This window comes from Bufo gargarizans, chromosome 2 (genome assembly GCF_014858855.1).
Source record: "Bufo gargarizans isolate SCDJY-AF-19 chromosome 2, ASM1485885v1, whole genome shotgun sequence".
NCBI lineage: Eukaryota > Metazoa > Chordata > Amphibia > Anura > Bufonidae > Bufo > Bufo gargarizans.
Genome location: NC_058081.1, coordinates 469,794,177 through 469,851,001, shown reverse-complemented (window position 1 = coordinate 469,851,001; position 56,825 = coordinate 469,794,177). Strand labels below are relative to the sequence as shown.

At 44.2% G+C, this 56,825-nt stretch overlaps 1 protein-coding gene across 6 annotated transcripts; it reads right to left on the bottom strand.

Annotated features, from left to right (window-relative positions):
- Positions 1-1,380: 1,380 nt before the first annotated feature.
- On the bottom strand, positions 1,381-39,057 carry LOC122928327 (hepatitis A virus cellular receptor 1 homolog). 6 transcript variants are annotated; one of them, XM_044281063.1, is made up of 7 exons: positions 38,937-39,057; positions 23,496-23,828; positions 20,422-20,472; positions 18,995-19,071; positions 16,711-16,822; positions 13,031-13,067; positions 1,381-1,500 (listed from the first exon to the last, which is right to left on the bottom strand). In XM_044281063.1, the coding sequence occupies exons 1-7, from the start codon at positions 38,983-38,985 to the stop codon at positions 1,422-1,424; spliced, it is 738 nt and encodes a 245-aa protein (XP_044136998.1). In that variant the 5' UTR covers positions 38,986-39,057; the 3' UTR covers positions 1,381-1,421. The 6 variants fall into 6 exon arrangements, with proteins under 6 accessions (XP_044136998.1, XP_044137002.1, XP_044137001.1 ...); XM_044281067.1 differs by lacking the exon at positions 38,937-39,057 and adding an exon at positions 36,247-36,295; XM_044281066.1 differs by lacking the exon at positions 38,937-39,057 and adding an exon at positions 29,987-30,048.
- Positions 39,058-56,825: the final 17,768 nt, after the last annotated feature.

Genomic DNA, 56,825 nt, shown 5'->3' with positions numbered 1-56,825 from the left:
AGCACATAATGGGGGTCTCTGGCTACTGGCACATAATGGGCTCTGGCTACTGGCACATAATGGGGGTCTCTTGCTACTGGCACATAATGGGGGCTCTGCATACTGGCACATAATGGGGGGCTGTCATTACTGGCTCGGGGGGGGGGTTCATTACTGGCACATGATGGGGGGCTGTTATTACTGGCACATAGTGGGGGTCTGTTATTACTGGCACATGATGGGAGGGCTGTTATTACTGGCACATGATGGGGGGCTGTTATTACTGCCACATGATGGGGGTGCTGTTATTACTGGCACATTATTGGGGGCACTATAGGGGCATCTACTGAGGCCACAAATAAGGGGTGTTTTATATGGGGGGCTCTGTACAATAGAATTTTATACTGGGACACATTATGGTGGGTACTATGGGGAAGGGGGGAGAGGAGTACTATGGGGTCATCTACGGGGGCACTAAGAAGGGGTATTTTATACTTGCAAAGTATGGGGGTCACTAAGGGCATCTACTGGGGCATTTTATACTTGTACATTATGGGGGTCACTAGGAGGAAGGGGGGAGAGGAGCATTATGGAGGCATTTACTGGGGGCACTATATAGGGGTATTTTATACTGGCACATTATGGGGGCACTATGGGGACATTAGCTCAACTGGGGGCATTACAAGGGGGTATTTTTTGCACTGTCACATTATAAGGAGAATTATTTCTACTGGGGGGGGGGCATTATGGTGGGCTTTATTACTCCCCCATGGTATAACCCCCTAGTAGCAGCACAGCCTCTCCCTGCTCTGTGACCCCTCTGCCCCTTCTCCAAATCCTTATTATGAAATCTTTCTCATTAGGATAAAACACAACATCAGCTCCGCCGAGCCCCCGGCCAAAGTGTTGAAGTGGTGTCCGAGATCCCCAAGGGCCAAGCCAAGTAACTGTAAGTTTTCATGTGAAATATGTTTATGTTATACACATATAGCATACACTGTGCCACACAATATACAGTATACCGCTACATTGTGTAGTCTGTTCTATAAGCACCATTGTTTTGTGGCGGCCCCTGAAAGTGCCCCTCCCGAGACCAGGCTCTGGATCCGCCACTGCACAGCTCATGCGTTATTATACTTTGTGATAATGAATATGCCCCTCCCCTTCATTACATTCTCAGAAACAAGCAGAGCATGGATGTCAATAAAATTATGCCCCCCCCCCCCCCCCCCCTGGAAAAATTTCTGCGGACATCCATGTTTTTCACAGCTCCTTTTGAAAATGAAATAATCAGTCTGATTTAGCAATGGCCACATCCTAGTAGCGACCAGCAGAACTGGCAATGTCGTATACGGCTGAAAGGCAGATATCCTATCAGTCATCATTGCATCCACAAATGGGTTAATTTGGGACAATATTTTAATATGACAGATTAATAAAAGTTAATTTATTGTATAAATATTTTGCTCGGTTTGGTCCTGTGTTCTCTCCAGACCCTCCAGGGATAAGACGGCCAGACCCCTGCAAAAGACACATTTCGTTACCTATACGGGTTTTGTACATGATAATTACATAAATCAACAAGTGACCATTACCCTATTAAGTTAAAGGAGTTGCATAGTATTTAAAAAATAAAATAAAACATGGCTACCCCTGTCTTCCAGAAGCAACACCGCTCTTCTCCATAAGCTTTGAAGGCTCTGTTTCTGGAAGATGTTTTATTTCATTATTTTTTTTATTTTTTGCATTTCAATGAAGGAGTCTGCATTAGAGAAAAGTGAATTGATTCAAAACAAATCAGATTAGTTGTGAATGTCACAAAAATTAATTTGCTAAATGAATCCAAAGTTTCCTTTTAGACGACTCACACAAAAACAGTGACAGGGAGGAAGAAGATGGAGGATCGCATGACACTGGGAGGAAGTGATGGGGAGGGCTAGCCCTGATTGGCTCAGAGGCTAACAGACAGCCTGGATGAGCCAATCAGGGTACAGTACACTGGGAGGAAGTGACACCACATGACACTGGGAGGAAGTGATGGGGAGGGCTTGCCCTGATTGGCTCAGAGGCTAACAGACAGCCTGGATGAGCCAATCAGGGTACAGTATGCTCAGAAGGAAGTAACGCCATTCTGTTCCCAGCTAGGTATGTGGGAGGATGTCTTGTGGCAGTGTCTGCCAGACACAAGCCAGAAATCGTGTTGTACTGCAGACACTATAGAGAGAAGATAGGGAGATCTAAATAGGTCGATTTTTTATTTTTTTGTAATCAGGGAAAGCATAGAAAAAATGAAGTAAGTTGTTTCCTAGTTGTTTCTAGTGTTGAGCGCGAATATTCGAATTACGAATTTTTTTCTCGAATATCGCAATTTCGAGATTTCGCGAATATTTAGAATATCGTTCTATATATTCGCGAATTCGAATATTCGTATTTTTTTTTTTATTATAATATTTTTTTTCTTTCCCACTTCTCTAAAGTTGTTCTTACCTGTCCTTTGGATTCCTGGCTTCCTGGCTGCTCCAGTCAGTGGCGTTTTCAACTTACTGCTATATTCCATATTAGCTAAATTACAATCTAATCTATATGTGTATTTTACGAAATTTCGCAAGTTGCGATGCGAGTAATATAACACGAAATAATCGCATGAAGATTTCAATTTAGCACTGCTATATTCCATATTCTAGCCTAATATGGAATATAGCTGTGCTAAGTTGAAATCTTCATGCGATTATTTCGTATTATATTACTCGCATCGCAATTTCGGCTTTTGCTAATGTTCTTAATATTGCTCTAACTTCGTCTTTTAGAATATTACGAATATTCTAAAAGACGAAGTTAGAGCAATATTACGAAATTTCGTAAAATACACATAGATTGTATTTAAGCTAATATACTGCTATAGTATTATTTTTTAATAGTGTACATATTTTACAAAACTTAAGTTCAGAAGAGGCAAAAAAAAAATTAGAGGCAAAAAAAGGGATTATAGCAGTATATTAGCTAAATTACAATCTATATGTGTATTTTACGAAATTTGGTAATATTGCTCTAACTTCGTCTTTTAGAATATTCGTAATATTCTAAGAGACGAAGTTAGAGCAAATCACGAAATTTCGTAAAATACACATATTAGCCTAGCCATAGTCAATTAGCATAGGAACGTTGCCTTATACTATCAAGATAAATAATCGCAATACGCGAAAAAAAATTCGTATATTATTCGCGATAATTGGAATAATTACGAATATTCGATTTCGACGAATATAACACGAATATTCATTCGAATATTCGCGAAATATCGCGAAATCGAATATGGCACCTCCCGCTCATCACTAGTTGTTTCATATAGCAGGAGCTCTACATTACAGAATCCTGTACATACCTGCGGCGGATCCACCGCCAGGGCAGGGGCTTTTTAAAACCAGCATCTAAAATGCCAGTGTTAATAAATGTGCCCCTTGGTCCCAACAGGCCAGTGTTTTTTCCGACAACACCCTGTGTGTTTAAACACCATCTGTCCTCAATAAGGGACAATTTTTGGATGGCTTCTAATATGAAAAAACATAATACATGCGATGCTGCAGTGTGTTTTCTAAACTTGCTGTTTGTGAACACCGTCAAACATGCATTTACCCATAGCTATGTATGTCAGTGACATTATTTGCTATTGCTGTCATTTCGTCAAAGAGCTTAAAAGCGGAATATGGGGGAGGGGGCGTTGAGAAAAAAATAAAGAAGATAACGAAAAGATATAAAAAAATAAATAAAAAAAATCTGTGTCCTAGGAGACCTCAGAGTGTTATATACCAATTTTCAGGCCAATTGGAGCATATTTGTGTAGAATACATTTGGATACAAATCAAATTGTTTTAAAAAATTTGAAGGTTTGGACATATAACGAATTTCAAGAAGTTCACTGATCTCTAGTCTGCATTATTCCTGTTTACCCTTTGGCGCTCTCTTCTGTCAGGTTGTGTTTACTGCAGTCATGTCATTATGTTAGGCTACATCAGGGGCAAACTGGCCATATACCCTACAGGGATATTTCCCAGTAGGCAGATGTCCAGAGGGCTGCCTGAGCACTCCTCGCGGCCTGTGGCCAGGTACATAACAATCTGATGCTCTCAGCATTAATTATTGCTAGGAGCATAAATGATGTATGCACCTGACCAACGGCCGCAGGAGCTGTCCTGAATTTACCTCTGGATAGGTCATCAGTATCAGCCTTCTCCAGCTTTTCCTAGGCCGTGTGACATCACGTTTATCGATCACATTCCCTAGGCACAGCTCAGCCCCATTGAAGAGGGGCCGGGCGGCGATCTCAAGCGCAGCCTCTATACAATGTACAGTACTGTGCTTGGTAAGCAGAGAGAAGGCCACGGTGCTACCGTGAGCGCCAGTTCCTTTCTGGAACAGCTGATCAGCGAGGGTCCAAGTGTTAGACGCCCACCAATTAGATAGTGATGATAGGTCATCAGTATAAAACACTTGGCAAACCCCTTTACTGGTAATGTGGATATTTAAATCTGAAGATAGAGAAAGTGCTGGAGGCTGTAGAAGAGAGGCTGTACTAGCTGATTAGAGAGAATGGAACTGCCTATCCTCCCATGCACACAACCTTGGACAAAATTGCCTAAAACCACCTGTAAAAACCATGCTTGTATTTGAGAATGCCTGTGCAAATCATCTACCTACAGTGGATATAAGTCTACACACCCCTGTTAAAATGTCAGGTTTCTGTGATGTAAAAAAAACGAGACAAAAGATAAATCATTTCAGAACTTGTTCCGCCTTTAATGTGACCTATAAACTGTACAACTCAATTGAAAAACAAACTGAAATCTTTTAGGTAGAGGGAATAAAAAATATAAAAATTAAATAATAGGGTTGCATAAGTATGCACATCCTTAAACTAATACTTTGTTGAAGCACCTTTTGATTTTATTACAGCACTCAGTCTTTTTGGGTATGAGTCTATCAGCATGGCACATTTTGACTTGGCAAGATTTGCCCACTCTTTGCAAAAACACTCCAAATCTGTCAGATTGCGAGGGCATCTCCTGTGCACAGCCCTCTTCAGATCACCCCACAGATTTTCAATCGGATTTAGGTCTGGGCTCTGGCTGGGCCATTACAAAACTTTAATCTTCTTCTGGTGAAGCCATTCCTTTGATGATTTGGATGTATGCTTTGGGTCGTTGTCATGCTGAAATATGAAGTTCCTCTTCATGTTCAGCTTTCTAGCAGAAGCCTGAAGGTTATGTGCCAATATTAACTATTGCACCCAACATATCTTTTGGAATTATGGCCAAAAAGTTCAACCTTGGTTTCATCAGACCATAACACCTTTTCCCACATACTTTTGGGAGACTTCAGATGTGTTTTTGCAAAATGTAGCCTGGCTTGGATGTTTTTCTTCGTAAGAAAAGGCTTTCGTCTTGCCACTTTACCCCATAGCCAAGACATATGAAGAATACGGGAGATTGTTGTTACATGTACCACACAGCCAGTACTTGCCAGATATTCCTGCAGCTCCTTTAATGTTGCTGTAGGCCTCTTGGTAGCCTCCCAGACCAGTTTTCTTCTCATCTTTTCATCAATTTTGGAGGGACGTCCATGGTATATCTAATGCCTTGGAAATTCTTGCTTTTGCTGTGGGATGCGACTAAGAAAATTTCAGGAAAGACCAACTAGAGCAGCTGAACTTTATTTGGGGTTAATCAGAGGCACTTTAAATGATGGCAGGTGTATGCTGACTCCTATTTAACATGATTTTGAATGTGATTGCTTCATTCTGAACACAGCTACATCCCCAGTTATAAGAGGGTGTGCACAATTACGCAACTACATTATTTTAATTTTTTTTGTTTTCTTTCCTCCACCTAAAAGATTTCAGTTTGTTTTTCAATTGAGTTGTACAGTTTATAGGTCACATTAAAAGGTAGAAAAAGTTCTGAAATGGTTTATCTTTGTCTCATCTTTTTACAGCACAGAAACCTGACATTTTAACAGGGGTGTGTAGACTTTTTATATCCACTGTAACTGCCTCAACCCATTGACCTGTTTGAACTAATACTGGCCTCATCATTGTGTGCATCACCTTTATTATCACAGTACCACCTTGCCTTGTACAGCACTGGGACCCCAGCCTTACACCTCAAATGTCTCATCTCCACCAAGCGCACCCCAACTAACAACAGGCAGGAGAACCCCAAAAACCAGGGTGTGTGCTGAAGGGAAGGTGCACCTTTCCTATCACTGCACAGCCCAGGGGAGCATCAGAATGAGTAACAGCTACTACCACCATTCTTGCTTCTATCATTTGTATCCACTTCTGTCCCCTTTACCCGGCTCGCTGCAGCTGTCCCACAACTCTGGGAGGGCTGTGGCATGTCCCGATTTCAAATAATTCTGCGTCCTGAGGACAGCACAATGCCGCCGCCATACATGTATGGCTGAAGTCTTGTCTTTAAACATGGCGCACGCTTGCGCGTGCAACGGGCCCTCATAGCTGCCAGGTTTCTGCTGTATCAAACAGCAGAGACCTGCAACACATGTTTGCGATCAGCCATAAGGCTGATTGCATAAATTTAACCCCTCAGATGCCGTGGTCCAATTTGACCACCGCATCTGAGTGGTCCGGAAGCAGGAGCCACGCGCTCCCACTCCCGTAACAGCATTCCCCAGCAGAGAGCGGGAAACCTCTTGTGCTGCACGAGTGGCAGAATTTTTTTTAAATCCAATAACACCCCATTTGGAATTTTTTTCCTGCTTCCCACTACATTGTATGCAATGGTGCCATTAGAAAGTACAACTTGTTCCTCAAAAAATAAGCTCTCATAAGGCTTTGTGAACGAAAAAATAAAAAAGTTATGACTGTAGGAAGGCGGGTAGTGAAAAACAGAAAATCGCCTGGTTCTCTAAGGGTTAAACTGCAGAGACTTCACTATTGTGAGGGGCACTAAAGGGACAGTACTCTTTTAGGGGGGGGGGCACTAAAGGGACAGTACTCTTCTAAGGGGGGGCACTAAGGGAACAGTACTATCATGAGGTGGCACTAAGGGGGCAACTCTGTTGTACGGGGGGCAGCATTAATGAAAGGAGACCACTATGTGTCATTCTTGGGCCTCATGCACATGGACGTTTTTTTTTGGCGGTCCGCAAAAACGGTTTCCGTTGTTCCGTGATCCGTGTCCGTTTTTTCTTCCGTGGGTCTTCCTTGATTTTTGGAGGATCCACGGACATATAAAATGAAAAAGTCAAGTTTGCCTTTGAAATGATAGGAAAAAACGGACACGGATCACGGACGCGGATGACAATCTTGTGTGCATCCGTGATTTTTCACGGACCCATTGACTTGAATGGGTCCGTGAACCGTTGTCCGTGAAAAAAATAGGACAGGTCCTATTTTTTTCACGGACTGGAAACACGGATCACGGACGCGGATGCCAAACGGTGCATTATCCGATTTTTCTACTGACCCATTGAAAGTCAAAAAAACGGAAAACGGAACAACGGCCGCGGATGCACACAACGGTCATGTGCATGAGGCCTTGCTGTGAGGGGGCACTTAGCATATCTAGTGTATAAGATCACTAAGAGGGCATAACTACTGTGTAGGGGTGCAAATGTGTCTGAGTGGCATTAGGTGTTTATACATAGGCATTGGGTGGAGTTATGGGCGTGTAAAAAATATGCAGTGGTGCGGTATTTTCAAAAGTTGGGAGGTAAACCTTACTGACAAAATGGCAATGACACAAAAAAAACAAAAAGCAACTACATGAAAAACGCATTGCAGTTTTCCAGGTTGGTTTTAAAGGGAACCTGTCACCTAGGAAATGTATATTAAACCGCCAGCAGTGTGAACCGAGAGCAAGGCAGGTGGTATGACTCCGCAACCAGAAAAGAGTGCATACGCAGAAGTCAAGATTAAGAAAATTGCATTTACTATCAATTAATAAAAGCAGGTTAACAATAAAACAGTATGAACAATTCAAGTCAAATACTACAACAATTTCCACCTTTGCTGTGTCCGTGTTCGCGGTGCGGACACTAAGGAATAGCAGTCCCAGGAACTATCCCTAACTGACCCTAACTTTCAAGCGGGTGCGCACCCCCCTTATCCCAGTGGTCCAAGTGGACCTCTTACAGTTTGTGGAAGTGCACGGTGGGGCCCGATGTCGTCCTTTTCCTTTATAACCAGCGCAGGATCCGCAACAAAGAAGTCCTCCTCAGCAGGCCGGAAAACCAGATGGATATAATCCAGAATTTTACAGTGACTGTCCGGTACCGCGACAGCACTGTCAGTCTCTTTACTGTTTGGGGCAATCCACTCAGCCCAATGTCAGCTCCATAGGTTAGCTGCTGCACACAGTCCTTTTTAACTTGGCTTCACTAAATGCACGGTCTCTTTATACTCCATCCGTCTCTAGACTGAAGTTCACACAGCTTGGCTGCACAGGAACGTCCTTTAGTATCTCCACACACGTCTTACACAGCACAGAACTTGCTTTCTATCTAGCCAAGATGGCAGCCGTTATAGTTTCAGTCCCTCTTCCTCATTCTTCCTGCTCACACTCAGGCAGGCTGACATCATAAGGGGCGTGTCACTTCAACACTTAACTGCTGTTTTAAAGAGCCACTATCACATTAATACACTTTCTCTATGGTAAACTCCAATGCAAATTGGTTCTATGCTGCCATCTACTGACCAAACGAATACTGCAGGCATTTACATTTATCTGTATTACTAGAATAGCATTATACATTAAATTTTAACACAGTTTACCAGGATAACGAAACTTAGACACATTACATGACTGTTTCTTACATATTCCCCCCCACTTTAAGATTGGCAGTCCCTGCCAATGACTGAATATCCAGAGGGCTGTACTCTTATATGTAGAGTGGTAATGTACCGTTGTATGGCAGGCCAAATAAACTCGTCCTGCGCATACCGAACAGGGGGAATGCCAGCATTTGGTCTAGTGGTGCGTCTGAGAACCACTGGTATACTCTGGGGTACTGTAGCCATAGGCTGAGAAGGACCAGCAGACTCCGCACCAGAGGGGGCACAGGCTGGGGGCACACTAGTCACAGGTGGAACATCCTCAGGAGCGGGGATTGGCCAACAATCATCCTCATCATCGTAAGCCCATTCCACACCACCAGTCTCGGACTGTGGGAGCTCGTTGACATTATCAGTTCCATCACAATTTTCTTCTTTAGATTGACACAGGCGCAACATATTTCTGTGAAGTACTCGGACACAATCAGTTCCTTCCTTCTGAACTTCGTACACAGGCCCATTTGCATACTTGCGGGCAACTACACGATACGGCACAGCCTCCCTCTGTGCAGTAATGTATTTATTTTCTGTGGTTTTCAGTTCATTTTGCAAATTTGCCACTTCCAGAATACTAAGCTTCGGCTTCTCTCTAAAGTCCAAACTTTCCCTTTCAAGCAGAGAGAGCCTTTCTCGGTTCAGTTCAGCATAATTTGGTAATTTATCTGCAAGTGCCAAATGGGTTTCTTCTTTGATAAAAACCTCCTCTTTGGTACTTCTGTGCTGAAGCTTCAACAATTCGGCTTTGGATTCTTGCTTTAACCCCGAAAGTTCTTCCTTCAGCCTTTTGACTTCAGCACTGAGAACGGAGTTCTCTTCTGTCTTCACATTTAGCTGTTCGACTGTCTGGTTGTAATTTGCTTGTATTAAAGTTACTTCCAGTCTCAAATCACACAGGTTCTGCTCAGCAGACTCCAGACTTTTTGTGCTTTTTCTGCAGTGTCTCTTTGAATGTTCCAAATCTTCTTGCAGCTTTGCTATCGTTTCCTCATAAAATTCGGCCTGCGTTGTGTAATATTTCATCTGTTTCTCTGCCGTAGAAACATTTAGGAGGAGGAGTTTCATCTGGGCTCGGGCTTCTAGTAGATCACTTTGAGAAGAACTACTTTTCTCCTGTAACTGACGGATTTCATCTTCCAATCGTATTAGTCGATTTTCTTGCTCTTTAATCTCCCGTCTGGGTGGCAACGTAACTTTTGTATGCAGAGGGACCGAAATTCGAGCAAGAGGACACTGTGCATCTGAACTTTTCTGTAAGCCACATGTTCGGACCAGCCGCTGGAAGGCCGTTTGAGTAGGCCGATGGCTAGTGGCTTCCCTCCAATAACCATGACCCTTCTTTTCAAAGAGAATCTGATCCAATTCTTTTAACACATTCATCCCCAAGATGACAGGGACCTTTACTTCATGTGACTCCTGTACTACCACAATGCCTTTCTTGCCTAGATCTTGGCCACATAATCTGACATTCATCCAGGCCACTCCCACCACCGGTACTGGTACCTGATTAGCTGCGACCACTCGTATGAATGTATGGGGATCATATTTCACATGTCGCTGAAAATACCGTTCGTAACAGTCTCTACTCAGGGTCGTTACTTGGGAACCCGTGTCAATCATCCCGGTAACCGGAATACCTTCCAATTCTATCTGTATGATGGGACTTGCAGCGATCAGATCCTCTTCAGGGCATTCTCCTCTAATAGTCTCCTCAGTTTCCCCTACTGCCCGCCCTACTGCAGCAGGGGATTTCAGTTTTAACGGCGGTCTCTCATAAGCTTGTCACTGCTCTGGACATCTAGCAGCAATGTGGCCCACGCGTCCACACTCCCAGCAGCGTATTTCTCGTCGCTCTGGCCATCGGTTTGGGCCCCTTCGGTAAGCCCCATCGTTCTCTCCTGAGAGTTGTACTACATTATTGGGACCCCTTCGGTAGGTCCTATCCTCATCCCTCCAGTAGGGTTGTGGGTGATTCTGACCTTCTTGGTGTGAACGGCCCACCCCTTCGTCTCTAGTTTTCTGGAGGCCTGCAATTCTCATAGAATTCTCATTACAATTGGTTTGTAGGTGTTCCATTTGCTCTTGCAATTTCTGCATTACTGTAAGTATCTCTTTAACTGTCCCTTTTTCCACTGTTTCTGGGCCAGAGCTAGCCCCCTGCGACAATGTAACTCCAACTGCGGTCTGAGGCTTCTGAACCATACTATTGGCACGTGAGATGGCCTCCACCTGTACGTCATGAAATTTAGCATCAGTCTCCCATCGTATAAAGTCCTGCATAGCAACAGTCAAGCTGCCATAACGGATCCCCAGAACAAACTGGTCACGGAGTGTCTGATCAGGGTTACAGAAGGCTGGTGAGCCCCCTCTTTCCTTCCCTTGAATATCTCGGAGCAGTTCTTGTAGGGCATTTGCATACTGAGGGAGGCTTTCATTCTCCTTTTGTACCCTCTGAAAGAACCGTGCCTGCAGGGACCCCAGCAATGCGGTTTCTCCATAAATAGTCTCTAGAATCTGGACAACTTGCTCAAATGTCTGTCTTTGTTCAAATGGCCGCAATATCACTGTAGTCTTAGCATCTCCTTGTAATGTCAATATGGCTAGCTCTACTAGTACTTCTGGTGCGGTCTGGTACATGCGCTGTACCATTCGTATCTGCTCTGCCCACACACTCACAGACATATTATTGCCATCAAACTTTGCTAACTGACTCATTACAGCCCCTGCTGGCATTCTTCCTCCAGCACCATCCCTCCTAACGGGTGCGTCGCCGTCCATTCTGGTAGGCGGATCCTGCCGACTACGCCAATTTGTGAACCGAGAGCAAGGCAGGTGGTATGACTCCGCAACCAGAAAATAGTGCGTACGCAGAGGTCAAGATTAAGAAAATTGCATTTACTATCAATTAATAAAAGCAGGTTAACAATAAAACAGTATGAACAATTCAAGTCAAATACTACAACAATTTCCACCTTTGCTGTGTCCGTGTTCGCGGTGCGGACACTAAGGAATAGCAGTCCCAGGAACTATCCCTAACTGACCCTAACTTTTAAGCGGGTGCGCACCCCCCTTATCCCAGTGGTCCAAGTGGACCTCTTACAGTTTGTGGAAGTGCACGGTGGGGCCCGATGTCGTCCTTTTCCTTTATAACCAGCGCAGGATCCGCAACAAAGAAGTCCTCCTCAGCAGGCCGGAAAACCAGGTGGATATAATCCAGAATTTTACAGTGACTGTCCGGTACCTCGACAGCACTGTGAGTCTCTTTACTGTTTGGGGCAATCCACTCAGCCCAATGTCAGCTCCACAGGTTAGCTGCTGCACACAGTCCTTTTTAACTTGGCTTCACTAAATGCACGGTCTCTTTATACTCCATCCGTCTCTAGACTGAAGTTCACACAGCTTGGCTGCACAGGAACGTCCTTTAGTATCTCCACACACGTCTTACACAGCACAGAACTTGCTTTCTATCTAGCCAAGATGGCAGCCGTTATAGTTTCAGTCCCTCTTCCTCATTCTTCCTGCTCACACTCAGGCAGGCTGACATCATAAGGGGCGTGTCACTTCAACACTTATGCTGTTTTAAAGAGCCACTATCACATTAATACACTTTCTCTATGGTAAACTCCAATGCAAATTGGTTCTATGCTGCCATCTACTGACCAAACGAATACTGCAGGCATTTACATTTATCTGTATTACTAGAATAGCATTATACATTAAATTTTAACACAGTTTACCAGAATAACGAAACTTAGACACATTACATGACTGTTTCTTACAGCAGTACCTTATTGCAGCCTGTAGTAGGATTATAAAGGTATCTGTGTCTTTTCTGTGCAATGTGCAAAAGTCTGTAAAAAGACTTTTATTCAACGGCCACGCTATGTGAACGATAGTCTTGAAGTTAAGGGGGCAGCAGCCTTCTCGTCTGAAGTCAAGCGTGTCCCGCCCCCTTTACATCCCCATAGCGTTTAATTGATAGGATGCCCGATTCCTTCACTTCCGGTTGCTTGAGTGTAGTCTTTATAATCCTACTACAGGCTGCAATAAGGTCCTGCTGGCGGCATAATATGCATTTATTAGGTGGCTGGTTCCCTTTAACAACACCTTATTCTCTATATTTGAACATTTCCTCAGAGGGAGGATAGAGCCCTGAGAAATGCAAACTAATTTTCTATCATAAAACAATTTTGTCATATTTATTACTTAGCCGTGTCTTTGTTTTTCCTTTTACGATGTCTGTCTGGAAAAAAAAAGAACAAGGCTGTGGTTTAGTAATGTCCATAGAAAATATTCAATTAATATGTAAGATCTCCCCTCACCGTAAATTAGGAGAATATTAGAAGTCACTGCAACCATAAAAATCCATACATGAGTGCATTTATACTGGTCACATGACTCTGAAGTGACTCCTGATATTATCATTTATCAGCATGTGAGGTGTGTATTATGATGTTCTTCAGCATGTGAGGTGTGTATTATGATGTTCTGCAGCATATGAGATGTGTATTATGATGTTCTTCAGCATGTGAGGTGTGTATTATGATGTTCTTCAGCATGTGAGGTGTGTATTATGATGTTCTGCAGCATATGAGATGTGTATTATGATGTTCTTCAGCATGTGAGGTGTGTATTATGATGTTCTTCAGCATGTGAGATGTGTATTATGATGTTCTGCAGCATGTGAGATGTGTATTATGAGGTTCTTCAGCAGCTGAGATGTGTATTATGATGTTCTGCAGCATGTGAGGTGTGCATTATGAGGTTTTGCAGCAGCTTAGATGTGTATTCGGAGGTTCTGCAGCAGCTGTGGTGTATAGTATGTTGTTCTGCAGCAGCTGAGGTGTATTATGATGGTCTGCAGCAGCTGAAGAGTGTATTATGAAATTCTGCAGCATGTGGGGTGTGTATTATGTTGTTCTGCAGCATTTGGATTCTAGATCATGATGTTCTGCAGCAGATGGGGTGTATATTATGTTGTTCTGCAGCATCTGAAGTCTAGATTATGATGTTCTTCAGCAGCTGAGGTATGTATTAATATTTTCTGCATCGGTTAGATTGTGTATTTTAATGTTATGCAGCACTTAGGGTGTGTAATATGATGTTTTAAAATCGCCTCCTTGGTATAGCTGGGTGACAAACATTTCTGGGGTTTTGAATGGCAAATCTGTAGCATTACAGGGTGATGTACTATTGTAGAAATGGAGAGTCCACAGGGACCAACAGGTGCATAGTAGAAACAGGCAGAAGCCTTTAGTCACTTTTGCTACAGCTCGATTGTGATAGACCAGTTGAAGTACCTCACAAACTCCATCGATGGTCAAGAACTATTCAGAAAGTTGCCATGCAACCATCAAACATACTGTGCACCATGTTCCTGTAACCATCAAGTGTAGTATGTCACCAGGTGCATTCCTGTAACGATCAAGTGTACTGTGCCATCAGGTGTGTTTCTGTAACAGTTGTGTACTGTGCCACCAGGTGTGTTTCTATAACAATTAAGTGTGCCACCAAAAGTGAACCTGTAACCTTCAAGTGTACCGTTCCACCGAGTAGGTTCCTATTACCACCAGATGTGTGAGTATTGCAAGCCCTACAGCAATATAAGTCACAGGAATGTGCAGTTTATGAGTGCATTACAGATCACCTCCTCAATACAATGCACAGGAATGTGCAGTGTGTGAGTATATCATAGCCGACCCACTGTTTTTCCATAGGGAAGCAATGGGAGGCTATTGCGCATGCGTGGCTTCATAGAGATGCTTTGAATCAATGCATTTCTATGAGAATTGTTTAGCGTGAAACGTGCAACATTGGACTAGGAAGCACCTCTAGTGGCCATCTGATGAGTGGCCGTCTGATGAGTGGCCACTAGAGGTGTTCCTTGGCAGTAATGTAAATACTGCCTTTTTTTTCTGAAAAGGCAGTGTTTACATTAAAAAGCTTGCAGAGACATGCTATAGACACCAGAACTACTACGTTTAGCTGTTGTGGTTCTGGTGACTATAGTGTCCCTTAATATAGAGGGGGAAAAAAGAATCAGCACAAAAGTATCAAGTAAAATGGCTGTATCATTATTCTAAAAATTAAAAAAGCACAACTTCTGACACACAAATACATAGTATTTTGCAGATTACCGTACTTTTTATTTATTTATTTTTTTACAATGTGCACATTGTACTGTACTACTAACTCCTCCATCCACGCCTCCCTCCCCCTTCTCCATCTCCCCCTCCCTCCCCCTTCTCCATCCACCCCTCCCTCCCTCTTCTCCATCTCCCCTTCTCTAACCACCCAGCACCATTACTCACATAAAACAAGTAATATATATAATATAGCTTACAGAGAATTACTGTAAATACTTACAGTTCTGAAGACTCCAGCAGGCTCAGGATCAGTGCTCTGGGCAGCTGGGCTCAGGGCTGGAAGTGGGCACTGCTCCGCAGTTCAGGAAGGAGACCGGGGCTCGGCTCACCCTAGCGTTGCAGTGCCTCCGCATGACGTCACAGCGTACACAAAAGGCAGAGGAGGTCGGGAGGAGGAGCAAGCAAGTATCGTATTTTTCGCCCTATAAGACGCACCGGCCCATAAGACGCACCTAGGTTTTAGAGGGGGACAATAAGAAAAAAAATTTTTTTATGACACCTCAGGTCAGTCCACCAATCAGACCCCTAATGTTAATAAGACCCCAATAAGACCTCAGATCAGACCCCCAATCAGACCTCAGATCAGACCCCAATATGAAAGATCCCCATCAGCCCCCATATGCCTCTCATCAGCCCCCATATGCCTCTCATCAGCCCCCATATGCCTCTCTTCAGCCCCCATATGCCTCTCTTCAGCCCCCATATGCCTCTCTTCAGCCTCCATATGCCTCTCTTCAGCCTCCATATGCCTCTCTTCAGCCTCCATATGCCCCTCTTCAGCCCCCATATGCCCCTTTTCAGCCCCCATATGCCCCTTTTCAGCCCCCATATGCCTCTCTTCAGCCCCCATATGCCCCTCTTCAGCCCCCATATGCCTCTCTTCAGCCCCCATATGCCTCTCTTCAGCCCCCAGTAAAATAAAATAAAAACACTTACCTTTCCTGCTCCGGACACTGCCACTCCTCACGGCCCGCGCTCGGTCTTCCTCCTCTTCAGTCTGCTGTGCTGTAAACTGGCGCACACAGCGTTAGGTCACAGCGCGACCTCACATGTGTGCAGCCTTCACAGCGGAGAGCCAAGGACCAGGAAGAGGTGAGTATAGAGCTTCCGCCGCTTCCCGGTCCTCCGGATTATAGATGTCATTGAATTTGTGGGCAGTGGCCAGCGGGGCTCAAGAGGCAGCTGCCCTGGGCGGGCCCCCCAGGAGCTACCCCTTTTTCCCCGCGTTAAAGACGGCCCTGGATAGAGCTGGTTACTGCACCGCTGCACCAGTAACCAGCTCTGTCCACTGCACAGTGTTGTAAATTGTGTGGTTCTACCGACGATATCCAGTGCTGGAGAGTCTCAAACAGCTGATCCCCTGACCATAAGACATTTATGGTTTATCCTGAACATAGGCCATCAATATAATAGGACTAGGCAACCCCTTTAATGTATTTGCCCTTTGTGTGGGCTGTTTCTTTTTAATTTGTATGTGCTTATGTAAGGCGTCTTACCATGATGTCATTAGATCACAATTCCTTTCTTCTGACATCAGTGGGGCCTGATAAGCACCAGATTTTCATATATTTTAGGTTATCATGCAAAATTCCACCATGCATATTACAGTTCTGTGCTGGAAACAAGTGCTGTATTCTCAAATTTTCTGGATTATGAAATGTCAGATTATAGGAATTCAAGTGTATCTATCTGTTTGCGTTATCATGAAAATTTGACAAAAAAACTATTGTAGTAACTTACAACTAAATAACAGCGCAGCCAATGAAAGCAGAACAATGATAAGTATGACAACGGTGGCGATAATATGATGAAGCTTGTTATCCACTGTTATGGTGTCTTCAATTTTGGTATCCTGCACGAAGACAATAATACAACAGAAGTAGTGTACAGAAGAGAAAGTAGCTGTGTGTATTATCATCATAGCAAGATGTAGATGGCAGCTTCTTGTTACAGATGTGTTTTTCACACATTGGGCTTCAAATCCCCTTTTCTTCACATTGTATTAGAAGGAAAACATTCTAGCTGCCTGTCGACTCCACTAGGGGGAGCTCATTGCATATTTATGCAGCTATTATTGAACTCAATGCGAACTGTAAGATTTTGCATGCGGAGAGCTCCCTCTAGTGGTGGCTGCAGGAAAATGCAGTTATAGGAAGCCAGGGCTTCTTCTCAACATGGGCCCCATAGCAGTCATGTGGTCAGCCTCAGCTGGTTTTAGATGTGGTAAAGCACATGGGCAGTCACTGCAGAGATGCTTGATGACTAGTGATGAGCGGCAGGGGCTATATTCGAATTCGCAATATTTCACGAATACTTGGGCGAATATTCGTCAGATATTTGCGGATTTGAGATTATTTTATTGATTGCAAAAAATCGGCAATGTAATATTCGTGTAATGTACGCAAAATACAGGCGTGGGTCACTTTTGCTACATTTTCCAAGCTGCTAGAATTTTCCTGAGACTGGAGAAAATGGTTGGCATGGCAGAACATACAAAATGGCTTTATATGCAGTTAGAGTGCCGTAATATATTCACGATTGCGCTAATTGGCACTAATGATGCGAATATTTTGGCGCAATAAGTGAAACTTCACATTTTAGCAGGTCTGCATATGTATGGACAGCAGAACCTATCACACTACCTAACATCCTGCACTGCAATAGCTACACTATATCAGGATATAATGTACACTGACTATCTCCCAGTAACTATCTGTATTATATATATAAGCTATCTAACTATCTATCTAATGTAGTGTGCAAAGCACAGAGCACAGCAATGACACTGCTGCCTCTCTCAGAACTTTACCAAACTGCAGAAAATGGCTTCTGGGGAGGTTCTTATATAGTAAGGGGGAGGCAACTTTCCTATTGGTTGCTAGGGATGTTGCTAAGCTCAGACAAATACATTGCAGCCTTCTCATTGGCCCACAAGCAAGAAGGGAGGTTACTGATAAAAAAAAATCTAGAATATTTGAATATACAGTATAACACTATATTCTAAATATTTGCGAATTCTCTAAGTGCCGATATTCGCGATTAATATTCGCTATTTGAATATTCGCGCCCAACACTATTGATGACAAGTGGCTATATTGCTTTGATGTATAGGAGAAGCCTGGCCAGGTGAGAGAAGATAGGGCCAGATAGGTGCCGCATTATCAGACCATCTGTATTATTGGACAGTCATAGAAATAAATATGAAATTGCTTCTGGCCTGGAGAAGTCCATCATTATCTACTGAATTATCTGAATTTTGGGACCTTCACGTGACAAATGAAAGTAATTATAATATACACGCTCCAGCAAAACCGAGGAAACTCTTAAAGACTTTTAATTGTGCTGTTTTCATAGGTCATATAAACAAGAAGCAATCGATTAGTTGTGAAATAATCTCCAAAAAATGATAATATGGAATATTTGATAATCCAGAGCATGTTAGGTTACCCTGATGCTGGATTAAAGGAAATTACCTCTTTATGAAAAATTTGTACCTGACTTTCTTTGGTCACTGAGAGGAATAAAAGAAAAGTTGGAACCTCTGTATAGGTGCTGTAATCAGGGATACAGTATCAGGTAAGTATTGGTAAAGGCAGATAATAATTTATTTATGGTCAACGCGTTTCAAGTGTGAACACCCCCCTTCCTCAGGACTATTAGGTAATAGTCCTGAGGAAGGGGGCTGTTCGCCCTTGAAACGCGTTGACCATAAATAAATTATTATTTGCCTTTACCAATACTTACCTGATACTGTATCCCTGATTACAGCACCTATACAGAGGTTCCAACTTTTCTTTTATTCCTCTCATTGACTGCTTCACCCTGACGTCCGCACCCCCGGCATGGGTAGGAACCCAGGCACTTCATATGCTGGTCGGATGATACCATCAAAGTGAAACATAGCTGTTGTGACTCCTCACAATGGCACAGAGGGTAAGTGCAACTATTTTGGATATCACTATTTCAATATCAAAGAGCACCACACATGAGGCGCTGCCTCCCGTCTCTTTCTTCTCTTACATACCTGACTTTCTTGCTTCACAGTGGAGGGAACGGGGTCAGTAGAGGTTGTCTTTGGGGTCACATAAGGAGAGTCAATGCCTGTGGTTAAAGGAAAGCATTGGAAACACAGGAACCAGTTAGAAGAAAATAGAACTATGGGAACATTTCTTTATGAATGTTAAATAGAAACCATAGAGCCCAACTGAGTTCTATTAGGAGAGCTTATTGTTTTTGCAGTAAAAGTTGTGCTTTCTAATGGCATCATTTAATATTTCACACAATTTATTGGGAATCTGGAAAATTAATAATGGGTTAGGATTGGAAAAAACACAATTCCACCATTCTTTTTACAGGTTTTGCATTTACAGCATTCACTGGGCAGTAAAAAAGATCTGGTATCTTTATGGTATCTTTATACATTTATATAGTTTTTGCTATGTTTTATTGCACTTAAAAAAAAAAATGTTTTGCATTGTCAATTCGTCACATTCTGAAGTACTCTTTTTTGCAAATGAACTGTAGTTTTACCATTTTGGGGCATATATGTTTTTATTCACATTGTTTTTCTGTATCGTTGTTCGCCATATGGGATAAATAATTTTATATTTTGATAGTTCAGGCATTTTTGGATGCTGTGATACCAATGTTGTTGTTTTTTTTGTTATTTGTAAAATGAAGAAAGGGGATGATCTGAATGAGGTCATTTTTGGGTGGTTTCTATTATGTAAGCCTCGCAAAGTGACTTCAGACCTGTAGGGGTCCCTAAAAATTGGGTTTTTGTAAATTTCTGAAACCTAAACTTCTAAGCCTTGTAACATCCCCAAAAAATAAAATATCATTCCCAAAATAATTCAAACATGAAGTAGACATATGGGGAATGTAAAGTCATCACAATTTTGGGGGGTATTACTATGTATTACAGAAGTAGAGAAATTGAAACTTTGAAATTTGCAAATTTTTCCAAATTTTTGGTAAATTAGGTATTTTTTATGCAAAAAAAATATTTTTTTTTTACTTCATTTTACCAGTGTCATGAAGTACAATATGTGACGAAAAAACAATCTCAGAATGGCCTGGATAAGTCAAAGCGTTTTAAAGTTATCAGCACTTAAAGTGACACTGGTCAGATTTGCAAAAAATGGCCAAATTCTTAAGGTCAAATAGGGCTGAATCCTTAAGGGGATAAGCACAGAAAATACTCTATGTGAACATAACCCAAGAGGCTGCAGGATCAGCAGTGTACAGTGGAAAGGCTATAGAGATATAATGGGGCATTCTGCAAACCGCTGTCCGTGCCTACAAAGCCCTGTCAGACTTCTGGTCCAATATTTCAGGATTTGGGGCCCCACGTTCAATTTTGCCTGGTACTGACTTCCACCTTATAAGTAATCTGGATGTTGCCAATTACCAGTTAGTATGGTCTAACCCATCTTAGCATCACTGACTTACGGTGAGTAGTGAGACGTGGCTGGTCGGGGGGTTCAGGATGACTCGGAGCTGCTAAAATAAGAAGAATAAAAAATGTGTAAAATATGTGAAGTTCAATGGTAACAAAAGGGTTCTCTGGGATTATAGCATTGATGACCTTTACTCTTTATAGACCATGAATCTTTGATAAAAGGTAAATATTCAACCTGCGGAGATTGCCGAGTAGAGCGCTCAGCTGTCTCTGGCATTCCCATAGAGCGGCATGCACAATCTGATGCTCCATCAAAATGATTGTGCGGTGGTGGTCCCAGCAGTCAGAACCCCAGCAATCAGCTAGTTATCCCCAATCCTGTGGATAGTGAATAAATAAAAAACTTGGCACAACCCCTTTCTGCTCTTCCCAGTAAAACACATGGATGCTTGGCTGAACCGAGCTTGTATGTGTATGGGGTGTCAGGAAAGATGGCTATTGGCCAAATGAGCATTTTTCCTACAAGTATTGATGGTGTATGCTCTGTTATCAGGGCTCTCCCTCCTTCTGTGAAGACACGTTGCTGCAGTCTAAAACTAACTATACCGTCAGCCGAACTCCATGGTTTTGGTGGGACTGTTCAGCCATCTAATGTCTATGAGTGTCAACATGCCAGATCGTTTTGTTCTCAGCCCCTGCTAGAAGAGCCTGGCAACAACTTACTGCAGTCTCCTTATAAAAAAACACATGCATGCTTTGTTTAAAATGCAAGTATATGTGGTGGTGGTGGTGGTGGTGGTAGGGGGGGGGGGGGGCGGACTTAGGAGAAATAGCTGCCAGAAATGTATGGCCAACTTCAAGGGAATGTGTCATTGGAAAATCACCTTTTATGTTAATCATATTATTTTAAACATTTCTGAAGATTTTTTTTTTTTTTTTTTCAACTGACCACTAAGATTATTAATTAGCTAAGAGTTCCTGATCTGTACAGACAGTGATGGACTGGGAGCTTAAAGTGTAAAAAATGTAAAATAGGTCCCTATAGGGGGTTCAATTAACAGTAGGGGAGGACAACATAAGTAGATGGGACCAGCAATATCATAGTGCAGCACAAAATACCCCCCTAGCAGAACTAAATACCAAAGTGCAGCACAAAATACTGCCACCCCTGAGGACGGCCATATAGAGTAATTTAGGAGGGGACCTACTGCTGCTGGCCAAATGCATACGTACCTGACGTTAATTACTACTGAGAGCATGAGATCATTATGTACCTGGTTGGCGGCCATGAGGAGAGCTTGTTGGTTGACTCCCTGGGCATTAGCCCACCAGGAAATTTCCCTTTAGGGTCTATGGCAACTCCGCCCCTGTGTGCAGATTACTTTTCAGCAGTCATCTGATTATCATCACAGGCAGAATTACAATGACAGAGAACACCTATAGCACTGAATCCACCATCCAATAGGTGATGGTCACAATGTATATACTCCCTCCCTGTAACCAGGTTACAGAGCATATCTGTTACTCCCCTCCAGACTATTGTGTCTATGGCCCATGTGGCTACTGTAAAGCATTTCTCAAATGCTCACAAAAATTGCTCAGGCATAATGAAAGCCCCCATAATCTCACTTACAAAATAGAATAATAAAATCTAAAGTCACAAACTAAAAACAGATTTAAAAAAGGTGTAAAATGTGGTGTAAAGGAAAGTTGCCCATAGCAACCAATCAGATTCCACCTTTCATTTTTTCAGCACTCCTTTGGAAAATCTGTGGAATCTGATTGGTTGCTTTAGGCAGCTAAGCCATTTTCCTTTATGGCAGTTTTGATAAATCTCCCCCATGTGTCACTATCTGGATGTAATTGGCAGAAAAAAATTATAGCTAACGGGCCCTTTACACTGGCTGAGAATACGCCAGATAATCGCTAATGAGTGTTCATAGGAATGCTCGTTAGTGATTATCTGGCTGTGTAAAGGTGCCGCCGATTACTTGATGAATAAGCGAAACACTAGTTCATCAGGTAATCGCATAATTCATGAAGACACCTAACGCTACATGCACACGATGAGGATTGCGTGCGGATTTTCCGCGCAGATTTCCATGCGCTGTAGGTCATGTACATTGTAATCTATGACAATTTAAAATTCTCAATGCACACGATGCAGAATTTTTCCGCTCGGATTTTGACCTGCGGTACGGATTTTAACATCCGTAGCCTGTCAATTTATTTTATTTTTCCTAACTGGATTTTATCTATTCACTTAAGTAAAATCTGCATGCAAATCTGCACCAATTGATGCGGATTGACCGCACGGATTTGCCTGTGAACACGTGCGGATTCTCCGCACATTAATCCTGAACGTGGGCATGTGCCCTAAATCATCTCATGCCAGCAGCAGATTGTGCAGTGTACACGGCCTCTGCTGCCAGCAAACAACGAGTCTGTATGGGGAAGAGCGATGGCATTAGTGATCACTCCTCCTCATACTGTAGCACTGATGAGCAGACGGGAGACGTAGCTGTCCAATTTACAATAATGCATTTAGGGGCCTAGGGCAACAGGAAGAGGATGGCACTCTACTAGTTAATTTATTTTTCCATATGTACTGTAGATGCCACTACTGATGGCAGGGATGGAGGGCATTGGAGCCAATCTGATACCCGTTTGTCGCACACAGGTCGATGCCTTTCCACCGATGGGGAGATGCAGCGGCAGCCGTGCCGGCATCAGGAATGACACGGGTGCCAGGCAGTGGGGTCAGTTTAACCAATAAGAGGGGCCTGGGCATTTTGGGGGGCATTGTAGGGCTTGGATAACCCCTTTAAAGGGATTGCCCCATGACGAAAATTTGTGTCTATTGCCTTAAGAAATGTGTGGACATCATTAAAAGGGGAACACTACCTACCTACCTCTACTAACCAGAGCAGAAAGACGTTGAATGAGCACCATGTAACACTACATTTCTCCTGTAATAGTTGCTGCAGGGAAGCAATCAGGTCATGGAAAATTCCCAGGCAAAATCATCTGTTTAAAGGGTCTCTTAAAGGGGTTGCCTGGGATTAGGAAACCCCTTTTAAAGAGAAAAAGATATTTTAACATTCAAATGTAAAGCTCTCCTTACCCTCCTGTATCTTTAATATTCTCTCTATTTTCAGATCATTAAAAGGTCCATGGATCGCCACGCGGCAGCAGTAAGTTCCTTCATCTTCTTTAGTGGCCCCAGTGATGGTCAGGGACACATTCCCCTTAGCTATGTGTCCCAGTAACTGGTATTTGTTAGATTTACTCCAGGTCACTTTTTCGCCATCAGTCTTGATAATCTCACTATTACAGCCATACGTTGGGCAGCGACCCAGTCCCCAGCACATTGTGGTTTTCTGGGCAGAATATGTACAAGGTAACATGACTATTCCATTCAGTGATCCAGTCACACATTCTGCTGGCACCACCAGTCCTGCAAATAGAGATTATACAAGAACATATAATGAAGGCCTAAATTAGGATAAAAGGGGTTGTTTAATGAAATTAATCCATTTAAATGGTTTACCTTACCCATATACTAACTGTGTTATTCTACTTCCACCTTCCATCTCTAACTTGCTTTTCAGAAGAAAATAGAGAATATGGTCACAGAGAAGGGGCACAGTATGTTGTTACAGAGAAGAAACACTGTATGGGGGCACAGAGAAGAGGCACACTATGGGGACACAGAGAAGAGGCACACTATGGGGGCACAGAGAAGAGGCACAGTATGGGGGCACAGTATGTTGTTACAGAGAAGAAACACTGTATGGGGGCACAGAAGAAGCACTGTACGGGGGGCACAGAGAAGAGGCACACTATGGGGACACAGAGAAGAGGCACAGTATGGGGGCACAGAGAGGAGGCACAGTATGGGGACACAGAGAAGAGGCACAGTATGGGGCACAGAGAGGAGGCACAGTATGGGTACACAGAGAAGGGGCACTGTACGGGAGCACAGAGAAGAGGCACACTATGGGGACACAGAGAAGAGGCACAGTATGGGGGCACAGAGAGGAGGCACAGTATGGGTACACAGAGAAGGGGCACAGTATGGGGCACAGAGAAGAGGCACACTATGGGGACACAGAGAAGAGGCACACTATGGGGGCACAGAGAAGAGGCACACTGTTGGGGCACAGAGAAGAGCCACACTATGGGAACACAGAGAAGAGGCACACTATGGGGACACAGAGAAGAGGCACACTATGGGGGCACAGAGAAGAGGCACACTGTTGGGGCACAGAAGAGGCACACTATGGGGACACAGAGAAGAGGCACAGTATGGGGGCACAGAGAAGAAGCACAGTATGGTGGCACAGAGAAGAGGCACAGTATGGGGACACAGAAGAGGCACACTATGGGGACACAGAGAAGAGGCACAGTATGGGGGCACAGAGAAGAGGCACACTATGGAGACACAGAGAAGGGGCACAGTATGGGGGCACAGAGAGGCACACTATGGGGACACAGAGAAGAGGCACAGTATGGGGGCACAGAGAGGCACACTATGGGGACACAGAGAAGAGGCACAGTATGGGGGCACAGAGAAGAGGCACACTATGGGAACACAGAGAAAAGGCGCAGTATGGGGGCACAGAGAAGAGGCACACTATGGGGACACAGAGAAGAGGCACAATATTGGGGAACAGAGAAGAGGAACAGTATTAGGGCACAGTGAAGAGACACGGCATGGGGCTAGAGAGAAGAGGAAGAGGCACACTGTGGGGGCACAAAGAAGAGGCACAGTTTGGAGGCACTGTGAAGAAGCACACTGACTGTGTTGGATTCATGTTATAGCCACTGTTTCTGATTAGTGTTATTCACTCTTGTTTGGTCTACAAAGAAATGATGGGTGGTAGCATTCTCATTTGTGATACAACTCCAGGCATACCTTTACAACTCTTCAGGCCATACTGGGAGTTGTACTTTGACACTGTAGAAACGTATATGGCAAAGGGTAACCTGACTATGCAAATGGTATCTGTACAGAGCTGTGTTTGAACTGGTGCTGTATTTATACACTGATCTTGGTTCAGGTGCTGTATATATGTAATGAGCTTGGTTCCTGTGCTGTATATATGTAATAAGCTTGTTTCTGGGGTTGTATTTATGTAATAGATTTGGTTCTGGTGCTGTATATATGTGATGAGCTTAGTTCTGGTGCTCAACATATGTCCCATGCTAGGTTCTTGTACTGCATTTATGTAATGAGATTGATATTACACCACTTCTACTGCAAATGCACAGCACCCTCTCCATTCACTGCAGTGGGACTTCTGCAATGGCCAGGATACGGGTTGTTAATGTTCTGTATTTGTCGTGACGCCAATTGCAACGTGCGCAGGGTACTATCCCAGGGCCCTTCCAAGGTGTTATAATGCACGTCCCAGATTAGGAATGCCAGAGTGGTGTAATGGCCTATAATGTCACTGAAGGGTAGTGATAATTGTGTCACGGTGTCTCCTACCTGTGTACGGCCGGACTCCTGGCTCCTTGGTAGCTCTGTAACTATGGCAGGGCTAGCTTCTGCACTTATCTGGTAACTTCTGCTTGGTGGGGACAGACTAGCTGAGGAGGAATTGGCTTCTCCTAGGTCTCTGGACTTATCTCACAGATGGATTCTCAGGGGATGCTTTCTTCCTGGAACCCTGGAGGTTGTCTGTAGTTTTCTGCTTTTCTCATCCAGCTGAGCTTAGACTGGGTATATGGCCAAGTCTCAGCTGAGACTAGGTCCTTGCTGTCTTCCCTATGCAGGGGGTCTCCTGGACACTATCACACAGCCTTCCCCAACAGGGGTAGCTGGCACATTGCCTCTAACTATCTTCTCCACCTATGCTGCAGGATGTAGGAACTGCCCACTTCTCTCACAGAGGGGGAGCTAAGCTGGAATAATCCATTCTAGCTCAGATATACTAAACTGTACTTGCCAATGAGTTGCTGCCACCTACTGGTAACCAGGCAAATTACATGAACAATCGCATTTAACATAGTTTTATGCACATTTGTGGAGGACATGAGCAAAATCACATCTGATGACAGTATAAAGCTCTTAAGAGATAGTAGCGGGGTAGAGGCGTGTAGTAACACAACTCTGGGGTGTTACACTTCCAAAAATAGCCAGCGCCGAAAGGTCTTCTCATACAGGGTGCTATGTAACATAAGGCCAACCCTGGACCTACAGGTATATTTTCCTTGATAGAAATCCGAAGGAATGTCATGAGCTGCTGAGGATGGCTAAGGACTAAGGAGTACAAACTATTATAAGAAGAGGAATTAAAATTCACATACAATCTGTTTCCAATCCTGGCATCACAAACCAGAGGGTGTGAATCCACTGTGCCACGTGTCCTACCTCCTCTAAGGGCATTGTCTAAGTGAACCCCTTGATATTCACAGTACCCCTGATGGTGGTGATAGACTTTCCCGAGAGGAACACCAGGTCGCTACCTCTTGAGGAGGATAGGCACACGAGGCAGCTGGTCCAGGCGGACCAGGAGGTACCTGAGAAATGTACCAGAGGTGCAGGACCAAAGGATGAGACAGAGGCATAGTCAGACAGGCAAAAGTTCATGGCGGACGGCACAGGTACAGGTCAGGCAATCCGGGTCGGCAACAGAATAGTCAAGACAAGCAGGAAGGGATCTAACAGGTAGCAGAGTCCAGGAATGCAGGTACGAGTCAGGAACACAGGAACACAAGCGGAAATCAGGAACTTTAGCAGGACACAAGGACCTTGACACAGAGGCATCTGGGAAGGGGGCCGAGCCACTTATATATGTGCAGGAGGGCTAGGATTGGTCAGCGAGGTCACATGACCTAACCCATAAAGCCCAGGAGGTGACATGCGTCGGCCTTTAAGCAAGTGCTGCAGGAAACAAGCAGCAAGCATGCTGTGGCCAGGGCTGGAGCGGATCCCAGAACAACAGTACCTACACAGACAGAGCCCAGGACTGCAGCGGTGAATGGGAAGCACTGGGCGCAGATCACTGCTGAACATGGCACCCGGGACCGCGGCGGTAAACAGGGGAACAGCGGCGCACAGCAGCCGCTGTTACACCTGGAAACATTTTACGCACTGCTCAAGGTGCCTAAGCAGATTACACTGATACGAGGAAAAATGTGTCTGGAAATGACAATTTGAGCCAGGGTGCCAGCATATATATATTGGCAAAATTCTTCTGCCTTTTGTTTCCACACTTCCTTCATATCTTAAAAATGCAAAGGATAACTTCACTCAATGTGGAAGCTTTTTACAGTAGCATAAGGGCTTGTAAAGGCAAAAAAATACGCCACATATTCCACGGTAGAAACTGAGGCAGCTTTTCAATCTGAATGCCGCAGACCTACTTGCAGCTAATCCTACCTTAAAAGAGGAAAACCACAAGTAGACACAGCCATGGGTTCCAGTGGCATCTGTCTAGACATTGTGCCAAGAAAGGACATGTCTTTTCATGGTGTAGTTGTAGTGTCCCACTAGGTAAAGGTGGGCACTGCACAGGTTAATGTGTTTCATTGCATTAAATGTCATGTGTTTGTTTTCCCTGTATTATCTGGGTGTCAGGCCTGTCAGGGTGTAGTTTAGCCTCCCGGACGTTAGGGGGAGCTGGAGAGCCCTAGTTATATATAGGAAGGCCCACAGGGAAGAGTTAGTTCATTCCAGGGGACTAGAGGAGTCACTTCGTCCACCTGAAGCTCCTGAGGCTAGGATTAGCTCAGTAGAGGCACCCCAGTTGCAGGACCCAACCTCCTGGGAGAAACCCACAGTCATCCACCTAATAAGAAAGGACAGCCCAGGGAAAGATAAGTAACCCTGATGGGCAGATGCAGTAGAAAGTGCAGCAAGAATCTAATACCTGAGGAAGATATAATTACCAAGGATTTAAGCCACCCTTTAGGCATCCGGGCCTTGGGATATAAAGCCAGAACAGGAGTTCTAGAAAGGACAGTGTACATTGATTCTGAGGAAAGGTACAACCTGCTGCTGAGTGCTTGTGAATTTACCCTCTGCGTATCTTGCATAAGTAATACCTGCCATTTTGGAAATAAGCCTACTTGTGGAACTGTGATTGAAAGACTGTGTTACCACCTGCTGTACAAAGTTGGATTGTTCAGTAAAATTACGTTTGGTTCACTGTTCTACTTGTGTACCTCCATCATTCCAACTACCAACCGGTGTGCCACCGTCCAAAGGCACTGGCGTCACGAATCCAAAAGGGACCTTGCCCCAGGCACTCAAAATACCTGTAACATCCAGGGCACCTCATCCACCATCAGGCCTGGTCCCTCCATACAGAGTGTGCCCCAGAGGAACCGTGTCTACCTCTCCTTCACTGCCACGCGCCTGCCCAGGGTTCTCCAATACAGTGAGTAACCCTCGATTGCCCATAACCGTGACCTCACTTCGCTATACCCTGCAGGTCTGGCGTGTTGCATAGTCATGACTATAAGCAACTAGTGTTGCTCACGAATATTTGAATTGCGAATTTTAATCGCGAATATCAGCACTTCGAGAATTCACGAATATTTCGAATATCGCAAAATATATTCGGAATTGCGAATATTCGATTTTGGGGAAAATACCAGTTCATGCGAATTTTTATGCGAAAATTTTTGCAATCAAGAAAATAATGCCTGGAGATCATGAATTCGCGAATTCTCGAATATATGGTGAATATTCGCCCAAATATTCGCGCAATATCGCAAATTCGAATATTGCCCCTGCCGCTCATCACTATAAGCAACATGGCCTCTAATTGAAGACAGTGGGAAACAGAGCCAACACTGCTGCCACTGACCCTTTGATGCAGTATCTGCGCTGAAAAATGCCGGGAAAAGCTCCCGTGTAAATGGGGCCCTAAACATAATTTCAGGATCACAGAAATTACCATAGTTATTTTCTGAACGCCAGACATCTTCATGTACCTCATGAGTTCATTATTTATTTTCTTCATTTTGTGTTGACACCAAATTAATGGTACCTCATGTGATAGAGTGAGTATTACCACCACCATTCTTGTTACTATCACTCCTGTCCTCTTTCTCTTCCCTCCTCTAGGTTGAGATTTACCCATGCAGCACATTAAAAACAAATTAATTTCCTTAAAGACATGCTAAGCCATGCCCCCTGGTGCGACAGCGTCATTAGCAATTGGATGCAATGGTCTTTCTCTGATTGTTTAGCTGATCTATTCCTCCACCCAGGGGAGGACACCGACAGCTTAGGGCCCCTGTGCAAAGAATGTGCCTGCCCCCCCAAGCCAAATTCTCAACATAACCTATTTCATCTTAACATTACTTATAGCAATACAGAACATAAAGGGTAAGGCCACTACGCTCCGGCCACCTGATCCGGCAAAGAATGCAAGGAATTGGCTGAACACAAACTCGGGCATGCAGTGGTTTGTGTCCCGCTGATTCTCAGCATTTTTGCCACATTGTGGCCGGATCTCTGCCGGACCCCATTATAGTTAATGGGGCCGGCGGGCATTCTGTCTGCATTCAGCAGTGCTGGAGCATTCCGGCAGGCTGTACTGTGCTGGAAGAATCACTAACTCAGATGTGAAGGTAGCCTAATACAGGTCCACATACCTCTTACACCCAGTGACGTCTTCTTTGATGTAGATGTTCTCTGTCCTCATCTTCTCCTTTTAGACCACACCGCCATGATGATTCTTTTCAGCCATCTCTTCTCTCTGCAGGGTTTGACAGACAGACAGACAGACATCTTAGTTTCCTAGTTTTCCACCATCCTCCCACCTAATCAACACCCCTCTAATATTGTGCCTGCTGTGCTCCGTATACTAGTTACACACAGATAGTTCCCCTTCAATAATTATTGGCACACAGTGTGCTAAAAAATGACTGCACCCAGAAAATAATAGTGCTAAGCTGATACCGTGCCACGGTGCTCACCAAAGTAACAGTGCTCCCACCAATAGAAATAATTATTTACCAGACAACACCTAGTAGTAATAGTGCTCCTACAGTAATAATGTCCCCACTGTGTCCCAGCAGTAACAATGCTCCCATAGTGCTCATTCTAGTATTCAAGTTCCTCATAGTCCCTCAGCTGTACTAAAGCCCACCATAATGCCCCCGGTAAATAATAATTCTCTTTATAATGTGTAACAGTAGAAAAATGCCCCCTTAGAATGTGCGCAAGTACATAAAAATGCCCTGTTGAGTGGCAGTATAACAAAAATACCTCCTCTTAGTGCCCCCTGTACAGCCAATGTCCCCATAGTACCCTCATAATGTGTGCCAATGCTACTGTGTGCCCAAAGCCAAGGTCCCCATAGTGCCCTATAATTTGCGCCAGTATAAAATACTCCTATATTGTGCACCAAAAGTGCGCCTCCCCTTGTGTCCATGGTGCCTGACAATGTTCCAATATAAAATGCCCCCATAATGTGTGCCAGTATAATCCACCTATATAATGACCCCAATAGTGCTCCTATTCCCCTATTCTCCATAGTGATCCCCATGTGTTCCAGTATATAAGATAAGGTCACCAGTAGATGCCCCATAGTGCTCCCCTTCTCCATAGTGCCCCTCATGTGCGCTAGTATATAAGGATACTGCCTCCATAGTGCTCCTCCCCCTCCATAGTGCCCCCCATGTCTGCCAGTATATAAGATAGATCCCCAGAAGATGCCCAATAGTGCTCCTCTCCCCTCTTCTCCATAGTGCCCCCCATGTGTGCCAGTAACTAAGATAGGGCCCCCCCTAGTGCTCCTCCCCCTCCTTAGTGCCCCCCATGTGTGCCATAAGATAGGGCTCCCAGTAGATACTCCCATGAGTGCCAGATAGGGCCCCTAGCAAAGTGTAAATAAAAAAAACTAAACACATATACTTACCTCCTTGCCGCTTTCAGCGATGCGAAGCAGGCATCTTCTGGCCTGTGTCCCGCGCTGTACGGCTGCCTGCGCCGGCCTCTGATAGGCTACAGGCGCTAGGCCTGCAGCCTATGAGAGGACTGGGGATGGGCGACGCCTTTCCCCTGCCCCGCCGCAGAATCCATCTGTATCACCGTCCTAAGGATGGCGATACAGATGAATATAAAGAGATGAACACTTCCACAATGGAAGCGCTCATCTCGCACTGCTGCCGGTAAGAAGGGGCCCCCTCCTGCATTGGGCCCCTGTGGAGTCAAACCAGCTGCACAGGTGGAATGTCTGACCCTGCCTCCACCTAAACTTCCTGATTTAGTGGTGGTACTGGATGAGGTTGAGTACGAGATAGAGAGAATCCTTGACTCTCGGAAGGTTCAAGGTTCGCTCCAGTACTTAATCCATTGGAAAGGGTATGGTCCTGAGGAGAGAACATAGGTACCTGCTTGGGACATCCATGCTCCTTGTTTGATTAGGAGGTTCCATAACAACTTTCCATCAAAGCCTGCTCCCCATGCTGAGGGTCCGGTGGCCCCTCTTAAAAGTGTGTGTGTGTGTGTGTGTGTGTGGGGGGGGGGGGGGTATTGTCACAAACCTACCTGTCTGGGCTCCAGCAGTAAGATCTATAGCTTCAGCACAACTGCACAGGGGGGAGACATGCTGCTAGGCCACGCCCCCCGGTGATGCGACAGCATCATTAGCAACTAGATGCAATGCCCTTTCTCCCCACAGCGGGCATGTGCTGGAGGAGACTAGCAGTGGGATGATTGCTCAGCTGATCTATTCCAGTGTGCTAGTGTTCTGACTAATGGAGCACCGAGTCATGGACCTATCAGGTTCTGATCCAGGGACTCGGCTTTCTATTCAAATTCCTGCTGGCAATACACCCTTGCCAGTTAATGGTTTTCCTTGCTGTGCTCCAGTTGCTATTTTGCAGTTTGGATTGTTGCTGTTGGATTTGACTACGGCTTGACTTAGATCTCTCTCTCTGCTCTGTGAATTGGTACTGTATTGACCTCCGGGCTTTGACCTTTTCCTGCACGCCCTGTCTCTGGGTGTTTGTCTGTATTTGGGTTCCAGTTGTGTGAACAGGTCCCTGCAGTTTTTACTGTGAATGCTTGGTTTGACACCCTGCACTTACCAGCATAGGGACGGTTGACCATTTGTGCACTTGCAGCTTAGGGCTGGCTCTGCAAGTAGGCAGAGACAGCGGGTTGGGTGAAAGTTAGGGCTCACCGTGTATGTGTGTTTCCCTGCCTACTGTGCTGACATGTACACTGGAATATCTTACACCCTAGGTCCTTGAGAAAATGTATACCACTTGGTCAATGCCTAAATGGGGTTTTCCTCTGGATAGGTCATCAGTATATGATCAGTGGGGGTTCAACACCCAGGACCCCAACCGATCGGCTTTTTGAGAAGGCACTTGCACGACTGTGAGCCCCGCAGCCTTCTCTGTGATCACCAAGCATAGTGCTGTTTATTGTATAGTTGCTGGGCCTGGTATCGATGTCACTCGGCCTAGAGCAAGCAGCGAGAAGGCTGCAGCGCTACTGCCTTCTGAAACAGCTGATTGGCGGGGGTCCTGGGTGTTGGACCGCCACTGATCAGATTCTGATAACCTATCCAGAGAATATGTCTGTGAAGTTTCTCATTTATCCAGGTCATGGTATATCTGTAAAGAATAAATCAAGGCAACTGGACTTACTGTAGATTTCTTGAAAACGTTTCACTCGTTCTTCCAACGAGCTTTCTCAATTCTGAGTGATTGTACAACAATTCTCTGGGAATAAATATATAACTGAATCAACATCTGGTAATTATACCCAGCATGGGGTCAGAGGTCATTATACCTAGCATGGGGTCAAAGGTGTTGATTCCATTATCCTAATTGGAGTCAGTAGGTGACAAAGACTTCCCAGAAAAAGGTGTCAAGACAGCATTGTATGTGGCAGACAATAGATGTCTAACCCCCCCCCCCCCGCCTCTATTCAAGCTTGGCTTCTCCATTTTTACGTAGATGGCCTCCTTCACACCTCGTTTGTACCAATCGGCCTCCTTATCCAAAACACGTACTTGACTGTCTTCAAAGGTGTGACCTGTTTCTTTTAGATGTAAGTACACGGCTGAATCTTGACCAGAGGTGTTGGCTCTTCTATGCTGAGCCATATGCTGATGTAGTTGTTGTTTTGTTTCGCCGATATACAGTTCCGCGCATTCCTCATTGCACTGGAATGCGTACACAATGTTGTCCATCTTGTGTTTAGGCGTTGGGTCTTTTTGGTGAACCAGTTGTTGCCTCAGTGTGTTGCTGGGTTTAAAGCAGACAGGGATGTGATGTTTATTAAAAATCCTTTTGAGTTTCTCAGACACCCCAGCTACATATGGGATAACCATATTCTTGGGTCTGTCATGCTTCTCGCCCTCACTGGTAGTCTTGGTGCTCTTTCTTCTCCTTCCTTCTGTTTTGACAAAGGCCCAATCTGGATACCCACAAGTTTTAAGTGCCCCTCTGAGGTGTTTGAATTCCTTCACCTTGGCCTCTGTGCTGGTGGGGATTTTCTCTGCCCGGTGGTGTAGAGTCTGGATGACTCCCAGTTTGTGATCTAGAGGATGGTGGGAATCAAATAGCAGGTACTGGTCTGTGTGTTGTTGGTTTTTGATAGACCTCTATCTGTCACAAACTTACCTGTCCGGGCTCCAGCAGTGATATCTATAGCTTCAGCGCAACTGCCAGGGAGGAGACATGCTGCTAGGCCACGCCCCCTGGTGATGTGACAGCGTCATTAGCAACTAGATGCAATGCCCTTTCTCCCCACAGCAGGCATGTGCTGGAGGAGACTAGCAGTGGGATGATTGCTCAGCTGATCTATTCCTGTGTGCTAGTGTTCTGACTAATGGAGCACCGAGTCATGGACCTATCAGTTTCTGGTCCAGGGACTCAGCTTTCTATTCAAATTCAAATACATATGGGATAACCATATTCTAGCGTCTGTCATGCTTCTCGCCCTCACTGGTAGTCTTGGTGCTCTTTCTTCTCCTTCCTTCTGTTTTGACAAAGGCCCAATCTGGATACCCACAAGTTTTAAGTGCCCCTCTGAGGTGTTTGAATTCCTTCACCTTGGCCTCTGTGCTGGTTGGGATTTTCTCTGCCCGGTGATGTAGAGTCTGGATGACTCCCAGTTTGTGGTCTAGAGGATGGTAGGAATCAATTAGCAGGTACTGGTCTGTGTGTGTTGGTTTTTGATAGACCTCTATTCCCAGCTTCCTTCCCTCTTCCACTGTTATAAGACAGTCCAGAAATGCCAGTTTGTTGTTCTGCTGTCTTGACACCTTTTTCAGGGGCGACGCCTTTCCCCTGCCCCGCCGCAGAATCCATCTGTATCACCGTCCTAAGGATGGCGATACAGATGAATATAAAGAGATGAACACTTCCACAATGGAAGCGCTCATCTCGCACTGCTGCCGGTAAGAAGGGGCCCCCTCCTGCATTGGGCCCCTGTGGAGTCAAACCAGCTGCACAGGTGGAATGTCTGACCCTGCCTCCACCTAAACTTCCTGATTTAGTGGTGGTACTGGATGAGGTTGAGTACGAGATAGAGAGAATCCTTGACTCTCGGAAGGTTCAAGGTTCGCTCCAGTACTTAATCCATTGGAAAGGGTATGGTCCTGAGGAGAGAACATAGGTACCTGCTTGGGACATCCATGCTCCTTGTTTGATTAGGAGGTTCCATAACAACTTTCCATCAAAGCCTGCTCCCCATGCTGAGGGTCCGGTGGCCCCTCTTAAAAGTGTGTGTGTGTGTGTGTGTGTGTGTGGGGGGGGGGGGGGGTATTGTCACAAACCTACCTGTCTGGGCTCCAGCAGTAAGATCTATAGCTTCAGCACAACTGCACAGGGGGGAGACATGCTGCTAGGCCACGCCCCCCGGTGATGCGACAGCATCATTAGCAACTAGATGCAATGCCCTTTCTCCCCACAGCGGGCATGTGCTGGAGGAGACTAGCAGTGGGATGATTGCTCAGCTGATCTATTCCAGTGTGCTAGTGTTCTGACTAATGGAGCACCGAGTCATGGACCTATCAGGTTCTGATCCAGGGACTCGGCTTTCTATTCAAATTCCTGCTGGCAATACACCCTTGCCAGTTAATGGTTTTCCTTGCTGTGCTCCAGTTGCTATTTTGCAGTTTGGATTGTTGCTGTTGGATTTGACTACGGCTTGACTTAGATCTCTCTCTCTGCTCTGTGAATTGGTACTGTATTGACCTCCGGGCTTTGACCTTTTCCTGCACGCCCTGTCTCTGGGTGTTTGTCTGTATTTGGGTTCCAGTTGTGTGAACAGGTCCCTGCAGTTTTTACTGTGAATGCTTGGTTTGACACCCTGCACTTACCAGCATAGGGACGGTTGACCATTTGTGCACTTGCAGCTTAGGGCTGGCTCTGCAAGTAGGCAGAGACAGCGGGTTGGGTGAAAGTTAGGGCTCACCGTGTATGTGTGTTTCCCTGCCTACTGTGCTGACATGTACACTGGAATATCTTACACCCTAGGTCCTTGAGAAAATGTATACCACTTGGTCAATGCCTAAATGGGGTTTTCCTCTGGATAGGTCATCAGTATATGATCAGTGGGGGTTCAACACCCAGGACCCCAACCGATCGGCTTTTTGAGAAGGCACTTGCACGACTGTGAGCCCCGCAGCCTTCTCTGTGATCACCAAGCATAGTGCTGTTTATTGTATAGTTGCTGGGCCTGGTATCGATGTCACTCGGCCTAGAGCAAGCAGCGAGAAGGCTGCAGCGCTACTGCCTTCTGAAACAGCTGATTGGCGGGGGTCCTGGGTGTTGGACCGCCACTGATCAGATTCTGATAACCTATCCAGAGAATATGTCTGTGAAGTTTCTCATTTATCCAGGTCATGGTATATCTGTAAAGAATAAATCAAGGCAACTGGACTTACTGTAGATTTCTTGAAAACGTTTCACTCGTTCTTCCAACGAGCTTTCTCAATTCTGAGTGATTGTACAACAATTCTCTGGGAATAAATATATAACTGAATCAACATCTGGTAATTATACCCAGCATGGGGTCAGAGGTCATTATACCTAGCATGGGGTCAAAGGTGTTGATTCCATTATCCTAATTGGAGTCAGTAGGTGACAAAGACTTCCCAGAAAAAGGTGTCAAGACAGCATTGTATGTGGCAGACAATAGATGTCTAACCCCCCCCCCCCGCCTCTATTCAAGCTTGGCTTCTCCATTTTTACGTAGATGGCCTCCTTCACACCTCGTTTGTACCAATCGGCCTCCTTATCCAAAACACGTACTTGACTGTCTTCAAAGGTGTGACCTGTTTCTTTTAGATGTAAGTACACGGCTGAATCTTGACCAGAGGTGTTGGCTCTTCTATGCTGAGCCATATGCTGATGTAGTTGTTGTTTTGTTTCGCCGATATACAGTTCCGCGCATTCCTCATTGCACTGGAATGCGTACACAATGTTGTCCATCTTGTGTTTAGGCGTTGGGTCTTTTTGGTGAACCAGTTGTTGCCTCAGTGTGTTGCTGGGTTTAAAGCAGACAGGGATGTGATGTTTATTAAAAATCCTTTTGAGTTTCTCAGACACCCCAGCTACATATGGGATAACCATATTCTTGGGTCTGTCATGCTTCTCGCCCTCACTGGTAGTCTTGGTGCTCTTTCTTCTCCTTCCTTCTGTTTTGACAAAGGCCCAATCTGGATACCCACAAGTTTTAAGTGCCCCTCTGAGGTGTTTGAATTCCTTCACCTTGGCCTCTGTGCTGGTGGGGATTTTCTCTGCCCGGTGGTGTAGAGTCTGGATGACTCCCAGTTTGTGATCTAGAGGATGGTGGGAATCAAATAGCAGGTACTGGTCTGTGTGTTGTTGGTTTTTGATAGACCTCTATCTGTCACAAACTTACCTGTCCGGGCTCCAGCAGTGATATCTATAGCTTCAGCGCAACTGCCAGGGAGGAGACATGCTGCTAGGCCACGCCCCCTGGTGATGTGACAGCGTCATTAGCAACTAGATGCAATGCCCTTTCTCCCCACAGCAGGCATGTGCTGGAGGAGACTAGCAGTGGGATGATTGCTCAGCTGATCTATTCCTGTGTGCTAGTGTTCTGACTAATGGAGCACCGAGTCATGGACCTATCAGTTTCTGGTCCAGGGACTCAGCTTTCTATTCAAATTCAAATACATATGGGATAACCATATTCTAGCGTCTGTCATGCTTCTCGCCCTCACTGGTAGTCTTGGTGCTCTTTCTTCTCCTTCCTTCTGTTTTGACAAAGGCCCAATCTGGATACCCACAAGTTTTAAGTGCCCCTCTGAGGTGTTTGAATTCCTTCACCTTGGCCTCTGTGCTGGTTGGGATTTTCTCTGCCCGGTGATGTAGAGTCTGGATGACTCCCAGTTTGTGGTCTAGAGGATGGTAGGAATCAATTAGCAGGTACTGGTCTGTGTGTGTTGGTTTTTGATAGACCTCTATTCCCAGCTTCCTTCCCTCTTCCACTGTTATAAGACAGTCCAGAAATGCCAGTTTGTTGTTCTGCTGTCTTGACACCTTTTTCTGGGAGGTCATTATCACCTACTGACTCCAATTAGGATAATGGAATCAACACCTTTGACCCCATGCTGGGTATAATGACCTCTGACCCCATGTTGGGTATAATTACCAGATGTTGATTAAAGGGGTTGTCCAGGTTCAGAGCTGAACCTAGGACATCCCTCCATTTTCACCCCGGCAGCCCCCCTGACATGAGCATCGGAGCAGTTCATGCTCCGATGCTCTCCTTTGCCCTGCGCTAAATCGCGCAGGGCAAAGGCATTTTTCTGAGTTCCGGTGACGTACCGGGGCTCTCTATGGGGCTGACAGGCAGCCCGGTGACGTCACCCGCACTGATGGGCGGGATTTGGCTCTGCCCTAGCCAGTAAAACGGCTAGGGCAGAGCTAAAGCCCGCCCCTCAGAGCCGGTGACGTCACCGAACACACTGCTGGGCGGAAGTTACCGCCCGGTAGTGTGTTATTGAAAACACAAGAGCCTGTGCCCTGCGCGATCTAGCGCAGGGCACGGGAGCGCATCGGAGCATGAGATGCTCCGATGCCAGGCTCAGGAGGGCTGCCGGGGTGAAAAAAAGGGTATGTCCGGGTTCAGCTCTGAACCCGGACAACCCCTTTAAGTTACATATTTATTCCCAGATAATTCTTGTACAGTCACTCCGAATTGAGAAAGCTCATTGGAAGAACGAGTGAAACGTTTTCAAGAAATCTACAGTACGTCCAGTTGCCTTGATTTATTCTTTACAGATATCAAGAGAATAGGTTATCAGTAGTGTGGAACGAAGCATCCAAAGTGCAATTCGATCTGAAGTTTAGGTAATGTGTTGTATCCTGAGAAATTAGAGACCTTAACAATCAAAGAGAAGTCAAGGGTGGACCCATCTTACATGGACATTAATAGATAGATAGATAGATAGATATGAGATATTCCACGTCCACATGGGTGAATAAATATAATTTTCTATTTACTTGAGAGTGCTGCCTGTTTGCATTTTTAGATAGACAGATAGATAGATAGATAGATAGATAGATATTACATTACTAAATTATATAAATAGTGAGGACTTACCTTTGGCGAGGAAGAAAAACAAGAAAAGTCTTATGCAGAAGTGTTTCATTTCTTGTCTGCAGCCCTGTAGACGTGATCACTTTATTTTTCTCTAATGCTTTGCTGACACAGTTCTGTATTTCTGGAAGGAAATAAAAAGTAACTTGTGTGACAAGTGAGTCATACAGATCGTAGTCTCCACAAAACCATAGGGAACCCTTCTAAATGTCTCTGAGAAACCTATAGTTTTGTAATGAATACCGAATACAATAACACAGTAGATGTGATATATACTGTATATACACCCACACACTTTATAAATTGTATATAAAATGTCATCTTACTCTAAGGATGAAATGTTAATTATAGGATATAGCAGTCCTGTCACCTAGCATCTCCCACTATCCGCACAGAACCCCTGACTGCCACCTTGAGCTGCCCACAAAGCCAATGTCTATCATCATGTGCCAAACCTAGTGTCTCTCACTCCTGCCATAGAGGCACTATCTGCCAACTTGTGCCCCCCACCCCCTTGAGTCTCCATCACCTTGCGTCTCCCACTTCCCTGCTTGTCACCTTCTATAGAGCCCCCGCCATCCAGCATGCTGCCCTATAGTGTCCTTTGTGCTTTCTACTATTCCCACTGAGCCCCTGCTTGCCACTTTGTGTCCAGCCGCCTCCCACAGAACCTCCACCACCTCATCAGAGCTACTACCTGTCACTTTATACTACCCCCTTCCCCCACAGAACTATACAGAATTGGATAATGATGATGTAAGTGGGTGCTATCTTTTAAGAGATATAAGTTATTGTCATGTCTGGTTTCCTGTTAGTATCCATACATCATGGTTAAATTGCAATTTTTCATTTTTTTGGCAATATTTTGCCAAACTTCCTGTGAAACAAAATCACAGAAATATAGTGGCAAATATGGGGGAACTGCTCAAACCTCAAACACTGTAGCATGTTTCTCATTGGGGGAGCAGTCCCACCGCATGTGGACTGCAGCAAACGACCATCCCCAGCAAAAAACGCATACAATGGAGGATGCCGGTGCGGTCCACATGCACCACAAAGGCATCCTACACAAAACGGAGCATTGTGCGGATGAAAAAATAATTATATAAATCACAGAAAAAATGCACCAGACGGATATGCCACTGACTATACTAGCTAGTCATACAAGCAGATATTAAAAGCTGAGACTTTTGCCAATATATTCCTGTCAGGAACACATCGGAGCCCATCATGCACCACGTCACGGTCTCTCAGCATGGGCACATCCTTGTGTTGGGGCTCCTGTCTGGCGGTAGTTGGGGTGCCATTAGTATTAAGTGTTTTGGCAGGGTGCAAGACAGGAGCAATGGGTGGCAGATGGTGATGGAGGAAGTGACCAGGCTAGTTGGTGCAAATAAATAGATCTCCCTTTACTAATGTGCGGAACAGGTGTAGTAGTATATTCAACAGTATAAAGGCACATTTTCAAGCAAATCACAGTGCAGTTTTTCCCAATAGCAATGTATGGATAGCAGCAAAAATGGGGGTTTTGGCACTCCTTCTCTCTGTTCATTAAAGTCTTCTGAACCTTAGGCATGCAATTGTGGTTTTTGGTTTAGGTTCTGTAATTGCTGGCTGAGGGGTACAGATTTAAGACACAGCTGGCCAAACCATCATACCAAGTATGGAATGGTGCGAAAGTTCTCTCTCACAGCAGCAAAATCTGTCTCAACCATAAATGAACACAATACCTTGCTGACTGACAGTGATGGTCAGTTTGCATTGTTCGCCAGCGAACACATGCGGGCTGCCATCTTGACTCACCCATCCGGCGATGCACAGGTAAGCCCTTACCTGTGCCTGTGCCGCGAGACGGTCTGAAGGCCCCTGCGGCTGTTCTCGGAACTGCCTGCTCCCGATGACCGCATTTGATTTCAGGCCGGCTCCTGACACAGGTAAGGGCTTACCTGTGCATCGCCAGACGGGTGAGTCAAGATGGCAGCCCGCATGTGTTTGCTGGAGAACAATGCGAACTGAACATCACTGCTGACTGACAACGATGCACAGACTTGCAGATTCTGAAGCTTCAAGTTTCCTTTCTATCTCTTTTGGTAGTAGAATTTAGCTTACTTAAGTAATTATAGTCTCAGACATGATAGGTCCATGAAACAGGCCTAGCTCTGAGGAGCTCACACCACATAGGTCCTCGCTGTGGCACAGCTAGACTGGAACTCCCTCTAACCAAGGGAGGACCCAGGTTCATCTTCTGGCAACCTAAAAGGGACCGAGTCAAGTTGTTTACCCTTAACTTATCCATACAATACTATTGAGTAGGCAAATACATAAAAAAAAACAATTCTGCTTGACCAGATAACAATATAACAATTAACCCTATGCAGTTACCCTGTTCTGGAGTACTGCACACATATACATCAACAGTTTAAATACACATATTTATTTTTATATAAATATATGCATACCCATATACATTTACATTTATACATAGATACATACACATCTACAGTAAATATACACATATTCATTATTATATACACATATTACATAGACATGTCTAGAGCTACAGTATATTTATACCAATGTATAGATACTTATAAATCTATATAGACAATGATACATCTATATATAGACGTCTACAGCATGTCTACACATATGCATTTTCATATATATATATATGTTGGTAAGGCTGATTAGTCAGCCTGCATTTGTGGGAGGGGCGGAGGCTCTTCATATACGAGCCACACCCTCACTCACAGGTGTGTGTTTTCAGGTGCCTTTTTACCACGACCAGGAATTCATTTTCGCCAGTAGCTTCATTGCATTGCATTCCCTCACTCATGGGAGGGCATAGACAGAATCTTGTATATTATGGCTTCATAGCTTCTTGCCGCACTAACCTCCGACTCCCTACAACCACGTTGAATCGGATGTTGGACAAGGTCCAGCATTTTCTCACGGTAGAAGATTCAGATAGTAGGTCGGTCTTCACGTCTGAAGCGTAAAAACAATTCTCAGGGGCGTACAGTAGAACAAAGCGCGGATAGCTGTTGTCTGGGTAACTATGCAAGGATTCTCTTCCTATCTACATGGTTCTTTTTGGCCCTCATTCCTGCATAGTCTAGGCAGTTAGGTTTTGGTCCCACAATCTCCTGACGCTAGGGCATTGCCAGTACTCGCACTAGAACCAAACTTTACAAGTTTCAGTTGGTTTTTATGATCCATTTCACAACGTATTCTCGGTCCTCCATTCCGCTTTGGTGCAGTATCCGCAATATTGAGCATCATGTCTCTGGCCTTGTCATCCACAAGATGGGTTGTAGGTTTCCTACTGGTCTTGCCTCACATACCCCGAATTTTCGCTCTAGATCCCGGATGCCTTGCAGTTGGCTTGGGGATTAGTTTGCACATGCCATTCAAATTCCTTTTCTACCCTACTTGGCTTGGTTTTTGCCCACTTATAGGCCTACCCACGATCATGGCTTAGGGCACACAACAAGCCATTTAGTCAGGTCAGCTAAGACACGCCTAGCTGGGTTAGGTTGTTCCTGTTGTTTTCTCCCTAGGGTTCTTCGGATACCTCTTGGCCGTAGCCATGACCACAAGTTGGTAAGGCTGATTAGTCAGCCTGCATTTGTGGGAGGGGCGGAGGCTTTTCATATACGAGCCACACCCTCACTCACAGGTGTGTGTTTTCAGGTGCCCCACCCTCCCTCCCTTATCTTCTCATTTCCACAGGGTATGCCCACTTATAGGCCTACCCACGATCATGGCTTAGGGCACACAACAAGCCATTTAGTCAGGTCAGCTAAGACATGCCTAGCTGGGTTAGGTTGTTCCTGTTGTTTTCTCCCTAGGGTTCTTCGGATACCTCTTGGCCGTAGCCATGACCACAAATATATATATATATATATATATATATACAGTACAGACCAAAAGTTTGGACACACCTTCTTATTCAAAGAGTTTTCTTTATTTTCATGACTATGAAAATTGTAGATTCACACTGAAGGCATCAAAACTATGAATTAACACATGTGGAATTATATACATAACAAAAAAGTGTGAAACAACTGAAAATATGTCATATTCTAGGTTCTGCAAAGTAGCCACCTTTTGCTTTGATTACTGCTTTGCACACTCTTGGCATTCTCTTGATGAGCTTCAAGAGCTAGTCACCTGAAATGGTTTTCACTTCACAGGTGTGCCCTGTCAGGTTTAATAAGTGGGATTTCTTGCCTTATAAATGGGGTTGGGACCATCAGTTGCGTTGTGGAGAAGTCAGGTGGATACACAGCTGATAGTCCTACTGAATAGACTGTTAGAATTTGTATTATGGCAAGAAAAAAGCAGCTAAGTAAAGAAAAACGAGTGGCCATCATTACTTTAAGAAAAATTTGTCCGAAAAATTTGGAAAACTTTGAAAGTGTCCCCAAGTGCAGTCACAAAACCCATCAAGCACTACAAAGAAACTGGCTCACATGCGGACCGCCCCAGGAAAGGAAGACCAAGAGTCACCTCTGCTGCGGAGGATAAGTTCATCCGAGTTCCTGTGTTTTTTTTTAACCCCTAAATGGCTATATTGTTTTTCATTCTATCTTAACCATGTTATTATTTTCCGATATACCCATGTTATAACTGAAAATAATAAAATCACCCGAACACCGAACCCGAACCTTGCAGTTCGGGATCGCTCATCCCTAATACACAGGCATGCACACATTCACCTTTGTAGGCAGGAACTAAGGGCAAACAAACCTTGATCTTTTGATGTAGGGAGGAAAGCAGGTGGCGTGCTGGAGTCTTTAGTTTGTCCCTGCAGTTGGGGGAGGGTGTTGTGCAGCTACACAGTACCCCATGCCTCCCAAGTGTTTCTCTTTTTTGACCCAGGTCCTTCTGTCCGTCTTTGATCCTTAAATGTGCCTCTTTTTGACCTAGAGAATTAATGTATAAATGTGCATTAATGCATTTACTATGTTGCCCCTTACTAAACTATTTGTATGGTTTTTACCTGTATATTAGACCTTAACTTCATTATTTGGTGCAATTGGAACCTTAAAATATCTAAAATTCAAGGATTTATGTGCTAATATTTAAATGGATACTGAAGAGCAAGAAAAAAAAAATGTCCCAGGGTCTCCACATGCTGTAAAAAAAAAAAAAAAGGAACTTACACTCACCTACCCGATCACCAGCTGCTGCAGTTGAGTCAGTAATTATGCTTTGGGCTGAGTTAGAGGCGTGGCCTAGTATAAAAAAAATAGCTGCAATGCATGACGGCATATATTGTCCCTTTTTGCGATTTTGAAAAGTTGGGAGGTATGCAGTACCCCAAGGTCTATACAGCTTGCTAGAAGAGCTGGGACCTCACCTCCTGCAGAACAGAAGCAGCTGCTGTCTGCTCCAGCATAAAGTTACAGTCTGACGATGATGGGCAATTTGGGCGGGCATGGGCACCCCAGGAGCTTTGGACCCTGGGCAGCTGTCCAAAATGGCCTTATTATAATCCATCACTGCACTGATAGAGCAAAGTTGTTTGGTCACATGTCTGACAGCAGTGTATAGCTAAAGGGTTGTTCGTTTCTATGCGCAACTAGCAGTATTCTGAAAGTAAGTTCCTCCAATAAAGAACAGCACTCAACTTGTGTTGTAAAAAGTGAACTTTTTAAATTTATTGTTTTAGCCTTAATATGTGCCGAGACAAAGAGTACACAGATGTTCGGGGCTATATTTGAGAGCTCTTTTCAAGGCATATGTGAATTACAAGTCATACAGGAGTGCAATTGAATAGGTTGACTTGCAAACACATGAAATTCGATGTATGTTTATACGGGGCGTATATGCTATACATTTTCCACCTTACATTATTACTCAGCATAAAACAGGAGAAGAATATATTACTCAGTGATGCGGTGCACTGAGATCAGGCAGATGAGATCAGATAGTGCTGTTGTCTTAAGGCATGAAGAATTGTGAAGGTGGCTTTGAAGAAATGAGAAAACAAAATAAAATGGCATCACACTGGAACAACAATTTAGAAGCCTAGATTATATTGGCAAAGTTACACAACTTTTTATTTAGATATAATTATTTTTTTTACTGTTATTCAGAATTTTTTACTTTTATGAATGATGATTACTCATTGCTAAAGATATGCAGGGACTTGTGGTGTAACATTACCAGTCCACTAAGAGCGCTAACGGATCAGCACGCTCAGGTTTGTGGGTTATAATGGCTGCCATCCACCCACATGAATGCGCTTTCTATAAAGTTCACTAGATTGCAGATTGCAGCTAGAACTCTTTTATCGTAACTATGACCTTTTTGATTATCTGTACCTACAATATGAACAGTTTCTTGAACATTTATAGTAGATCTTTGCCAGGAAACAAGCAAAAAAAGCTGTTTGCTGTGTTTTCTTCCTGTGTCAGCAAATTGCTCTCTTGATCTGTTCTTATACAGTGTTTGGGCACACTTGGTCAAAATTACTGTTACTGTGAACAGTTAAGCAAGTTGAAGATGAAATTATCTCCGAAAGGCATAAAGTTAAACATTCCCTTTGTATTTTAAGCATTTAGTATTTTTTTTTACATCTTTTGCATTTTCAAAATGACAAAAAAGCAAAAAAGGAAAAGCAAAACTTTGGGAAACTGCATGGTTATTACCTAGTAGTACCCCTTTGGTTAGTTTATTTTTCATGGACTATTGCTAGGAAATACTCTGCAAAACCTTGATTTCGCCTCGAAGTGGCCAAAGCGAATTAGCAGTTTCTGTGTGGAGCATGGAATAGTGGCTGCTGAAAAAACATTGTGCCAACTCTGTACAATGTCCTGCAACAATGTGGACATGCTTATCAGCCTTGTTCAGGAGTGCCTGGAAGTGTTGGACTACCAGACAGAGGGTTACCACAATCAGAGCCTCATAAGCATGGTGGTAAAATGTGACACGTGACCTTCACCGACCCAAGTGGGAGAATACCACTGCATCACAGCTCATGAAGTTGGCTAAGTGAAACCATACCTGTTCTCCTTGTTGTGCCCAAATTGTGTAAATGTAATAATCTAAATATTCTATGTAAATATGCCACAATGTGCTTCAGTTTGTGCAGTATATAGCATCTATGGGGCCAAAAGGCTAGGGGTGCTCGTGTCAAACAGTTGGATCGGCAGGAACCCTCTGATATGTGGTTTGTTCATTCAGTATATGGAAATAATACTGTGTGCAACCATCAAGTTTGTGCCCTCTTTGAGATTCTGTAAATGTGCAGTCATTACCTTAACCTTAATAAATTTGTTCAAGTTAAACCTTGTCCATATGAGTCACTGCACCATCCTCAAGTGAGGTACCGTATAATAGTCAGACCATGCCCATAAGTCTCTGACCCCCTTGCAAGTAACCTGGGGGAGTAGGGCGCCCTTCCTGGAGTCTTCTGGTCAGTGACTCTGAACCTCTAATGACTGGTTTACCTGCCCTCCTGGACATCAGGCCTGCAGCCAGGGTGCTCCTTGTTCCTTCACTTCCCATGGAAGTTACAATGATATGTCCTATATATGGACAGTGACATCACTGGAGATTCCTGAGGTATTTGTTGAATGAAGGCCTATGACCATTTTTTTAGGACACATTGGGATGATATAATATAGTCTACTATGCTATTCTATGTTGTTTATAGGATAATTACGTATGCCAACCAGGCAGAGCCCAAAAGGACCCTCTGGAAATGGTAGACTATGGACATGTTTAGCATGAAGTTTGGAAGCTTTCCAAGAGTACACTCTAAATGCAGTAGTAACTATAAATTCTTATGCATTGAGCTCCCCCTAGTGGTAGCTGCAGACAGACAGAGTTGTAATATATTAAGTGAAGGGAAGCAGTGAGTTAGAGCTGGATGAGGGTCATTTATCAGTATATTTATGCCAGTTGTGTGGTGTAAATACATTGAGAAATATGGTGGTCAAAATGCTTGCCATATTTTTAAAGCACCTGGTCCACTTTTCTGACATAGAAAGTCAATAGGCAGTGAGGCCAAGGACGATAATTTTTTTCTTACATTTTTTTTCTTACATTTTTTTCCACTTAAAGAAAAGCATAGAATATGGGACAAGTGTTTTATTTTGCCTGGGATGGGATGTATGAACAAAAATGGGGTCTGCATTACTCTTCTTAGGTGCATTGGTGCAAGTGAAAGGACTTGGTAGTCAATTCAGCAATTGAAGAAAAATCGCTGCACTCCAATAATATGATGCAATTAAAGTGTAATTTATTTTACAAAAACATGAGAAGTTTTGCTCATGAGATCTGTGTATGCTCCTGGCTAAATGTAGAGCAAAAATGTGATGCAATTTAAGTTTATGGAAAAGCCCCTTTCAGTGCTAAAGGTATACAAATCGCTCAGACAAAGCTGTTGCTCAATATTTTTGTTGTTGATAACGTGGAAAACAATTAAGCAAAACGGCTGACGACGTAAAAAACATGGGGATTTTGAATATGTAATGCTGAAACATGATATTTTGATAGTTTTTTTTTCAGTTCTACAGGATTTCAGTTCTAATAACTTGTTTACCCTCTTCACTGGATTTTGAGATTTGCTGCAAAATCTCAGTGGACGAGAGGTTTAAAGTTATAAAAAACATAGCGAGGAGGCGGAGCTTGCCAATGGAGCTGTGAGACATGCTTCCACAGAGCTCCTGAACGACCCCGGAACATATATGATATATATATATATATATATATATATATATATAGAGAGAGAGAGAGAGAGAGAGATATCATCTGTATGATACATTTATACAAAGATAAGGAAGCAATCTTGAAAAGTAAGCAGGAAAACAGAACCAACTTTATTCGAGAATAATGAGATCCTAATTCTACCGGATTTGGCGAGACGTACCCTGATGTTACATAAAGCCTTGAAACCACTCCTAGAGGCGCTTAATACCAACAACATTGCATACAGGTGGGGCTATCCTTTCCAATTAATAGCTAAAAAGGACGGAAAGTCAGCGGTTTTCAAATCCTTAGTGGACCTGTCCCGCTTCCTGGCGACCTTTGATCTCCCGCGCATTGAACTGCTGGACTGGCCACGTCCAAGAGAGACTTTCTCCATTCCACACAGGAAACAATGGCAGAAGAATACACCTAAGCAGAAGAGACCCTACAGACGCTCTCAAGGCCCAGACGGTTGAATGTTGATGCCGTTTTATATGTGTATCCTCTCTTTTGCAGCAGAGACCACTGTCCTATTATCTCATTGAGTTTAACCTCTTTTTGATGTCCTCCTTTTATGTATATCACATGCCGTGATTTCTCTATCACTGCCTTCTTTGTCCTTTTAAATCCCCATTTTTCCTCTTCTCCTCCACCTAGGGACGGCGACATTAGATGTTGCTAGTGACTGAAGCCACTATCTAGGTTATAACTGAGTTGACTTAGTTGACTCTCCCTTATACTCCTGTATCTTCCTTTTTATTTTCCCCTTCTTAAAGGGAACCTGACACCAGGATTTTGGGTATAGAGCTGAGGACATGGGCTGCTAGATGGCCGCTAGCACATCCGCAATACCCAGTACTCATAGCTCTGTGTGCTTTTATTATGTAAAAAAAAACGATTTTATACATATGCAAATTAACCTGAGATGAGTCCTGTCCCTGACTCATCTCACATACAGGACTCATCTCAGGTTAATTTGCATATGTATCAAATCGTTTTTTTTACACAATAAAAGCACACAGAGCTATGGGGACTGGGTATTGCGGATGTGCTAGCAGCCATCTAGCAGCCCATGTCCTCAGCTCTATACCCAAAATCCAGGTGACAGGTTCCCTTTAAGTTACTGTGTGTTTGTCTTTCACTCCTAGTGTTTTCTACCCCTTGTACGAATTCTCTGCCTTTATAGGTGGGAGCTTCCTTAATAATAGTTGGGTCCTTACATATATTTCATGATGGCACCCCTATCATTTTGTACCTATAATGTGCGTGGTTTTAACAAACCCTAGAAACGGAGTTAGGTGCTGTACCGCCTACATAAGAAAAGAGTCATGATAGCTATGCTCCAGGAAACCCACTTTAAGGCGTCTTCTATTCTGAAATGCGACAATAGGTCTTATCAGACATGGTTCCATAGTCCCAATCCTACCAGCAAGGCGAGGGGTGTGTCTGTGGCGTTTCACAAGAACTTCCGGTACTCTGTTTTATCTTTCGATATTGACCCTAATGGCAGATTCCTCTTTCTGAAACTCTTGGTTGATCAATCGGTTATTACGGTGGCTAATGTCTATTTTCCCAACCAGGGCCAAGCATCTTTTGGGTCTAGAATTCTAAGACGACTTTCCAAATTCGCAGAGGGATCCTCAATCATTCTCGGAGGGGAATTCAATATGATGATGGACCCAGCTGTAGATTCTTCCTCTGGCAAGACTTCAGTCTCCACGGTGTCTCTTCGCAAATTTAAAGTGGAACTTTCGGCTCTCAGGCTGGTTGACCTATGGCGTACAATGCATCCAGGTGTCAGGGACTATAGTTTACACTCTAAAGTTCATAACAGCTACGGGAGATTAGACCTTCTTTTTGTGTCACAGAAGCTCCTAGACACAGGCCTCAAATGTTCCATAGATATGTGCATTTGGTCTTACCATGCTCCGGTCTTTCGTCTCTTTACAGCACACACTACTCACCCACACTCCTTTTCGTGGCTATTAAATGACAACCTACTAAATGATATTATTTGTTTAGATGACATCAGAAGGGAAGTCAAAGACTTCAGCATACATCACCAAGCTGATCCTACCTTCCCACTGCTTAAATGGAAAGCCCTTAAATGTGTGCTCAGAGGCATCTTTATTTCGCATGGCGCCAGACTGAAAAGAGAGCGAACAAATACATTTTCGGCCCTCATCTCAGATCTTAACATAAGAGTCCCAGAATAAGATATCCCCTTCAGATATCCTTAAAACTGATATTTCCTCCATACGACATCAAATCTTACAGATCAATACACCCTCAGGAGGACTGGTTCAATCCCCATCAGAGATATCTTCGGAGTTTAGGTCTTACTACTCAAATCTGTACAACCTCAAACCTGGGGGAGACACACACGTATCCCCTAGTGGGAATGATATCCAACACTACTTGTCATAATGCGGCCCACCCCCTATCTCCAATGATACAGCTGCCTCCTTAGAGGATGACTTTACTCATCCTGAGATTCGATGCGCCATTAAAGACTTGAAAATTGGAAAGTGCCCCGGCCCAGATGGGATGTCACCCCGCTTTTACAAGGTCCTAGAAGAGGACTTAGTTCCAATATTGACTGACACATTTAACTCTATCTCCAAAGACTGTCCTTTTCTGTTTCAGGCTCTACAAGCACATATAACGGTTATTCCCAAACCAGGAAGATACCCTAAGGCATGCTCGAACTATAAGCCTATAGCGATTCTAAATATAGATCTTAAAGTCTACGCCAAGCTTCTGGCCTTGAGACTACAGCCTCTTATCCCAAACTATATACATAGAGAACAAGTTGGGTTTGTGCCGGGATGGGAAGCCCCGGACAATACCCTCAAATCCATAGGTCTGATAGCCAGAGCGAAATTACACAAGTTGCGCTTGTGCCTTCTCACAGTGGAAGCTGAAAAGGCATTTGATAGAGTTAATTGGTGGTTTTTGGAAGAAACACTAATTCATATTGGTCTAGACGCTAAGATGCTACATAGAATTTTAGCGCTATATTCCTTTCCTTCGGCCTGCGTGCGGGTTAATGGATTGTCATCTACTCCCTTTATCCCTTTATGATAGAAAATGGAACACTCCAGGGGTGTCCCTCGTCACTCTTTATATATATTTTAGTGATGGAATCCCTTGCAAACTCCATTAGAGCTAACACCTCCATACGAGGATTTAAACTAGGTAAGACCGAACATAAGCTATCCCTTTTTGGCCTACCATCTGTACTCTTCCGCCGTCTTAGCAACTTTAAAGTTAATATTCAGAAGTCAGAAATACTGAATATCACACTCCTGCAACGTGAGGCCACTTCTCTTAAACTCATTTTCCTTCCGTGGGCCACTCAGTCTCTCAAACACTTGGGTGTTCGTATCCCAGCAAATCTCTCTCTCCTTTTTAAATTGAATTATCAACCCATGATTAGATCTATAGAAGCGGACCTTCAAAAATGGTCACCACTTTACATATCATGGTTTGGTAAAATCAATGCCATCAAGATGGAATTTTGCCTCGTCTTTTTTATATATTTCAAACAATTCCCTGTGGTGTACCCCTCAATTACTTCAGCTGACTCAAAAGTCTAATTTACCGTTTCATCTGACAAAACTCCAGGGCTATTATGGGTGGAAATTGAACACGAATTAACCTCTCATCTGGCGAAAGGTATATTTTAGCTGCCGTGGAATGTCATGATCCAGTTGCCTCACTCACAATCAGACTTACTTCTATTTTCGCTAGCTAGAACGTGGAACAGATTCGTCACAAAACTCCACCTTGCAAATTTACCAGGCCCCCTCACTATCCTAACTGATCACCCAGATCTACCATCAGGACTCAAACAAATACCAGCCCTCAGACCTAAGAGTGAGCTCTCAATATGTTTGAAAGACATATGCAATTACCCTTGAGTGACCTCTCGCACGGCACATTATCCCCGCTGCCCTGGGACAGTGGTTTCTTTATCTACAACTTCGCAGTTTTGTCAATTTACTGACACCTGGATTACAGTCATGCCCTCTGCTAACAGACTTTGAGAAAATGTGTGTTGCAAACATTTCGCCTAGACACGCTATTTCTATGGTATATGCCATGCTGAACACAGGGGAGCCTGGAGTTACCGCCGCTGACCCCTCCCGCACCAAACTTAAATTCATGATTGATTGGGAAGCAGAATTGGGATGCACGTTTACCGTTGAGCAGTGGAAGAGGTCCTTATTTTTTTCACATGCTCTGACAGTTTCCTGCAACCTACAAGAACTTAATTATAAGGTACTCACCAGATGGTATAGGACCCCGGTTAAATTACATCAGTTCTATCCTTCAGTATCAGACACGTGCTGGAGATGTTCTTCAGATGTGGGTACAATGTCTCACATTTGGTGGGACTGTCCGGGAGTTGCCCCCCTCTGGCGTGAAATCTTTTCTCTCCATAATCACATTTACAGATCTAATGCACAAGCATCTTCTGCTATAGCTCTTTTATCAATTTTCCCTGGCCGAATCTCCCAAGTCAAAAAGGGTTTATTAAGATTGTTTGTCCTGGCCATGAAACAGATCATTCCCCGCAGATGGAGATCGACCGAGAGTTTACAGAGAGTCCATTGGGTCACGGGGCTTGATTTCCTGGTTTACATGGAGGAATTGGGCGCTACTAACTGTAATATACTTCCGGTCTTTCTGCGGATTTGGGAACCTTGGTATCGGTCTCGCTCCTCAACAGCATTTTCGGGTTGGTTAACTACCGGCAATGTATTGTCCAGTGCCTTGTAATAATACCTGGTTTAAGCTCTAGCTTTTTCCACTCCCCCCCCCTTTTTTCCCTTTGTTCATGTCTATCCACTCTCACCCCCCCTCCCCTTTTTCTTTATTTTTTTCTCTCTAAGTTTTGTCTCTCAAGTATATTCTTGGTCTCTTAGGTTTTCTACAGTGACAGTATCAGCCTTGAGACCACTTATGTAGTTTTCAGAAAACGGGTCTAATTATTGTTACATGCTTTGTAATTTGTTTACCTTGGAGGATTTACTCCTCATACATGTCGAAGTTGTCATTCTCATGAAGCACTCTTTCGATTTATGCTATTACGTACCTTATATCTCAATAAAAAGATATTGAACCATAAAAAACATGGCTACTTTCTTCCAGGAACAGCACTCCTCCTTTTCATAGTTGTTTGTGGTATTGCAGCTCAGCTTCATTCATTTCAATTTGTACCGCTCCCATGGTCTCTATATGGAGTGAGATCCCCCGGGTGGCAGCTGCAAGACATAGAATTTTGTCCTTTCTGACAAAATTGCCAGAAGTGAACCATTCCAGCATGTCCTCACATTCATAACCACAAATACTTCCTTAGAAGGGGAGTTCAAGAAGATAACAGCTAGGTTTCATAAGACTCCCCCTAACTTTTCAAAAGACAACTTCCCCTTGGCTTCTTGTTTTTGGAAGTCAACGATAATAGGGTGAACTGGATGGATGTCTTTTCTTCACCCTTACAAACTGTTACTAAGTCACTTGGATGAACTTTTTTTTACAGATTAGTAAGGAGGACACAATTCTCTCTCCTGTCCTCGGCATGAAGGAAGGATGACTGGTGTTCTACTCTCTGTAATACTTGCTGTTTAAAATAAGCTGTACTTAGAGTTTCAGAAGTAACATAGCGGAAACTTCTGGTTTGCAAAATGAATCAACATTTAATTCGGAACTTACTGTTTTCATAGTTCTTCAAGGAAACCCTGAGAATCCTGTGACTTCTAGAATCTGATGTCTATAAGTAACACCACATATGTAGGAACTGACAGAGTTGAGGTTGGTGAGGTTAGGAGCCATGCTCAAGTAGGAACATCTGTAATATCTGCTACAATGTAGAAATTATCACTTTAAAATTTTGACACACCCAGTTACATCTTATACAAAACCAATCTTTTCTTGAGCCCTTTGTATGTCGGTTTTATGTATTTTTCTAGCCTGAGATAACAGGTATGACACAGGAAGATACTATCTTCCCATCTGTACCTCGACCTAACCAGACCCCTATTGCAGCCATATGTAGAAGTGGCCACATATGTTTACGGCTCACCTAAGCCAGTAACTCACTTAGATATAAAGGGGTATAACCAGGGTAGGCTTTAAAAGGACAGTGTGCTGTCCACATATTTTGCAGACCTATTTAAATTAATAGGTCTGCATTCTATGCGCAAAAAATGCGGTCCAAATCTACGGTCTTGTGAATGGGGCCTGATACAGCCCCACATAACTCTTACATCCAATGGTGTCTCCTCTGATATAGACATTCTCTGTCCCCATTTTCTCCTTTAAGACCTAACTACCATGTCTTTCTCTGACAAACAGACATCTTAGTGTCCTAGTTTTCTATCATCCTCCCACCATCCTCCCACAAATCCCCCCCCCCTGGGAAAATACTAGTACTACACAGATAGTGCCTCCCCTTCAGTATCAGTCACAGTATCAGCTTAGTACAATTATTTTTGGGGAGTACTATGTTTGACACTATTAGGCCTCTTGCACACGACCAAATGCCCTCCGAGACATACGGTCCATGAGTGGGCCATATGTCCCGCAGCGGCATTGATCGTGCGCACGGGAGTATACAGCATTATAGATTACAATGATGCTGTGTACGCCATCCCCTGAAGATGCCGTCTAACGGCGAAACATGTAGGGATGCAGGCTCTTCTTTTAGTTCAGATTGGAGATTTGGAGGTGCCAGAAGGGAATGTAATAGACAGCTAAATATACAGCTGTTTTATAGGCAGTACTAAATTGAGAGGGTAAGGGGATATGACCTGAGAATTTCAGGTACCCCGCCATATCTAGTGTATCGAACGAATTTGATACAATCAGAAAACAAAGATACATCCCTATTTCTCCAATTCTGAGGAATTTTAATCACGTTTTGAGTTTCAGTAAATTTTAAGGATGACCTAATAAAAATTTATGTTTTATGATAAAACAGTCAGAGAGGTGAAAGAAACCACGCTAAGGTCCTGGAGACCCTTGAATCTTGCAGCTTCTGAAGCCTATCACTGGGAATGGCAAGGTAGGGAGACATCATTTCCATGCCCTACCGCAGCGTTCAACTGTATTGCCGTCCTGAGGATGATGATACAGTTGAATATGGAGACATGAGCGCTTTCACAATGCAAGTTCTCACTGCCCACAGCCCTGCCGCCCCTCCCACTTGACCTTAGATGATGCCGCCTGAGGCAGTCCTCTTACCTCTCCTCATTGATGGTGCACCCCTGTGTGTGGTCACCTCTTCTTGGCTGTTTAGGATTGCAGTGACCCCAGAGGCGAGCAGTATATACACTAATGATACAAATAGTGACCTGACAGGGGTATAACTAGGAAATTCAGTGCCCCATCAGAAGAACTGCGCTGGAGAGAACAGGTGGGTGGTGAATGCAACCTAGATATCCAGGTAGGGTTATTTTTCCACATTGGTGGACCCAATGCAGAGTTTTCATGAATGCCCCCTCCCCTCCTGAACATTGATCATTATTTTCCAATGATTTCACCTTCACTTAACAGTTCTTAACCCCATGGATACTGAAGTTTATTTTTTTTCGTTTTTTCATTAAAAATGTTCTTTCTTGTCTTCCTGGGGCCATAACATTTTTATATTTCTGTTCTCATAGCTGTTTAATTAGAGATGAGCGAATTTTAAAAAAATGCGATTCAGCCGGTTCTCCAAATTTTTTGAAGAAATTTGGTTCGATCCGAATTTATTTGTGGTGAATTGTGGTAAAAAACAACTATTTCCTGGCATCAGAGAGCCTTTATAGTGGTTTAGAGCACTGTGCCTTGCACTAACACTCATAGGAAGTCTGCTAGGGTAGTGAAATAATACTGTGAGTCAGTATGACATACAGAGGACAGGCGTCGTTCTTAGAATCACTGCACACTTCACTTAGGGCTCTTTCACACTTGCGTTCTTTTCTTCCGGCATAGAGTTCCATCGTCGGGGCTCTATGCCGGAAGAATCCTGATCAGTTTTATCCTAATGCATTCTGAATGGAGAGAAATCAGGATGTCTTCAGTTCCGGACCGTAACGTTTTTGGGCCGGAGAAAATACCGCAGCATGCTGCGCTTTTTGCTCCGGCCAAAAATCCTGAAGACTTTCCGCAAGGCATTAATCTGGATCCGGCCTTAAGCTAAATGTTGTTTCGGCGCATTGCCGGATCCGACGTTTAGCTTTTTCTGAATGGTTACCATGGCTGCCGGGACGCTAAAGTCCTGGCAGCCATGGTAAAGTGTAGTGGGGAGCGAGGGAGCAGTATACTTACCGTCCGTGCCGTCCGTGCGGCTCCCGGGGCGCTCCAGAGTGACGTCAGGGCGCCCCACGAGCATGGATGACGTGATCACATGGCACGTCATCCATGCGCATGGGGCGCTCTGACATCACTCTGGAGCGCCCCGGGAGCCACACGGACTGTAAGTATACTGCTCCCCCGCTCCCCACTACTTTTATGGCAAACAGGACTTTAATAGCGTCCTGGCTGCCATAGTAACACTGAACGCATTTTGAAGACGGATCAGTCTTCAAATGCTTTCAGTTCACTTGCATTTTTCCGGATCCGGCATGTAATTCCGGCAAGTGGAGTACACGCCGGATCCGGACAACGCAAGTGTGAAAGAGCCCTTATTAGGTCAGTTATGGGGCCAAAACTGACAAAATAAATCAAGTATGAACTCAGCCTTACAGGTCCATGTTAGCGCCAAGAAGAAGCGCACTCCTTTTACACCATCAGCTGATTCCACATAGATGTCTACCGAACCTGTTCTATTAAACTTTTATACAAGTAGAGCCCCCCGAGTGGAGAGGGTGTCAGCAGTAAGTTTGTGTTGACGTTACTGATTATTTTGTCCTTCCTCTGATCCATCAGTACAATAACCCCCAAAAAACGGATCCTGTCTGTTGAGAATCCGCCTTCACTTGGTCAGCATTGAATCAGTAATCCATCAGTATTGCTAATGCCCAAAAAAAAACCTGAAGTCGATCCAAAACAGAGATGACACATGAATATTTGCAGGTCTTCTGTGTTCTGTACCCACTCCTGCTTTTGGCTAATAAATCACAAGCCAATTCTGATGCTGCCATACAGGCCTTACAGCTGCTAGACAGACAGGATCCGTTGTGCGTCTCATTTTCCCTTCCT

Excerpts from the sequence above, each read along its gene's own strand:
- LOC122928327 (XM_044281063.1), bottom strand. The coding sequence starts at position 38,985 with ATGAAACACTTCTGCATAAGACTTTTCTTGTTTTTCTTCCTCGCCAAA. Across the intron at positions 20,473-23,495 it reads AATATTAAAGATACAGGAGG|CAGCTCCGAGTCATCCTGAA; the intron begins GTAAGGAGAGCT and ends TTCTTATTTTAG. Across the intron at positions 16,823-18,994 it reads CTGTGAAGCAAGAAAGTCAG|GATACCAAAATTGAAGACAC; the intron begins GTATGTAAGAGA and ends GTCTTCGTGCAG.